The sequence below is a fragment of the Peromyscus eremicus genome, chromosome 3, assembly GCF_949786415.1.
Source record: "Peromyscus eremicus chromosome 3, PerEre_H2_v1, whole genome shotgun sequence".
NCBI lineage: Eukaryota > Metazoa > Chordata > Mammalia > Rodentia > Cricetidae > Peromyscus > Peromyscus eremicus.
Genome location: NC_081418.1, coordinates 133,073,255 through 133,145,343, shown reverse-complemented (window position 1 = coordinate 133,145,343; position 72,089 = coordinate 133,073,255). Strand labels below are relative to the sequence as shown.

Here is a 72,089-nt window from a genome sequence, read left to right as displayed (position 1 = left end):
GAGAGAGAAAGGAGACCAGGCGCGTAAAGGAAGACAGAGTCAGTCTGAGTTGCATCGAGGTCTCGTTTATTGACTGGGTGTTGAGGCTTATAAGCAGGGCTTCAGGCAGGGAGGGGAAGCAGGGGAAGCAAGGATGGAAAATTCCTAAGGGAGGGTGAGGTCGCTTTGGTCCCAGGCCCCTGCAGCTGGCTGATTAGCAGGTACTCCAGGAAGTTGTACAGCCCGCGGTTAGGCCAGGAACTTCCTGCTTTTGTAAGGTTTGATAAAGCAAGGACAATGCTGTCCAGAATCGGTCCCCAACAACCCTGATGTTGGAACCATAACACACACACACACACACCTCAATATCCTTGAACATTCAAGTGTACATCTGTAATAAGTTTACCTCATAGTTCAGACAAAGTTCAACAACATATGATGGAGATGGGTATTTCATATTCACAGTAGGTTCATCATGGAATCCTAGCATAATACCCCACAAAAAGTGGTTAACAACAATTGTATAAGGAGGTCAAGGGAAGAGGCCCTGTTTAGCCACAGAGAATAAAATTGTGTTATTTTCTAAAAATTAAATGGACCTAGGGTTGGTTGTCTGTAACACACCAGTTCTGGAGATAAGGTGAGATTAACTAGAGCCATGGATGTGTAGTTGTAACCTTAATAAGAAGGAAGGACTTTTAGGCACATGCTAGGGGCTGCTGAAATGTAACAGAGCAGATGGTAATGATCCAAGTTCACTATGTACAAGTATAGAAGTGTCCCAGGGAAATTCTTTACTTTGCACAGTTAAGGGTTCAAATAAGGAATATGATTCCAAAACATGGCAAGCAAAAATTGTCGAAAAAAGGACCAATTTAGAAAACTGAACACACAAGCAGAAATCAATACTTCAAGCAAAAGCATTTATTGCATGAATTAAAAGGAAAAGTAACACAAAAAACAAACCAACAAAGAGGAAAACTGCCAATGTCAAGGTCCAAGAGATTAGGAAAGCCCAAGTTTATCAGGACCAAGGCTGGAGTCCAGTGGACATGTTTTTGTTTTTTCAGGGATGGGGCATGGTGCTGTGGGGTACACCAGGGAAGGCTGCTCGGACATGGGGTTAAGCCAATAGAAAATCTTTATTAGCTGGCTGGCAACTACACTGGGGGTTTGGGATCCCATTGTAGCCTTGAACCTTTCTCGGGTGAGCTTTTCAGCACAAAAACCATGTTCTGGATTGACATACTTCAGTTGACAAGAACAGTTAACCAGAAGCAGAATGGATAGAAACCAAAAAGCAAGGTGAGTACATTTTGAAACATCCTATAACTATGGACTTTGATGGATTAGGCCTTTGTTTTATTTTGGCAGGTGGTGTTGTCTGTGTGCTGAGTTTACAGCCTGAGTGGTACTTCCATCATGGAGTCAATTGTGTTAAAGTCTGGGGTCCTGTTACAATGGCAAGTCTGCAAGATAATTAACAGGATAGGTGAATTTCTAAGCCCAACAAAGCTTAGTAAATATCATAGTACAAGGGGTGTATCCAAAGTATACACCATGATGAAATTCCTTATTTTCTACCTCTTACTCATACTAACAAAGCACTTAAAATCAGAAAAATTAAATTTAAAACTGGCAAAGAATCATGCTTATTTAAGAAGTAGATTTGTGGGTGCAAAAAAAGAAAGAAAAGAAACACTCATGTAAAACCAATTAGATATAAATTAAAACCAGCAAACCAGGATACAAACTCACTCTTCACATATCAGATCAGCAATGTCTGTTTCCAAGAGGTCAATAATATCAAAGTCTACAGAAACCAATGTCTGAGTCCAACCTCTCCTCGGCCAACCAAGCAACAGCTTCTCTACAGCTACAGCATGAGGACAAGCCCCAGCCCCAGCCCCAGCCCCAGCCCCAGCCCCAGCCCCAGCCCCAGCCCCAGCCCCAGCCCCAGCCGGTGCCTTAAATAGGTGGGTGGGGGCTCTGCAACTACTCACAATGGCTCCAACGAGGTCCTGGCAAGAAATGAACCGATTGCAGCTCTTCACAACCAAGAAAGAATGTTTTCACGTTTTGTGTCCAAGCACCCCATTACTTTTCCCATGGCCATGACCAAATCCCTGAGAAGCAGCAGCATAGGTTTTACTTAGGCTCAGGCTCTCAATGGATAGCAAAGGCATGGCTGGGGGTACTTGGGAACATGGGGCTGTGTGGGCATTTACCCACCAACCCCACAGTTCCCCAGAGTTTTCTTGAGTGCAAGCAGCAGGAAATATTAGATAGAAGGATTTAGATTGGGAGATAAACAGATAGAAAATAAAGGATAGCCTCGAGAGGGCCTGGAACCTATTCCAACGGGCCCTGGCTGTCTCGGCCCCAGGGTATTTATAGAGACGACAAGGGTTGGAGCAAAAGACCTCCTCCCCCAGCACAGCCAAGTGCAGACCATCTTAGACACCTGCACTTAGGCCCGTGTTCCTAATCATCCTCTCTATGAGGACCTGCTGGGTACAGCCTCAAGGAACTTGAAAACAGGCTCCCACAGGGCTGAAGCAGCTGCTTACATGACTTTGGCAGGTCTCATTGCCTCTAATAGCCCAGTCCCTCCTGTTGGGTTCCACCACCGTGGGGTTTCATAACCTCCCCAAACAGCAACTCCTGCTAGAGACCAAGAATTCAGAGACATGAGATGGTGAGAAACTTCTCACATTCCAAGCTTAAGGAGGACATTTTGACTTTAATAAGAGTAACAATAAGAACAGACTCTGCTTTATGATGACCTGAATTAGAGACATGGTTAGACAGTGAACACACAGGCTTCTTCAAGATCCTTTTCACTCAGACCCTCAAATTCTCCAATGATTCTGACTACACAGACCTCATCTCTACAGTCATATGGTCAATTCCTTTTTCTTAAACTCATATTTATGGGCATCAAAAAGATGGTAGCTTGTTCATAACACAGGGATGTGGTGAGGAAATGGGATGTCCCTCGATGTCCCTCGAGGTCCCCCAGAAGATGCTTTGTCTCCTGAGTGGCATGGTGGCAAGGGAAGGCTCCCAACATGATAGGGAAATTTATAACCATAGGGAAAGGCTAGGGAAAGTAACGAGCCAGTGGTTATGATTCAAGTGCAAGTTATAATTGAATTCCTTAATTTTTACAGCTAATGTATACTAATAAAAGCTTTAAATAAACGAATGTACAAAATGTCAAAATAAATGGATGGATACAATAGAAAAATGGGTGAAAAAAAACTGAAGCAAATGTACAAACTAAATCAAAGACAATAAACCAAATCAAAATCCAGGCACAAAAACCAATTCACCAGAAAGCAAATTCATTATGTTCAGGTCAGTGGGGACCACAGATATCACTTCCTAAGATGGACAGTAAAAAATAAAATCTTCTCAAAAACCAAAGTCTGAGTCCAACTGCCCTGCAACCAACCAACATCCTCTCTGCAGTGTCTGGACAAGACCCAGGTCCAGCTGGTCCCTTATGTGGTTGGACTACTATCACTTCTCACAATGGTAGCTTGTGAGGTCATGAGAGTCATGGGCCAATCACAGCTTATCAAACCCCATCATCATTCTCTAGTTCTTTTCAAGGCTCCTCCCAAATTTATGCCATAAAACAACTTAGAGAGGTAGACATCATTTTAGTTCAGGCTTTCAGAGGATTAGGCACAACATGGTGGTAGGCTCAGCTTCTAGCACTGGCAGCAGGGTGTGAGGCAGTGGTTTCATTACAATGACAGTCTCCCAGTTCTCCTAAAGACCCACTCTTTCCATCCAAGGGTTCCCTAACTTCTCAAACAGTGCTCCCTAAAAGGACAAAGAGTTCAAATACATGAGACAGCTCAGGACATATCACATTCAACCCATGAAAAAGACCTTTTAATATTAATGGTCAATAATGACAAAGATAATGATAGATATAGGAAGTGTAGAGTGGATAGGGCCAAGGGAAAAATGCCCTGCCCCTGACTAGACCCAAGACCCAAGACCTGGGCCAACAAAAACACCCTGACCTTGACTTGACCCCAGGACCAGGGCTTGAAATCCCACCAATCCCTGAGCTTGCCCCAGAACCATATCACAAAATTCCACCAATCCCAAACCACCCTGGAAATCCGCCCCCCCCCCTGAAAAAAAAAACTCCACAGAAGCTCTGTACCCTGTTTAGTTTGCTGCTCTTCTAGCCCTAAAGGCAGCCACCCTCCTGGATACTTCCTTCCCAGTAAATCTCTTGAGTGAGGTTTGGTGTGCAGTGTGACACTTTTGCCTGAGCAGAGTGGAGCCCAGCTGGAACAACTTTCACCTGAGCTGGAGTGGAGCAGAACTGTAACACTTCCCCTGGGGAAACTTTCCCCTCGCCAAACAGAGTTGTTATACTCCAGGGGACCTGAACAGAGCTGTAACACTCCTCAGGAGAAGAACAGGGCAGAGCTGTAACAACTTCGCTGGGGAACCCCTCCCCTGTGAGAGCAGAGTTGTTACACATGCATTGGGGAAACCTTTCCCAGGAGCAGAGCTGTAAGCTGTTAGGCTGACAGTGACTTTGTGGTATCCCTTGGCTTCCGATTGCCAAGATACCTCCAGATCAGAACTGCAATGCTTATAGGAAGCTTTGTTCTTCCCCCACGTTATAGGCACTGGCTTTTATTAGTTGAGAAGTCATGAAGAATTCCTTGAAGGCATTGTGACTTGGCTTTTACAAACCTCACCTTCTCCTCACTCACAGTGTTCAATTCCTTTTGCTTTAAATTTAGACCAATGGGTTTAAAGTATGTGGTCCCTCACTGACACTATCATACTGCAATGCTCTGTTTCTGAGCCACCTCAGGGCATCTGTGAGGAACATCTCAGGCCTTGGAGGAAGAAGCTTCATCCCAACTATCCCATTAGATCCTCATTTGATTTTTCATCAGAAACCCTAGATCTCAAAAGACAGTGGTTGATGGGTTTAGTATTATTGAGAAAGTCTTGTCATTCCAGAGTACTATACACACACACACAAAAACTGTTTCTGTGGCTATGGGAGATGGAGTAATGCTGTCCTGGCCCTTCAACAAGTGACTTGGTTGGCACCATTATTAAACTGTGGAAATCAATTTATTGTTTTATTGGTAATAGTGAAATCAAGACGAAGCTACCAGAGGTGAAGGGTGGAAAGGGGACTGCTTTTTCTCTCTGTTTCTCTGCTTTTTTGTCCCCAACTGAACTTAGATCTTTGTTTGTCCTACATGCTGCTCATTCTGTTACATGGTTGTTCTTCCAAATCACTGGCCTGATCTGCCTCTCTGCCCTGCATAGAGACACAGCTGTCTAAATTGAAGGAAGATCATAAAATTGTCCTCTAGGAGATTCCTAGCAAAGCTTTCACCTTGTCACTCCATGTATATTTTGAAGATTGACAGATGGAGGAAGAAAAGAAAAGAAACTCATGTAAAACCAATTAGATATAAGTTAAAAATATGGTGGGGCAGGGAGGGATTGAAGTTCATATGGCTCCCAGGGCCCTAAGCTTTAACCTGCTTTATTCTTAACCTGCTTCAGGCTTCCCTTTTACCTTCCAAGATCAACCCAGTCCATCCACTGTCACCCAGGTAAACAATCAGGCCAACACGACTGCTTACCAGGCTGCCCTTTGCCATCTCCTACCTCCCTCCACTTCCCACCTTCACCCCTTTCCTTCTCCCCAGGAGCTGAAGCCCTGCCTGAGGCAGCCTGGGACCCTTTTCCTTGCTCCGGCCACCTTTCTACACCCTTTTTTGGCTTCTACGATACCGTGTGACTCTGTTCTCTTGTCGCTCAGGTCCTGCCCAAAGTCCCACAGCTTCTGTTCTCAGCTCCCTCCAAAAGTTCCCTCTTTCCCCTTAGAACTACCTGTTCTGTCTGTTCCTCTGGCAGAGCTCTTCCTGCAGCTTATACAAACAATGATCCTCAAATCTCTTATATCTCGTTCTATTCTATACTTCCAAAGTTTCTTATCTCCACTTTGAACTCAGACATCTTTTAGCTACTAACTTATAAACTGTTATTTAACTTATTTAATGACAAGCTTTATTTAATCTCCTGTATGTTTTCAAGATTAAGCCTAAAATCAGGTATACCTAATAGATAGATAGTCCTCCAACTCTTCAGAGATATGCTGGATATGGCATTTAAAATGTTTAATAAAAGTGCTTCCCATAATAGACATACCATTTCCTACTGGAAATCCCAAGTTCTACAAAGAAGATAGATGGGGCATGATGACTCCACCTGGATTGTGGTAAAGCTAACCGCTGGGGAAAATGTCCCATGCCTTGCCTGCTGCCAAAGCTTTGCTCAAACTGTGGACACTTTTGGGTTTATTTCCCTACTTTGCCTGGCCAAGGCAAGGTCAGTTTTCCCAAGTTCCTCTACAGGAAAAATCTCTCAGACCTGGGTTTGACATCCAAAGGCCAAAGTTGCTCCATGTGACAGCTGAAGAGAAAATGCTGTCCAGTGTGACAGCTGAAGACCTACCACCACTGCCCAGCCTTTGAAACCATGGGAGCCCCGGCCAATCATCTAGGTAATGAAAAAGTCTCCTACTATAATTTATCCTCCTCAGATCTCTGATGACATTGACCGACCTGACTAAACTCACACCAATCACTCTCCAGCAGCCTAGGGCCTCACTTCTCACTTCGTGTGTCAGGTTGCCTTATCACATTCTTCCTAGATATCAGGGCCACTTCTTCAGTCCTGAGAGAATTCTGGGGTCCCACTCACCCCTCTCCTTCCTCCACAGTCAGAGTACATTGTCAGTCCTCTAGACTCCTGTAAACTCCACCATTAACTTGCTCCTTCAAAGGCTTCTCCTTTTCTCATGCCTTTCTCCTCATCCCCTCATGCCTTATTCCCTTACTAGAAGGAAATATCCTCTCCAAAATTGGCTTAAAATTTGCCTTCTACCCCCAAAACACCTCCCAAGACACCTCTCTTTCCCACGCCTCTGCATCTCTCCTCCTCCTTTCTTTGGTCTCTGTTTGTACACTCTCTCACTTTCCAAGATCCCCAAACCCCACTTATCCTCTGTCCCTTTCCTTAGTCAATCCCACTGTATGGGATACCACCTCTCCTTCCATTGCTGCACATCATAAACCCCTTTTTATTACACTCAAAGACCCTTCTGCCTATGTCCTCAGACTCCAGCACTCCCTGCCCATAGCCAGTCTCAGAGGCCTCAAATCCATCATCCAATCCCTTTTATTCAAACAATTTCTATTGCATCATATCTTCACCCTACATCACTCCGATACTGACAGTCCAAAAAACCAACCAAACAAACAAATAAAACAAAACAAAACAAACAAAAAACAAAAAACCTACCCAAACCTTCTGCCTAGTACAAGACCTTCACTCCATAAACGCTGCTGTTGTCCCTTTCCACCTTGTGGTCCCCAACCATTACACTATTCTGTCCACTATCCCTAGCAACACTACTCACTTCTCAGTTCTAGACCTTAAAGATGGTTTTCCATCAATACCCCTAGATGCTCATTCTCAAGATCTTCTTTCCTACTTAGATAGACCCCAATACTCAGCAACCCTAAAAACTGACCTGGAATGTCCTTCCTTGGGGATTCAAAAACAGCCCTTACCTTTTCAGCAAGGCACTTACTACAGACCTGGCCTGCCCCCCCTTTTCCTTCCTGCCTGCTTCAGTATGTAGATGCCCTTTTCCTTAGCAGTCCTTACCTCTCTGATAGCCAACCTAACACCACCTCACTCCTCAACTTCCTCAGCTCCAGAGGTTACTGGGTCTCACCTTCCAAAGCTCAACTCTTTTCTCCCCAAGTCATCTGTCTTGGATTCTCTCTCACCTCAACTGATAAACACCTCGTTTTAGACTACCTTGCCCATCTCTGCTCCTTATCTCTGCCCTCAACAAAAACCAAACTGCTTTCCTTTGGGGGGATGGCCAATTTCCTCTGCTCATGGATCCCTATATACTCACTTCTAGTACATTCTCTATTCCAAGCTGCTTCTAGATCTTCCCATGAGCTTCTTCTTCCCATTAACAAATAATTCTTTAAACTCAAAAATGCTCTCCTTCAACCCTGTCCCTCTGCCTCTCAGATCTATGCAGATCTTTCCATCTTTACACTTCTGAAAAACAAAGTTATGCCCTGAGGTCTTGGGACACTCTCTAAAACTGATCTTTACCTCTGTCCCTTACCTCTCCAAAACTCTAGACAACATTTTCTACAGCTGGCCTTTCTGTCTATTCACTCTTGCTAAAAGCTTCTCTGTTCATCTCCAAATCGAACAAATGAACTCTGGGATCCACCTTCACAATCTATTCCTGTAGTGGCATTTACTTTGCCCATGACCTTGGACTATACAGCCCAAAGGAGGCGGTGCTTCCTGCCATTGTACATGACCTCTTATAAGGAGTTGGAGAAGGATCACATTCCCCTTCTCCCTGCTCCTGCCTGTGAGGTGGATTCACTCCCAGTTAGATCAGAGGACAACTTCAGCTGTCCACTCCATTCTGTATTCGTGAGTGTATTTCCTCAATTTATATCTTAATAAATTCTATTACCCATTTAATAGACTCACATGGATTGATCATAATAAGTGGCACCCACGTGACAATAAGACCCTACACTCCCTGTAGCTCCTGCCCACAGCCTCTGCGACAGTGGCAGCAGCTTGGCTCAGGGGCTTGTGTGCTCACTGCAGGTCAGCCTTGCTAGCACTCCTGAGCCACTGTCCCAAGCACATGGATCTGAGCCCCACGAGTCCCCACTGGGGCTCCTTGAGTGACCTAACCCTAAGGCACTCGGGCAGCTGCTGGTGAGTTTCTCCGCCCTGCAGAGCCCACACAGCTCAAACCCCCCAGGAATGACCTGACCCCTGCTCTGGTGACCAGCTGCATACAACAGCCCGACAGGGTGCCTGTAAACCAGGCAGCTCACGTGGCATGTGAGTCAATCACTCTCTGGCCAGGTGACTCACAAGGCATCGGTTCTTGTAACCACTGCCAGAAGCATGTGTACTCTTCAACAGGTAGAGCACCAGAGAAAGGTGCCTGTACTAGGCGCCTTTCTAGTTCCGTGCTTTTAGCAGCCAGATCGGGTCATAGTCCCCTGCCTGGTTAGAGATTACCAGCAGACTGTTCCTTTACTTTTGAAATTGTTCAGTGTAGCTGCTGCCAATTCCAGAACACCCTGGGCTGCCACCCTCAAGAGCGCACCTGCCTGCCTGCTGGCTTCCACCACTCAGGCTGAGTTTGGTCCCATTGCCACGCCCACCTGCGACCATTGTCACCAGCCCTATAGCATCAGCCAACCAGATGGCTCCTGCCAGGTGTGTGACCACGCCTGAGTGTTTCCAGATCTCTGGGGTAGTGCCTCATTGTTGTATACAATCTGTTGTGGTCCCAGCAACCTTACCTAGTGTTCAGGGGTTGCCTGGGTGAGTGCTTAATTCACAGGAGCCATTCAGGGACCTGAGTCCGCTTGCACCAGACCTGTTTTGGTGCTACACCTGCGACATCTACAGGCAATGATACCACATCCACAAATCATTGGATGAACCAGCTGTTCACAGTACCTGGTCAATTACATCTGGAATATCTGGACATGTAGGACAATCTTTGAGGATTTTATCTGATTTAAATTATTTGATAATTTTACACTTTAAATTTATTAATAAAACAACAAAATAAAATTTTCTTTACAAATTTTGAATATCTCTTTAAAAATGGCAGAAAATATTACATTTCAGGGTTTAAAAAATTTTTTTGCTTGTATGATGAATGGACTTTTTATAGGATATATACAACCTTCCTGGGACATATATAATATTCACTGCTATGACAATTAGCATAATAATTCACATCACATCTTTAAAAAATTGGCTCAATATTAATGGCAAAAATGAGGCATTAATGGGACTGATACAGGACTTACAAGGTAGTAATGAAGAGTTAAGTAAAAGAATTCTTTCTCTGGAATCTGCTAACTTACCACAAGAACTTCAGGCTTCACAGAGTAGCAATGAGGATTTAAACAGAAGGATTCTTTCTTTGGAACATGCTAACTTACCACAAGAATTTCAGGCTTTGTGGAGCAGCAATGAGGATTTAAATAGATTCTTTCTTTGGAATCTGCTAACTTATCACAGGAACTTCAGTCCATTAATAATAACTGTACAACCAGATTTAATTCTATTGATAATAACTATGAATACTTAATGGATAAAACAATAACTTTCCAGAGCAATATTAACACTATTCAAATAATTTATAAGGAGGAAAGATTATCACTAATTGATAAAATAAGGTCTGTGGAATCATGTTTCAGAAGAACGTAAAAAGTTGCATGATTCCATGAAATCTCTGGAATCCTTTACAACAGAGGAGGTTCAGATGCTGCAACAGACCATAGTTGCTCAATTGCAAGCTCTGGAAGAATCTCTCAGTAAAGATGACAAGAAACTAATAAACAGAAGGGCAAGGCCATACAAGTCATAACATGTCCAGATGGCTCTCATACAATGGCTTATCCTGTCACCATCTGTGAAAAGTCAGCAGATGATAGACATCCTGAGCCATATGTAGAATATATTTTGCAACCTATTCATATGAGAGATTTTTTTTAAAAAAACCCATTAAGGAAGTGCTGGTCACCTATGGTATACACTCAACATATGTAAAACAGATGTTAAATAAGTGGTCTTTCACAAATAGAATCATACCAGATGACTGGAATCTGTTAATCCCAGATGTTCTAGAATATAGCCAGCAGTTATAATGGAAAAGCTGGTTGAGAGGGGAAGCTAGAAGCCTGGAACAGCAGGATAAGATCAGAGGTTTTGAGATCTCCCAAGATCAAATTCTTGGTGGGGGATGTTTCACTGATAAAAATGTACAAGCTACTTTTGATGAGCATACAATCTCCCTATGTGGTACAGCAGCTTTAAATGCTTGGAAAAAATTTTCAGAACCAGGGAAATCAACTGAGCTCTATTCAAAAAATTTCCAAGGACCAGAAGAGCCTTTTACTGATTTTATGGAAAAGCTGACCATGGCTGTAACAAAGCAGTGTCAGACCCATAATTAAGATAAGTATTAGCCAGGCGTTGTGGCATACGCTTTAATCCCAGCACTCAGGAGGCAGAGGCAGGCAGATCTCTGTGAGTTCAAGGCCAGCCTGCTCTATAAAGTGAGTTCCAGGACAGCTAGGACTGTCACACAGAGAAACCCTGTCTCAAAAAAAAAAAAAAAAAAAAAAGCCAAGTATTAACTCAATCTTTGGCTTTTGATAATGCTAATAAAGGATGCAAAAGAATATTTACACCTTTAAAGGTCAGGTCCACACCATTGGAGGAATGGATTCAATATACAAATGGTGTTGAGTCTCTTAACTACGGTAATGAGGCTTGGATAGGAGAGACAATTTCCAGAGGAGGAAGGAGGCCTCAAGGTACCAAATGTTTTAACTGTGATACACCAGGTCATATGAGGAGAAATTGTATACAAGGTGCTCCTAGAAGCAATACTCCTTCTAGAATAACCCAAATGGAAGACCCCAACCTTCTGGATTATGCAGAAGATGTGGCAAAGGCCGACATTGGAACAATGAATGCATATCAACAAGAGATACACAAGGCAACCCTTTACCAGCAGGAAATGCCTCAGGGGGCCTTTCACAGACCCCCAAACCAAAAGGTATATGAAGAAATGAAATTTGCAAGATGAGTGTATTTTATTTTGCAGAATTCAGAAGATTAAAATATGTACATCATACCATTGACACCTAGTCAGGATTTCAATTGGTAACTCCTATGAGTTCTGAAAAGGCTGACTCTGTGGTTACACATCTATTAGAAGTTATGGCCATCATGGGAATATCTGTACAAATTAAGACTGACCAAGGTTCCAGCATATATCTCAAATAAAATTAGTCAGTTTTTTGCTTATTACAATGTAAAGCATGTAAAAGTTATACCACACAATCCCACAGGCCAAGAAGTCATAGAAAGATTGAATCGAACTTTAAAGGATATGCTAAATAAACAATAGGTAACAATGACTCCTTGAAATAAATTACATAATGCTTTATTAACCTTGAATTTTCTCAATGCTGATGAGAAAGGAACAACAGCTGTAGAGAGACACTGAACAGCAGAATAAACTACTGAGCTAAACCAACTGGTTTACTTCAAAGATGTGTTGACCTTGGAATGGAAACCAGGATACGTCCTACATTGGGGAAAGGGTTTTGCTTTTGTTTCTGCAGAAGAAAAGCTATGGATACCAACAAAATTAATAAAAATTCACTTAGAACAGTAAAAACCCCTTGATGAAGAGAAGTAACAGCTCATCCACCAATGTGACTACTCTACAAGTTATAAGAAAAAACTCAACTAACAAGGGTTGGGGAAGGGTTCTGTTTTTTGTCTTTGCAGGATAATAAAAATACTCATCTTCCAGAAATCATAAGGCCTTAGACACTCAGATGTCTACAGCAGAAGGGAAGAACCTATTGGTACCAATATACTCTACAGGGTAATATCCCACTGCCTAACATCAATATCTCTTTAGCTCTAGAATAGTTGTGGTCCCGATTCAATTATAAATCAAGCTGGCTTTAGAGTTGGAATGTGGCTCTCTCCTTCTCTAAACACAAGCATATTGTTAAAAGAAAAAAATCAAGAGATTCTTCTGTCTCATATTGGAAGAGCCAACTGGTGTGAGATAGAAGAAAACCAATAATCTAAGCACCATTGTTATCAAGATTCTATTTCTCTCCATGCTTATTCTTGTTTTCTCAGAATCCTTCCTTATATGTCATATCATCTTTATATCCAAACTTTCCATTTTGATATTATCAAAGTTTTCCACAGTGAAAATAAATCTTCCAAAAGGAAGATGGGCCCCACAACAATGACTCTACTCTGTCCAGAAAGATGCAATGGTACCTAAGAACATTACTCATGATCAGCTTTGGACTGAAAACTCTTCAGAACAGTTCTAAGATGAGATGGTCCATCATACTACACTTCTAGCTAGAATCTCAGACAATCCTTATCCACTACTGAGACTGGCTTCAGACTCTATGGCTAGCCCTATTGAGACCTATCTAAGCTTTCTTACAGGACCCCACAGAGATACTGTCACCCCCCTAAACAGAAGGAAGCAATTCTAAGAAAATAACCCCCCTCTCCCAAAGGTTTCATTTTTCTCAGGGTTATGGATGGATGGTTATAGGGTTGGGGGTGGAACAATAAAATTTGGACTCAGTATTCTCCTTTAGAAAAGAAAAAGGGGAATGGATAGGTATAGGATATTAAGGTAGATTATTGTATTTACTAGTAAACTAATTCAGTAAAATATCAGCCTTAGATAATTTGCACAGATATGGATTCTTGTATATTGATACAAGAATATTAAGATAATTTGTATATTGATACAAATACAAAACTATATTTGTTGTATTGTACACATATTCCTACTTCTGTTTGAAATATTTTGTATATTGATACAAGTGTAATATTATATTTATCATACTGTATATATGTTCTACCTCTGTTTAGGATATTTTGTATATTGATACATATTAAGGATATTATTGTCATATTGCATATTACACTATACATTTCTACCTCTGTTTAAGATATTTTGTGTATTGTCACAATTTTGAGGTCATTGTCTTTATATGATACATCTGCTTACAGACTGTTTACCTTGTTAATGTGAAGCCTTAGTCCTTAAGTTATTTTGGTGGATAAGACTTATAGAACTATAGTCACCCATGCTTGTCATTTCTATAGTTATATTAGTTAGGTTGTCCAGATTTACAGAAACATATGTCAGATGGATAGGTAATCTTCAAACACTTCATAGACCTAGAGAATATGGCATGTAAATATTTTGATAACTTAGAATTCTGTTGACATGAGACAGGATTGCTCCTGGCAGCACTGATCTGATCCTGAGACAATGTTGGACTTAAAGGACACCCCATATGGAAGTTTGTCTTCCTCTTGGTACAAAATGGCTTGCTGGGCAAAGAACTGTCCTTTCCTTGACTGCTGACAGTATGTACACTGTCCTTTCCAGATGAGCAGGACACAAGGAAAAGTGACTGCTGAACCTTACCAAGATAGGGTAAGATGGTCTTTCAAAATTCCTTATGATCTATTTATTTTCCCAGAGTCTCCCCAACATTAGGGTCAAGCTTAAGCATCTGGAGAAAAGGCCCCTAACCCCACAGGCAGAAGTCTTAGCACTGGCCTTTAAGGTGTACCATGGGAGAGATGAAAAAACTCATAAACAAAAATACCAAATGCTGGCCAAGGCCATCTGACCAGCTTCAGCAACTGCTCACACTCCCTTTCCCCCTGGGGCTCGAGGACCACTGAGTCCCTGCTTCAATGTGGTCAGGAGGGTCACTAGGCCCAGGCTTGCCCTAATCCCTGCATGCTACCTGGGCCCAAAGTGTCACCAAGAGGGACATTGGGCTGTTGACTGTCCCCGTGCCCCTCGTAGCATGGGGACATCAGATGCAGACTACCCTCTAACTAACCTTTTAGGCCTGGCCATGGATGACTGTGGGGAACCAGGATCTCTTAACCTGACCACTGTCATCTTTGACAGGGAGCCCCAGGTAGTCATGCAGTATCAGGGTGACCCATCTCCTTCCTCTTGGACACTGGGGCCACTTACTTGGTCATGAAGAAGTTTGAGGGACCCACCTCTCCTCATTTCCCTATTGTTGGGGTAGCAAGACAGCCTTACCTACCTCACCAGACCCCACCACTCAATTGCATTTTCAGGGGTATTCCACTCACTCATTCATTTCTGGTATTGCCAACGTGTCCTGTACCCTTAGTGGGAAGGGACCTTTTAGACAAAGTGGGAGCTTCTATTTCTTTTGCTCCCCGCCATTCACCTGACCCCAAACTTGCCTGCAGCCCCTCTCCTCCTCCTCCTAGCCACCCATCCTACTGGTTCCAACATGTTTCCTCGGCCAGCCTCCCAGGTGGACCCCTAAGTCTGGGACACCCAAAACTCCTCTGTGCTAGACACCATTCTCCCCTTATCATCCCATTACAGGACTCTAAACAGTACATTACTCAAGCCCAGTACCCACTCTCACTTCGGAGCCTTAGGGAACTTAAACCTATCATCTCTGACCTTCGAAGAAAAAAAAAAACTACTTTATCCCACATCTTCTCCTTTTAACACCCCCATACTTGCAGTTAAAAAGTCTAATGGGACCTACCACCTGGTTCAAGACCTCCAGCTCATTAATTCTGCAGTGGTCCCCCTCTATCTTACGGTGCTTAACCCTTAGGTACTCCTCTCCACTATCCCCTCAGGAACTTCCCATTTCTCAGTTCTGGATCTCAAGGATGTTTGCTTGTCTATCCCTCTTAGCACTCAGTCTCAAAACATCTTTGCTTTCACCTGGACTGACCCTGACACCCAACTCTCTACTCAGCTCACTTGGACTGTTCTGTCCCAGGGGTTCCGGGACAGCCCACACCTATTTGGCCAGACCCTGGCTTCTGATCTACTCTGTCTCTCCCCAAGTCTAAACTTATACACTATGTCGATGACCTTCTCCTCTGCAGTCTGTCCCTACAAATTAGCCAAACTGACACTTCTGCTCTTCTAAATTTCTTGTCTAGCTGGGGTTATAGAGTCTCACCCTAAGTCCAACTGTCCACTCCTCAGGTCACCTAATTGGGACTAACCATAACCCCAACCTGCAAAGCCATTAACTTTTGAAAGAAAACACCTAATCCAGCCTCTTGCAGTCCCCTCTAATAAAGAGGAGACTTTATCATCCTAGGAATAGCTAACTTCTTACGTTCCTGGATCCCCTCTTTTTCCCTCCTTGCCCACCCCTTATATGAGGCATCCCTTTGTCCCTCATATGAACTCTTCACTCCCATCACTAAGCTCTTTCAGAAGCTCCAGCAGGCCCTCCTCTAGTCCCCAGTACTTCATCTCCCAGTCCTGACTCATCCCTTCTCCCTCTATGTAACAGAAAAAGAGGGATAAGTCCTTGGGGTCCTAGGCCAACAACTGGGACCTTCCTTTGTACCTGTAGCATACCTGTCAAAAACCTAGACTTATCACCCAGGGATGGGCACCCTATGTACATGCTTTAGCAGCTGCTGAGCTCCTCATTTGTGAATAAAAAAAAAACTAACCTTTGAGTCACCCACCATTATCTTCTCCTCCTACAACCTGTCCCATCTCTTAACTTATAAAGGCTTACAAACTCAACCTCTTTCCCAGGTTCTTTCTCTCTAGGTGGCACTAGCAGAAGATGCCACACTTACTCTCCGATCTTGCCCACCCCTCAGTATCACAAACTTTCTGCCTTGACCAAACACTGACCAACCCCATCTCATTCTTGCACTGAAACCTTAGAGACACTACTGCCCCATCCCTTATACATGCAGGAGGGCACATTGAACTCAAGCCGTCGATACCTGGTACACAGATGGCAGCTCCTGTTTACATGAGGGGACCTGAAAAGCAGGTTATGTCATAGTGTCAGACACTGAGGTGCTTGAGGCACAGGCACTCCCCGTCCACACTACTAACCAACAGGCTGAACTAATACCTCTCACCCATGACTTCCAATTGGCACAAGGACAATTCCTAAATGTTTACATAGACTCCAAATGTGTTTTTCATATCCTCCTGTCCCACTCTGCTGTCTGGAATGAGTATGGGCTACTTACAACGAAAGAAGCGTTCATAACTAACTCAGGTCAAATTATGGCCATGCTAAAAGCCTCCCATCTCTCCACAGCTACAAGAATTATTCACTGCGGGTCTCATTAGACTGACAACTCCATCACCTCTAAGGGAAATTGCGGAGCTGACTAGGCCCAGCTCATCTTACCCACTACAGAGAATCCTTGCACTACAACCCACATGCCCACTGTCACCCCCTGACACTTGACAAATTCTGTCCTATCTACACCAACTCTTTCATCCTAATAGCCAGACTCTGTCTCACTTTGTCAAGGCTCACCTCCAGCCCACCGCTGAGGACTTGCATTTCTTAAGAACTATTACTGCCTCTTGTGAAATCTGTCAAATGTCGGACCCCAGTTTCAGATGCTGCAGCTCTCCTATTCCTACCCATGAGGCCAGAGGATCCCTCCTGGCAAGACTAGCAACTTGACTTTACCCACATGCCCACAGTCAGACAAGTTTAGTACCTCCTGGTCCTAGTGGAACACATTCTCAGGCTGGGTGGGGGCCTTCCCAATCACTAACAAAAGGGCTCAGACAGTCTCTGACCTCCTTCTCCAGGAGATTATTCTCTGATTTGGAATCCTTGCCTCCCTCCAGTCAGACAATGGTCCTGAAATCACCTTCCAGATTTCCCAAACTGTATCCAAAGTCCCCAGCATTCCTTGGCATTTTCATACCCCATACCACACCCAGTCCTCAGGAAAGACAGAACAAACTAACCACTCCTTAAAAAACAACATTGTTAAAATGTCAAGGGAACATCACCTAGACTGAAGCGACCCCTTCAATCTCACCATTTGAACTTGGGAGGCTGGTTCTAACTCCTGGTCTCTTATCCAAACCCTCACCTCTCCTGATAACCTACTCACTACCTTACTCATCTCCACTCTCTTCTATGGAACTTTACTGACCACTCCCTACCCTGACCATGTGCCAACCCCTGTCCATTCCCAATCAACATTGGGGACCAAGTCCTTCTCTCTCCTCTAGACCAATGCCCCTCCCCTTCCCCCCTAAATGGCAGGGTCCCTTCAAGGAAATTCTTGTAACTCCCACAGCTGCTAAGCTTGAGGGCCTCTCTCATTGGATTCATTTATCCCATCTCAAGCCCTTTAATTTCTCATCTCAAGATAATTTTTCTTCATACACATCAACCCCAGCAGGACTCTGCTCCCTTAAGTTTCAGAGGATGAGATCAACTGTCTTGTTCCCAATTCCAGAAGAATGAAGCTTCACCCAGCAGTCATACTCAACTCTACCAAATTGAGAATCACACATGGAAGAGGATGCTTTCCTTCCTGACCCCTCTCCTCGTTCTCCTGTCTCTACTAATTACACCCTGCTTCATTGATTTCTTGTCTATATATTTCCAATGAAACATTCAAATTTCTCTAATCAAACAACTAATTAGCTGTTGTTACAGGACTGCCAAGCATTAGCCACAGAGCTGGAGGCATAAAGACCAAACATGTCAGGTGGGTAAGAAACAACAGTGTTGCACAAATTCCTAAAGGTCTTATAATAAAAACCTGGAGCCACCTTTTTTATAATAAACAGAAAGGAGGAACGTTAGCATTCAGGCATTATACTGGCCTGCCCTTGGGACCTGGCAGGATATGTCATCCCTGCATGCATGTGCTTATCAGCATTCAGGCATCACACTGGCCTGCTCAGGGTCCTCAGCCACTAAGCGCACACTCTGTGCACATGTGCTTGTCAATATTCAGGCAGGTACACTGGCCAGCTCAGGGTGAGAGAGATTTGTCCTGACTGTGGGCCAGGCAGGAAAACTCTAGCTACAGTTCTCAGAATACATCATCCGCTATGTTGCTATGTAGTTTCTGTGCACATGCACTACATCCCCTTATAAAAGGTGGACCCTGCCACTTCTCCCTCAGAGGCTGGTCTCTGCGCCCTTTCGCTCCCCTTCCCCAATAAACCTCCCACTTGTTGTGTGGTGTTCTCCCCGCCGCCGCTAAACTACAATAGCACAGTTATCCAGTAGCAGTGACTTCTTCAAAATGGCCTCCTGCAGCTGTTCTGGTTGAAGGCAGAGAAGGGAGGATTTTCTCGGTAGCTGTATCTTACGGTATCCCTAGAATCCCTGTTTGTATACAAATCAACTCAGTGACGAGCCCAGTGTTCATGGTGTGTACTTTCTTTGGACTCTGCCTCCTTCTGTCTTGCTCCTTTTGTTCCTTGAGACTAGGGCAAGCTTTTTGCTTTCTCACTCACTCACCCTCCCTCCCTTCTTCCTTCTGAGTTCTAGCCAGAAGGCACAGACTGGCCTGAGGCAGGCAGTCTCCCTTACTTCAGCCTTTTGAGTGCAGGAACAGATAAATGAAATAAGGAAGGCAATACAGTATAAGAAAGAAAAGTACAATTAAGAGGCAGAATACTGGAAATAATAAAATTGAAATTTTGGATATAAACAACTGAGTAATTTAAACAAAAAGAAATCTTAATTGGAAACCTCACCAAGAAAATGGCTTAAATGGAAGACAGGATATCATGGTGAATCACGGGCATAGAAGTAGAAGAACCCTGTTGCACTAACAAATTCTCCTCAAGTGCCTGCCTTGAGGGGATTTCTATCAGAGTCCAGAACAGATGCTACAAGTGGCTAAGGATTCTAATCTGAGGGATATAAATGAATCTAAGCACACTGAGTTCGTTAGTCCATTCATTTTATTCTTCTAAGTCAATTGTATCTACACAGTTTCTTTTCTGTTCTCATACTTAGCTCTTCTCAGTCCCTTCTGCTCTCAGTCCCTTCTGTTATTCTCTCATCTCTATCTAGTTCTTACCATCTCCGTTCCCGTCTTCGTTCCCCTCTCTCTCTCTCTCTCTCTCTCTCTCTCTCTCTCTCTCTCTCTCTCTCTCTCTCTCTCTCTCGCGCGCGCGCGCGTGTGTGTGTGTGTGTGTGTGTGTGTGTGTGTGTGTGTGTCTGTCCATTCATTAACAACTTGTTAGTAAAAACTACAAAGTAAACACTTAGGGACAAGTATTCTGATATGAGTCACACTTGGCAAAGACTTGGTCAGCTTAATTGGTGATTGACAACAGCTGTAGATTGTAAACAATTCTGGCTATCTCTTAAAGGGATAGCTACAAAAGTTGCAAGGAAAGAAATTAAACCAATGAGAGATTTAAGGAAAAGGCAAAGAATATGTGTAATATTTTATGTGATTAATAATATCCAGATATGGTAGTCAGTTAACAGCCCTTTTCTGTTAGTCACCTGAATCTCAGGACCTATATATAATTAGTCTACTGAGCCTAAAATCTTGCATTAAAAACTAGTGTAGAAATAAATACAAAGTGTTAATTGTTATTTGAATCAGAGTGAGAAGGTGCTAGTGGAGGACGCTTAGGGCAACATAGGTGCTATTGATCTCTTGAAGGACTAAGATATACCAAGGCCAGACACCTGCACTATCACTTCTGGTTCACTGTAATTCTTCTGAAGACTTTTGATCTAACAAGGCCAGGCACCTGCAATTCTGCTCTGTGAAAGTTCTATGAAGACACTTTGTCTGGCCAGTATTTACCTTGTCAGTGGCTAAGGATGGAGAGTAAGACCTCTAAGTGTCTACAGTCCATACAGATCTAGTATGAAGCATATTTAGTAAACCTTCTTCTAGACTATCCACAATGAGATGCAATCATGAGATTACATGTACACATTAACATGGAAATGCACAGTAAATGGGGAGAATCATAGCTGTTATTGCACAAGAAGTTTACAACAAGAGACAGCCAGTTCATTCAAAAGGCCTTGTGTGATGGTTTCCTCTAACAGAACCCTTAGTTCTGATAGGTTGACCTTCTGAACTCTAGTTGTCACTGCTGTATACTCTCATGGACTATTGCTACCAGTAGCTCTCAATATTGCACGAATCCTAAATGGTCTTTTAATAAAAACCTGGAGTCAGATATTGAGGTAAACGCTGAAAGATCAGAGGAAATGAACCACAGCCACTTACCAACTCCTCAGCCAATCTTGTCTCCACGAATCCTCAGACTGAATGCCTCTGAGTCCTCAGCTGAAAGGTCTCTTAAATTCTCCTGTGTCCTCATGCCTTATATTCCTTTTTCTGCCCAGGCATTTCACTTCCTATCTCAACCTTCCTAGTGCTGGGATTAATGGCATGTGTGCTTCCCACATACTGGTAGCAAAGGCATGAGATCTCAAGAGCTGGGATTAAAGGTGTGTACCACCACTGCCTGGCCTCTAAGTTTAACTCTGGCTGGTTCTGTCCTCTGATCTTTAGATAAATTTTATTAGAGTACAACAAAATATCACCACAGAACCCTTCTCCCCTGTGTGGTATTTGTCTTTCTGAGTCTGGCATAGAGACACGTACACAGCTGTTTACTGCAGCATCGTTTCGTTCAGCTTCATAGGCTATCCAATAATCCTGTTCTTTCCAGATGCAAAGCAAACAATTGGTATTTCAGGAATGAGCCTTTTTGGACTAGGTGTGACAGCTAATGATTTGCCATAAGCACTCTCTGAAAACACATTTTCAATTATGAGTCCCACACAGACAAAGAGAAAGGGACTAAAGCTGTGAGGTGCTTACAGCATGATTTCTTACAAAATATGATTGTTCTTTTTTGTGTTTATCCTGGAAACGGAACTAAGGATTGATTACATTTCAAAGTCCTTTCATGGCGTCAGTTTATACCACCTCCACTCACCTCCTGCTAAAGTAAACACTGTCATTTTCATGTTCAGTTAAGGCTAGGGGGCCAGGATTGCCTCCAGTGTCTTACCTCTGGATTCTTCTGTCTTAATGTCCTACAGCTCTCCCCTACAATCTCTGAAAGCTTCTGTGTACCCTTTCACATAAGAGTGATTTAAACATTGAATGCAAGAAAAATAAACTAAGGAAGGGAAAGAGTGAAGCACAAGAGACTAGGCATGGTGAGAGCTCTGGTTGCTCTGGCTAACACCCCCTTGACTTTGTTTTTATCCTTCCAGCCTGACGTGGTGACCCAGGAGCTGCAGGTGCTCTCATATATCACCCCCGCACCCGCCCCCCCCAACACACACATAGTCATATATAGTCTTCCTTCTGAGAATACTCGACTTGCATCTACATGGATCACAACTTCAGCCTCAGAAGCCATCCACTGTGGAATCTGAGCATCAAGGTTAATGGATGGTCCACTCTCACTACTCCTTAGCAGTTTTATCCTTTCATGGAACACATAAATGCCAAGCAGTGAAGCTATTTTTCAATAAAACGTATCCAACTTCATATTTCTGATCAAGTGAGTCTTTTATTAGCTCATAAAAATATACTCTTAGGCTCTTCCTTAAGGCATTCCTACAAACAAACGTATTTTACTTTCTCCTAGCTATGATCCAATATTTTTTGCCCCATCCCCACCCCATGAAGCCTATTCAAACTAATATCACTGTATCACTTTTTGGTATTCCGAATTTCTTCCATTCTTAGTTTTTATTGAGTATTAGATCTGGAAGCGTGGAAATGTAAAAAATGATGACTGAATGAATGAAAGAATGGTGACTAATAGATAGAAAAAAATGTTTTATTTATCAGTTCTCTGAAAATACAAAAACAATGTCTTTCTTAGAAAGTCCTAAGAACAGGACTCCAGTAAAACACTTTATTCATGGTGTCCTCAGTCATTTTGATAATCTGTAGTAGTGAAAAGAAAAGAACATTAACATGGGCTTGGGTTTCCATGAGCAAGCAATGTCCTTGCCTCTAAGTATAAATAGGGTGGTATGCAAGACAGTTCAATGAATACAGGAGGAAACGAGACCCATTACAGATAATTACCCAACCAGCAGTGCCGCAAACTAGCTGAGAGCTGAAGAGGCACCAGGCCTCTCCAACACATGTTTTTCTATAATAATATGCAATATAAGCAAAATGATTTCTAAGAAGAATGTTTATGTAGACTTTCTTGGAGGAGGAAATTTGGAAGACAAGCCAGAGGAATTCTGGCTACCCTTTACAGGAGTATGAATCGTTTACCTTTGTGGCAAGGAGCACTGTACTCAGCAACTGCAAACTCCTCTGAGAGAAAGAGAAAACAGAAACAAACACCATTATGTGATGTCACTATGAGCATCTGCGATTGCATCAGAAATGCCCATGTCATTCCCCTGATGCACTGTTTGCTGCCTTGGGCATCCTTCCAGGTACAATGAGCCACATTTTCTTTTACTCCAGATTCTTGACAGTCAGTCGTTATACGTCCTTAAATCTCATATTGTCCTACAATTGGTCTATCCAACAGGAAGTTAACTGTGCAGCTGTTTGGTTTTGCTGGTTGATATATTTAAAATGTGCTTTCTCCCATAGAAGTAAGGAGATTAGAAAGTCAAGTATCCAACCTGATGGAGACAACACTAAGTGATGAGAAGCCAGTGCTAACAAGTCACCCAACACATTCTTGAGTCCTGTGATCGGAAGTTGGGTATCTCTGTTCAGGTGGCTCACACTCACCTTTCTCATAGTAATCATAGACCTTCACTATGGCTGGCTTCAAGTCTCTTATTAGAATTTCTTGCTGAACCATGAAGGACAAGTTTATCATTTCACTTGACACCTGGAAATCAAAAGGAGCTCAATGACTTTCCTGGGAGCTTTCTTCTCACTTTGAATAAACAGATAAGTATTGATTAGGGTTTTAGGGGGTGGGGGTTTTATCTGCTAACAGCATGGTGCATGGTGTAGAAAGCCTCAGAGTAAATGGGAAAAATTACTTCTTAAATATCTAACATAACTTCATCACTACATAGGCCTCAATCCAGTGGTTCTCAACCTTCCTAATGCTGTGACTCTTTAATACAGTTCTTTATGTTGTGGTGATTCCCAACCAAAAAATTATTCCTTTGCTACTTCATTACTATAATTTTGCTACTGTTATGAGTCAGAATGTAAATGTCTGATATGCAGGATACCTGATATGTTGACCTCCAAAGGAGTCATGACTCACAGGTTGAGAACTGCTGCATTAGTCAACACTAGCACATGGCTCTGTTCATGATGTTTGTGTTTGTGTGTGTGTGTGTGTGTGTGCGCGCACATGCACACACATATTGTGTGCACTCCAGCTTTCTGTTAACTACCTATTATATCTTCTTTTAAATTTCAGAGGTTTAGTATCGTTTTGCCCTTCCATTTTGTAAAAATACAGATACTATAAAGATGAACTATAAAAGATGAATCACTGCTGCTTTGTCAACTGAAACTCCTATCTACAGAGGTCTGAATAACTATGCTACTGCACCTGTCTTCTCGATTATTAGTCCATGGGTAGACTGGTATTTTACTATTATGCGGTCCAAGTGCCAGCTGAGATTGATGGCATTTTCTCCTTTTATACTGTTGATGAAGATGATAATGTAATGACTGACTGATCACAATAATCATTTTCCTACATTATTCAGTATCTCCAAGTTAACTGGTTGATATAATGAGAACTGTTATGGAGAATGTCTTACAGGTCCCTGGAAGTATTCATACCCCAGAAGTCTGATGTGGCATTTTTACTCATGGTCTCAGATGGAATGTCTCCAAAGAGGGGGCAGCCACTGTGATACTAGAATTCTCATATCTCTGGCATTGAGGTGATGACTCTAAAATACATACACTCAGTTTCCAGATAGCTCCTGGAGGATTCTATTCTATATGTTTTGCACCAGACAGTTAGGGCTCTCACCTTCTCCATGTAAATCAAGACGTGATCATTGCTGACTTCTGTCCGGCTCACATCCATAGATATTTCAAGCTGGAGAAAATGGAGACATCACAAGTGTTAATAAATAGATGAAACCCCTGGAGAATCCAGGGAAAATAAAATTATTATCAAAATACCGAGGGTAGAATTTCTTCAAAGGTCCCTTATAAATAAAAAAGTTAAAGTGAAAATGGAAGGTAGTTTGGATGAAGGGCATACTGTTAGTGTGGTATATGGTGCACTTGTAAAGCTGATGTATCTGAAGAAAGGGAATTACTCATTGTTAAAGGTTCAAGTAACATTTTATTTATTCACGAAGGAGACCTTTTTCCTTTTTTTCCCCTCTAACTTAAAACAATCTCATTTTCACTTAACATCTGTGTTACAGAAGTTTATGACATTAGTCATTTTCTTATTATTTCACTAGTTGATATTCTCATGCTTTGTCTCCTTAAGACTCTAAGATCTAAGCAATTAGACAACTGTTGAAAGGGACAATGGGTGTTTCTCAGGGATGGGCCCCATAACTGGCTATCCATCACTGAATGATCAACTATGAAATCATATACACACAAGCAACATGAAATGGACTTAGCAAGTTGTATTTTTATATTTATGTGTTTATATATACATATACATACAAATATGTAACAATAACAAAGAAAAAGGGGCCATGAATTTGAGAGAGAGTAAAGGGGGAATGTAGGAGAGGTTGGAGGGAAGAAAAGGAAGGGGCAAAATATGTAACTATATTTTAATTAAAATAAGAAAATAAAGAGACAAAAGATAACATATGTTTACAAGTTTCCCTGGTAGCCACGATATCTAAACAATGCTACATACACAAGCACAAACACTTCATTTGGAGAAGGCATAAGTCTTTAAGACCTAATGTAGTAGTGTCTTAATAGATATTACCTTGGTCTGCTAATGCATAACATATAAAATGAAATGTGCTATCCTGGGATGATAGTGAACATACCATCTTCACTGTTGGTTTCAAGGGGACGAAGCCAGACACCATCTTCACATCAGCAATTGCCATGTTGGAATTAAAACGGCTTCCAATGTAACTGAAGATCCAGGGAAGAAAGACTTAGGTTTTCCTGTATTATTTAATATTCCTTTTCTATGTCTATATATTGAATATTCCATGATTCCACAAAGTATATATAAGACTTTCCAAGGATCCTGGAACACTTTCTATGTATTGGAATTTATATAGAACTTGGTAAATCCATAGAGATCAGATCTGGAATCAGAATTTCAAGTATGTGGACTCAGATCTGTGTTTTAAGGAAGCTTCGCAGGTGACATGCCCTCGAGGCCTCTAATCTATACTAGGTTTTTGCTATTCTCACTTTATCTCCATGGTTCCCTGAGTAGGGTAGCCAGCCAACCCACAAGGGTTTTGTGGATACATTTTTTGTAAGTGCTATGGCCACTTGACTACTGCTATGGACAAGTGTGCTGTTTTCTCTAACAGATTATACTATAGATAACTAGATTTACTGATTGACGGTGGAATTACAATGGATGAGCCACTACTTCCTTTGATTTCAGTCTTCCAAGAAGTTTTTCTTCTGTTAAGACCAAGATTACTATATAATTTCATTATATAGAAGGAATTCAAGAAATAGACGAAGGGTGAAATTGCTCATTTATTTATTATCAGGAGTTAAGTAATTACTTGAAGGAATTAACTTCTGAAGGTAGAGGACAGATGACATGAGCTCCATTTCCCAGAAACTGGATTTTACCAACTTAAGAGAATAGCTTATTTTTTCAAACAGATTCAAATGTTTACTGTCCAACAGTTTTGCTTAGTGAGAAGTTCCAGTAAGAAGATAGATTGTCCCCCTCCCCTACCCCGAATTATGAAAATGAGTCTTACCTGATGTTAAGTAAGATCTGGAAGCTGGTGTGAGGTTTGTGATCATGACAAATATGAGGCAGAGTTTGCACCACTAAAGCAAATGGGAACCCCTTTTCTTCTGGTTGGACATTGTATTTCAAGGATGTCTATGAAACATTCAAGACAGGCATCAATTTTTCTCCTTTCCTCAAAATTCCCCTCAACTCCCTCGACTCTTTCTCTGACTTGGCCATTTGCTTACTGGGTTATGATTTTTCCAAGGAGAACAATGCCTGGGACCTTCCTCTTCTGCCCAAGTCTTACCTGAAGGTACACACACCCTTCTCCTGTCACCTCTGTGGTGTAATCCCCAGGCACAGTCGGCAATGAGACCCTCTGTAATAATAACTGGTTGCCATTGTTCACTTGGAATTTTGTAGAAAATAAATCTGAAGAATAGATGGTCACCTGTGCAGCTTTCTTAGCTCCTGTGAAAGTAGCTATTCCATATTTGGATAAAGCCTGCAAAGCCACCACTGTGTCCTGAAAGAGGAATGGCACAACTCACTCAGAGATTGCTATGTTTAGAAGCAATTTGTTGCTCGAAAGTTTGAAGCTTAGTCCCCATGGTGCTGCTATTGGAGGTGGATCAATGCAAGTAAGAGGTTTTTCTGGAATGAAAGTGTCCCACAGAGGCTCATGTATTGGAACACTTGTCTGTTCTCCTGTGGGTGACACTGTTTAGGGAATTTTGGTTGGTATGGCCTTGCTGGAGGAGAATATGCCATTGGGGTGGATTGAGAGTAAAAAGCCTTGCGTTATTGCCACTTCGCTCTCTGCTCCATGCTTGACATTAAAAGTGAGCTCTCAGTGTCTGGTTCCTGCCACCATGTCTGCCCCTTGCTGCCACACTTCCCCTGCCATGACAGACTCTGATCCCTCTGGGACCATAAGCCAAACAAACCCTTCCTTCTATAAGTTATCTTGATAATAGTGTTATATCCCAGCAATAGGCTAGTAACTAATACAGAGGTCCTTGGATCAATGACCTCATTGTTCCTGGGAGGGATTATGTTCTGGTGGGAATCCTAGGGAGTTCTTATGAGTGGGTTGTTATAAAAGAACAACCCTGGCCCTACACAGATCTCTGGCTTCCTGTTTTAAAATAGGATATCGTCTTCCCACATATGTTCCCTCCACAGCTATCCACCAGAAGGTGAGGAAGCCATCAGGCAGGGCAGCCTGGACCAGAGCCTTATTTCACATTTCTCCAGACTTCCAGTATCAAAACCTGTAAGCTAAATCAGCCTCTGTGCTTTGTAGAATTACTTTCAGATATTTTGTTATGGAATGAAAGGGACACTAATATAGATATGAAAACTCCAGTTTTCCAAAGTCCTGTTAGCAGTCACAAGGGTTTTAGATTTCCTATTTTTGTATTTTTCCTCACTTAGATATTTAAGCTTTAAAGACTGATTCTAACTTTTGGATGGATAACAGGATCATAACATCACATATATGCCTTGGGTTGTGTGCCCTACAAGTTTATCAGCAAATTGATCTCTCTCTGTCTCTCCCTATATAAGTGTGTGTGATACGGGATGCAGAAAATACACGTAAATGGGAATGGAATACTTTATTGACTTCAGCTATTTACTTATGGTGGCCCTTTTGACCATTGCGATCCTATCTGCTGTTCCCCAGCCAGAGCTTGGTCTAGCTCCCCTTCCAAATTAAACTTCTCCTGTGCTAATGAGAAAGAATCCAAGGCCTTTTATAACTGCTTAGAGTCAGGCCTCAGTTTCTCCAAAGGAAGCAAAGGGCACTTATTCTAAACATCCTCCTGATGTGTTGCTGTTCTTACTTGACTCTCCCCTTTCATCAGAATTCTACCTGTGCTCACTTCCTCCTCCTTGTGCTGTGTTCTCAATGCCATGGACACTGAGCGAGGAGGGCATACTTAAATAGATATTTCTAAGAAATACATGAAAGAAATTTTTAATAAAATCATTTTTTTCATTCTTGTGGAAAAAATAACCTTATTTTTAGTGCAATAGAAAGGGGCAAGATTGTATTTCTCCACACTCTCTTTTCTCTTAGAGAGGATGTATGCTAGCATCTACTTCCTCTGAAAATGAAGCTTCTTGCTGGGCTCATGCTGATGAATTGTTTAGATGCATGAACATAGAGCTGAGCTTGAGAGATTGGATGAGTAAAGACAGTCTATTATGTTCCTAGTAAACATTTTTGTGTACCGAGAGGTGTCTGAGGAACATCAAAACTGTCTAGTTTAAACAGAGACCCACCAATGGACATATTTACAAGGAAAGAATGCTGAGTTATGGTTCCCATGAACAGTTCAAAGGAGAGTCTTAGCCTTCAAAAAGAATGATAGGTAATGTTCTCTTCCTTCTTCTGGTGCCTTAGTACTATTGTAGGCACATGGATTTGTTATTGAAATGAGGAGACCATGGCAATACAGGGATGGGGTGGGGTGCTGTAGGCTAAGAATACTTTTTTAGCTGTCTTTGAATTTCTTCTCCTTATCTTTGTATACTGATAATCCTTCAAGCCACCTTTGGTCTTTTATTCTCATGTGTGTTTAGAGTTAGTAAATCTTTCACAACTGAAGGTGAAATCAAAGGTTCTGGCCAATCCCTGACCTGAGTGGAGGAGAAGCCACCATTGGAATTCTGCTGCTTTGTGAGCCATCTGATGATGAGCATTGCAGTAGTCAGATCCTCTTCATCTGGAGTTGGCTGGATGGTGAGATAGGCCAGGAGCACGTAGGCAGTCATCTCTACCTCAGCAGAGGAAGCCTGAGGTTGGAACCAAAAACCCACTGGCAACATGTGTTTCTGAGGTCTTGTCCAGTGGATGGAATTGTCTGGAGGTGAGAAAAAGATATTCACGAGTGACTAAATATTTATACTTAATTGTTTGAAAGTAGCCAGGGCAGAGCTAAAGTGAGGACTGCACTTAACCTTAGAGACATGCATTCCCATTGGAATAAATATGAATTTGACATTTCAATCCAGTTAAGGCTGTATACTTCTATAACATTTACCACATGCCACACACTCCACAAAGTATTTACATTTATTATTCACTTAATGCAATAACTCTACAATGCAAACATTATCCCTGTTTATAGAAGAACCATGACCAGGTTTATACAAATAGTTCATTTTGGAGCAAGTCTCCAAGGCTGGGCTTCTTACCACTATAGCTGATGCTTCTTATTTTTTGATGTGTAATTTTAAAAAAGGTATGTAGAATAGATACCTAGATGATAGATAGCAGGTACCAGAAAGGAAAGAGGTTACAAGAGGAAAGGCAGGGACATTCTATAGCACAATTTTTGATGCCCACAATGTTGGCAGGAGAAAGATCTCAGATGCGCTCTCACCTTCTTTCACAGCTTCCTCATCAAGTGATTCCAGTATCTCTTTTCTCATGTCCTGGTTCCCAGCAAGGGCAAATGCATAGGCCAACAGTGCCTTAGTATAGGCATGGCTGCCATGGGCTCCTTTCTTTGCTGACTTCCAGGCTGTGTCCAGGCAAAAGAGGGCATTGCGGACAACAATGTGCTGTGAAAGGGGGTCAGAAAAGAAACAGTTCTGTGAACAAAGGTGCTGGCATTCCCAGGTAAGCACACAAAGTAGAGCATGGCGCTGGAGAAAAAGAAGTTTTTCCAATTCATTCTTAAACATAGAAGAAATAGCACCTAACCAGGGCTTGGGAACATCACAGAAGAGGAGGCCGAAAGGACGTAAGAATAGGGAGGGGTGCTGTGAAAAGCTCACTGCTGAATATGGCATGGCTAGCACACTGTGAGCTTACAGTAGCTAGGGCCACGGACACAAGGCCTACACGTGATCAAGCCAGCCAAGATTCTGGCATAGATGGGGTAGATGCTCTTCAGGACACACCCCCTACTGAGACATTCTTGGCACTTAGCAGTTTCTGGAGGGAGAGTGAAATCATTAGTTTTCAAGAGTACAGTTGCTGGTCAAAGTCCCATGCTTCAGTGGATGGCCACAGACTCATGAAGTTATGAGCAGCACTAGCTGGACTTAGTGGGTTATATTTTTCAAAAAAGGCATGAGGTTGGGAAAGGATGGTTTGAAGAGGTTATAGAGGGGATTTGGAGGGAGGAAATAGCAAGGGGTAGATATGATTGCACGTTACTGTGTACATGCATGGATTTCTCAAGTAAAGAAAAAATAATCTACTATTAACCATTAATCTGGTATTAACTATATCTTTAGGATTCTTTAGGGAGTGGAGATGGTCATGGGAGAGAAACAGTATAAATGTCTCCCCGAGAAAATGTAAACCTTTCTTCTTTGATGGAGCAAGTGGCTCTGTGAAACATTTGCAGTGCATAGAAGGGGATCTGACACTTGATGCTTAGGAAGCTCGAGTCTCAGACAACAGACCAGGGTTTTATTGCATCCAGAACCACTTTTTACAGGAAATGAAGTGGTACCCACGGTAATAGGGAGAGACATCTCCAGGAGAGCGATGGTGACATAGGCAGACAAGGTGACTTCATCTTCTACTCCTCCCTGTGAACGGACAAGAGGGAGAGGTCGGAGTGGCTCTAAGAATTCCATTAATTAGCTATTCTTCTTCTGTTGTGTTGTGGAGCTGATCACTTTTTAATACCCATACCCCAGTCAATATATCACGATTAATATGAACTTACCCGCTCTCTCTTGGTGATGTCTAGGTCTTATTGTTCTTTGATGGATCTGTCGGTAATGTCTACCCTATAACCTCTGCTCTCTATCCTCACGTATCTCATAATGGATAATCCAAAACTAGCTCTGGAATGACTCACCTTTATTGCATTGTTGATTAGAGACCCGGAGCTCCTGAAACAGCCATTGTCGTTCTGCTGATGGGAAAGCCAGAGGACGGCTTGGGTGATAAGTGCTTCATGGATGAAGATATAGTTTTGAGCCTGAGCAAAACTCTTCAGTACAAAGGCTGTGAGCCTGAGTGGGGTGGAAGTGATTGGACATTTGCTGTTACAATGGTTTTAGAACCACTTCACATCAACACGCTTCATGAATCACCCCCTTACATTGAAGAAGTATCTAATGGGGATCCATGTACACTGGAGATGTCCTCTCCTTTGCTCTCCTGAAGAAGATGCTAGATCTAGAATTTGCCTTAGCCATAAAGAGTCTGTAGATTTCTGATCCAATTGTTTTTCTTTGAGGTTCTTTGAGGAAGGCCTTTTAAAGAGGCAAAAGATTTATACGGTCTGAAGAGAAACCAGCATGAGATGGTCCTCGACTCTTCTCTTTAAAGGTGTCTTTCTATAGATGACAGAGACTTCTCCTGCAGTCCTCTTTTACACAGTAACTTTAAATTTGTTTTTACATTAGGAATATAAAAATAAGATTTTGCACCATTCTTAATTCTTTCCTCCCAATAAATTCATCCTCTCTCAAGGTAAGTATGACCCGAGAAAGATAATATAAGCTGAAGTTGATATGGTTTATCTAGAAGTCATACAATATCCTCACTATATCTCTTTAAAACTCTCAGTTAGGGGAGCTAGTTTAGATGAGAATATGTTGGTATAACATGGCCAGGATAAATTTTGGGAACACACTTAACATATATGTACTTGAATACCAGATTCTCTGCTTGTTAACTCACTAATACTGGTGCATTCATGTAGTATAATCCAATCTAGATCTAATAACACATGACTCGACAGAGTTGCTATTGATATAACTGGGGTATATGAAAAGAACTGATTCAAAATAAGAACTCAAGTAATTGGGTTCTCCTTACCAGGTACTGGCATCATTCCTGCCAGATTTATCCCCAAAGGTGCTGTAGGCACCATCTTGGTGCTTGTAATTTAACTGTCTTTGGTACCCTACAATAGAAGGTTAGTGAAACAATGTGTCAGCCAGAAACCCATGGAAGCCAGAAAGATTATTAAAATGTTGCTATCTCTTGTGACCTTTCTTCATTTTTTGGTTCGTATATAGTATGTTCTTAGTTTGGAATGTTTTATTGGAGTTTTGAAAGTAGACAGTTTCTATGAAATAAACCATGCTAGTGCTTTCTGTTATGGTAGCCATTACAGTGGAATAATATGTGATAGTAATGATAAACAGTTCAATCCTACTGGGCAATCCAACTGAAACAATACTGTTAACTTTCAGTCCCTCATTCAGTACTTACCCACTTTGAGATAGTCAACGGCTTTGTCCTTGATCTCCTGGGTCAGCTGTTGTGTTACATTCAGATAATCCAGGACATAGATATTAGGAGCAAACAGAGCCATATTCTGTTCTCCACAGCCATAGGGCATCTCAAGGAGATCCTCTGTGTTTTGCACGGCAGTACCCAATATATCTCCTAGAGAATGGGAGAGATGGGAAATAATGAAATTGAAGATTGTATCTGAAATATTGAAAAGAAATAAGTAATTAGCTATGTTAAAAGATGAGTAATTTTGCAAAGAATGCATTTCAGGCATAGAAGGATTATTGGAAACAATAAACAATTCAAAGAAGAAAAGAAGTTAAAGTTACATTTTCATGAATGTGTATATGTATGTATGTATGTATGTATGTATGTATGTATGTATGTATGTATTTAAGACAAGGTTTTGCTATGCAACCCAGGCTGGCCACAAACTCTGTATCCTCCTGCCTCAAGTGCTCAAGTGTTGGCATAGTAGGTGTGTATTACCACATTTTTTTTGTTGCTGTTTGCTTTGAATAAATATTTATAGAAAAGTAACACTGTATGGACTGAGCAGTTGTATTAATATATTTAGGAGTGTGTGTGTGTGTGTGTGTGTGTGTGTAACAACAATTTTTTAAAAAGAGGTTGTAATTTAAGAGAGAGTGCAAGGGGGAGATTGGAAAGAAGAAAGGGAAAATGATATAAATATATTTTAATTTAAAAAGCTAAGAATTCTAAAGTAAAACAATTTTGCTTGGTAAATACAAATAACTTCTCTCTCTGGCTTTCTTTCTGGCCCTTCATATGTGTGTGTGTGTGTGTGTGTGTGTGTGTGTGTGTGTGTGTGTGTGTATTTATATACATGTATAAACAAAAAAGAAATACAGCCAAAGTTAATCCACAAATACCCTGGGGAGTAAACTCACCCAAAACTGTGACAGAGGCTTGGGCAGAGTCCTCTACCACATCTGGTGGCAGCTTCAGGGATATCTGTTCAGACAGCTTAGTACCTAGGGCAAGAAGCATGTAAGCAACAGGACAGGCCATTCTGCACTGCGTCTTTTAGAGACGTCAACTGCTGGGACACTGGAATTAATGCCTTACACACAAGCTACTTCTGAGAAGTTACTCCTTTTTAAAAATGAAACAGTTTTTGTTCTGATCTTAGGGGCTCCTGGGATTTGGAGGTTTTCAGACTTTCATCCCAAACCATTTGTTCTCCCTTGATGTGAAGTCACATTTGCAAAGAAAGCAACGAGTCCGGGAGCCTGAAGCCGAGGCTCTGCCGTAGTCACCCCACAGCCTGCAGTGTGTTCGGGACAAGATGACCTATTTTAGCCTCACCTTCACAACTCCCATCTCAAGAATCATGAGAGGGGAAAGTCCAACAAAGATTTGTATGTATAAATAAGCAAAGAAAAACTCCCTAAAAAGTCCCAAATTTTACAACATTGTAGTATTCCTTTTTTAGATATGAACATAGTATATTTTAATGGAAGACCTCTAAAATAGGAGTAAGAAAATGAATAGTACCCGACTGATTAAAAATAAAATTATCACTATAATAAAGATAAAAAAGAAAAGTATAATAGTCATTTCCTATGTGTCCTTTTCATAAAGTTAGTAACAAAATTTTTGCAAGAAAACAAATACTCTAAGTAAACATAAAATAAAAATAACCAAGTGGAAGAAAATATTTTGACTTGCTTGAAATAATAATAATTGATGAATAAATATATGCTGCCATTTTAATCTTGGTGGAATATATGAATAGGAAAATGAAAAAATTATGATATTTACCATCTCTTTCTCATAAAATTAATGTTGAGTTACATAGAAGTCAGATGCCATAGGTAAGGTTGAAAGAAAACCCAATGTGTTCCTTAAATAATCAGTGTTACTCAGCTCAGGTCAAAAAAGACAAAATATTCAAACACATGTGGTCAAATGATATGGTGAGATTTTATTTTATTTTTTTAAATTTTATTATTATTTTTTTTTTTTTTGGTTTTTCGAGACAGGGTTTCTCTGTGTAGCTTTGCGCCTTTCCTGGGACTCACTTGGTAGCCCAGGCTGGCCTCGAACTCAGAGATCCGCCTGGCTCTGCCTCCCGAGTGCTGGGATTAAAGGCGTGCGCCACTACCACCCGGCCGATATGGTGAGATTTTATAAACAAGCCCCAAACAACCAAGCAAGCAAACAAAAAACCAAGTTCAACTTCACTTGTGATGAATCAAGACAACTTCACAATAATTTTAATCCAAAATTTTGGCAACATTTGTAAGCAACGGAAATAAATAACGATGCTGAACATACATTATGGAAATGCAAACTGATTGAAGAATAAACACAGTCATAGTAAGGAAGTGCTTTTTCTACTAAAACAAAGACTAGAGAGAAATATGATGAAATGGGAAATATCAAGCCCCACTATTTCCCATGCTAGGCTCAGCCAGTATCTTTTCAGGGACTAGCACCTGTTTAGAAACTCTCATTATAAAGAAGCAGTCTTAGACACCTGGAGCGGGTGGCCCACAACCAAAGAGAACCCAAAGCAGAAAGGTAAAGATGATGGCATTTTAATCACTCCACTTCTGCTTTCTCTGAGTTAACACAACACTTGATGGGGGTCTCCCCAAGCCCACAGCTTGTACAGGGGAAAAGACAACAGAGACAGTCATCCACCCCATGGGGAGCCCACCATGGTCTCAAATCACAGAAAACCAGAAGGCAATGTCACAGCTAGATCACACAGATTCAGATGAAGATGCCTTGAGACAGATTTCTCTAATAAAGATGCTCTAAGCCTCAGGGCGTCTAGAGAGAAAAAAATTTAGTAGAAACACAAATCAAAACTAAAAAGGGTTAAAAACAACACTGCAGGAAAACATCAGACCACAAAAGAAGACAGAGAGAGGGCAAGAGATGAAGCACCTACAATAGTCAGGGAATGTTAACGTTTGGAAACGGGCTTGCCTATCAATAACCACCCCAAACGTAGAAGGATCAGAATCTCCAGTATAAAGACAGAGAGAAATGAATGGATGAAACAAGACCTAGGTGTGTGGTGCTACAACACAATCACCTTTTCAGGACACACATGGAAACAGAAAAAGAATTGGGGAGAATGGCACTCCTATCAGATAAAATAAATTTTAATTAAAAAATATGTGAAAAGAATCAAAGACCTTCTATAGAGACTCATTCTTTAAGAGAAAATAACAATTGTAAATATACACATTCATAGACAAAACAAATATTAAAAGATATGAAGCAATACAGGCTGTAATAGAATAATGGGACAGATGCTGTAGTGCAGAAATGAGGGGGACCTCAATACCCCATTTTAAAGTGTAGATAGGTCATCCAGGAAGAAAATAAAAAACTCACTGGACTTAAGCAACACTCTAACTTAGCTAGACCTAAAAGATGACTGTACAACATTCCATAGGGGACAACAAAACACCATTCTTCTTTATAGGGTGGGGAGCAATGCTTATAAATATTGATGTGATCAAAATATGAAGGCTTTGATTATCAAATGGAAGGAATATAATTCTGATTTTCTTGGCTAAACTTTTCTTTATTTGCTGTCACCCACCTTCCTGTCTAGAATTCCTCTCATTAAATTATGTGTGTGTGTGTGTGTGTGTGTGTGTGTGTGTGTGTACATACACACATTGCTAATATTTGCTAGTTTTTAAAAATTAGTTCTTTGAGAGTTTCATACATGTTTTGATCATATTCATGTACTCCCAACTCTTCCCAGATCCGCCTCCCAACTTGATGTCTCCCCCTTTGGTACCACTTTGTTCTATCCAAATGTTCTTGGATATGTGGTCTTCCACTAGAGTGTGGTTAACTTCCAGGGGCTACACTCTTAGAGAAAACTGTCTCTCCCTCTCTCAGAAGCCAAAAACTGCCATTTGCTTGACAGATAGAGGTGGATCATGTGCCAACACCCTTTTCATGCTGGGATTTGATCTGGCCTGGGCCTACGCAGGTTTTGTGCACACTGTGAGTTCATATGTGCGGTTGTCCTGCTTTGTCAACTGCTCTGCTGTGACACGGTTTCCTTGTAGTCATTCACCACCTCTGGCACTGACTTTTTCTGTCTCCCTTTCCACAATGATTTCTGGGGGGTATGGTGAAGTATATATGTTCCCCTTAGGGCAGAGCATTCTGCAGTCTCTTATTCTCTTCACTTTGACCAGTTGTGGGTCTCTGAGTTAGTCACCATCTACTGCAAATAGAAGCTTCTCTGATGAGGGTCGAGGGATACACTGATATATGGGTACAACAATAAGTCTACTTTAGGATTTCATCTTGTCTCATTAAGAATGGCTAAGATTAAAAAAAAAGTACAAATAATGACAAATGCTAAAATGGATGTGGGGAAGGATTCATACTTATTCACTGCCAGTAGAAAAGCAAATTGGTCCAACCACTATGGAAATCACTGTGGAGGTTCCTCATAAAGCTAAAAATAGATCTACCACATGATCCAGCTATACTATACTTGTGTATATACTTAAAGGACTCCATAGAGACCTACTCTAAAGATACTTGCTAATCCATGTACATTGCTGCTCAACTCGCAATATCCAAGAAATATAAACAGCCTGGATATCCATCAACTGATGAACAGATAATGAAATACAGTACATTTACATAGTGGAATATTACTGAACTATTTAAAATGATATTATGACAGCCTGAGGTAAAATGCACAGAGTTTCAAACGATCACTCCAAGTGAAGTCATCAAGATCCAGAAAGACAAATGTCACATGTTTTCTCTCATCTGTGGATATTAGCTTTGAATCTTCATAATGTATATTTCATTTGGAATAATCATAGACATCAAGAAATCACTAAGGGTGCCTGAGGACCCTCAAGGGAGGGAAGATAGACTGTACTGGTAAGGGTAAAGGGGAATAATGGGAAAGGCTAAACTGGGGTTGGGGGTGGAGGGTATAATAGAGTATGGAGTACAGGAGGGGTAAATAACACTAAAGACCTTTCAAAGATGACCATTCCTGGGGCTCACATTGGGGAAGTAGCAGAAATGGAAACCTGACCACCTGCAGGAGCCTAGGCAGCTAGAGGAGGATCTAGGCCTCTGTTCTGGGGAGACCCACCTCTTCCTGGCCACTCATTCTTCTGAAGCACATAAAATGTTACTATGGGTAGATCATGCACTAGGCCACAGGATCAAACAACATGGAATCACTTTTTGTCAGTATGTCATAAAATAACAACAGGGAGTGTCATGGAAAATCATGAATATGTGGAAATTATGCAACCAGCACCTGAAAAAATCAGTGTATCAATGAAGAAATTGAGTTCCAATTAAAAACATCATGGGGTAATGAAAAGGGAAACACAAAATACCTAAACCTAAGGATCACAGACAAAGCAGTTCTAAGAGGAAAATGTATAGTAATAAGTTGTAGACGAATTTCTAAATGGTCTTATTAAAAAAAAAAAACACAGAGCCAGATATAGGAGTGAAAACCTGAAAGATCGGGGAAGTAGGGAGAGCCACAGCTAACCTCACCTCACCAACTCCGCAGCTTCCAAAAGCGAGCTACTTCCTGTCTATCCACACTTATGCCTACCTGTTCTGCCATCTGATTTGCTCTCTCTGTCCAGCTACATTCCTCTTCTTTCTCAGTTCTGTCACTTCCCGTCTATCTGTACAGACCTCCAGACTTCTATGGTTGGTGCTGGGATTAAAGACATGTGTCACCATGTCTGATTCTGTTCCCCAGTGTGGCCTTGAACTCACAGACATTCAGACTGATCCCTGCCTGCCAAGTGACAGGATTAAAGGCATGTGCTACCATTGCCTGACTTCTATGTTGTGGCTGGCTTTTTCCTCTGGTCTCCAGGCAAATTTTATTGGGAGACACAGTATGTTGGGGGACACAATACATCACCACAATAAGTGGCCAAACTCAAACAGAAGGAAGACCTCAAGTAAATGACTAACATTTCTCATGAGCAATTATAACAAGACAAACTACCACAAACTGGTAGAAACAATATAGTTATGCAGCAACAAATCGGATAATTTAGAAGGAATGGGTACATTTCTGGAGATCTGCAACCAATGAAGACTTCACAAAAAAAAGGAAATCTTAACAGATCAAAAATGAATCAGAATATTGACTTGGTATTTAAAATCTCCATTAAAGAAAAATCTAGAACCTGATGATTGTACTGTTGAATTCAATAAACTAGCTAAAGAAATAGCACTAAACTTTCTGAGTCTTCCAAAAACATTCGAGAAGGAATAATTCCAAATAAGTTTTGTGAAATTAGCCTTACCTGGCAAAGTCATTATAAGAAAATTGCAGGCAAATGTCTTTACAAACACAGATGTAACAAAAATCAGCAATATAAAAGCAAGCTAAATTCAATGCCACACTTAAAGGATCATACACCATGATCAACTGTGACTGGTCCCTTGGATACGAGAGTGGTTCACCATAGGCCAGTTTTATACCACAGTGACAAAATAAGGAATGAAAGCACTACTGTTTCATTACATGGAAAAGAACAATTGAACAAAATTCAAAATACTTTCCTGATTAAAAACCCTCACCAAATTAGGTATAGAGGAACATACCTTAACCCAACAAAGGCAACACTTACTCAACAGAGAAAAATTGGAAACCTTTCCTCTATGATCTGGAACAAGATAGGACATTTTACTTTTTTCACTTCTACTTATAGTAGAATTGCCAAGAGCAATTGGACAAGAAAAGAAAGAAAATCATCCAGAGCATAAAAGAAGAAGCAAAATCATCACTGTAAAGTCATTACAAGTAGTAAATGAACATAACACTTCAGGATAAAAAATCAACACACAAAAATCAGCAGTATTACTATGCTAACAATAAATGATCTGAAGAAAAAATTGAAATAGAGGCTGGAGAGATGGCTCAGTAGTTAAGAGCACTGGCTGTTCTTCCAGAGGACCTGGGTTTGATACCTAGCACCCTCATGGTGGCTCACAACTGTCTCTAACTCCAGTCTCTGGGGATCCAGTGCCCTTTTCCTGCCTCTGTGAGCACCACACATGCATGTGGTACACATACACACATGCAGGCAAAACACCCATACACACAAAGTAAAAATTTATCTCAAGATCCAAAAGAAATCTAAATAACAATCCCATTTATAGTTGCTTTGGGGAAAATGTGTAGGAATAAATTTAACTAAGACAAGAGATTTTTTTTTTTTTAAAAAAAGACATGCTGGGAAGTATGAGGCATTAAAAGAAATTAAAAATGAAACAGATAAACAGAAAGACATCCCATGTTCATTGATTAGAAAAACATTATAAAAATGCTTGTATGATCCAAATCAATCTATACATTTAATACAACTCTTTCAAAATTTCATAATCATTTTTCATAGAAATTGAGGCAACCTTAAAATAGACGTGGGAGCAGAAAAAATAGCAAAGGTAATCATGAGCTAAAAGAACACTAAGTATGTTATAAAACTGACATAATTAAAATCACATGATATTTACATTAAAATATACATAGAGACCACTGTAAAAGTATAGAGACATTAGAAATGAAGCCACATGTGTGTAGACAATTTCAACGAACAGTAAGGAATACAGTGAGGAAAGGAGAGTCTCTTCAAAAGTTGGGGCCAAGAGAATCAGATATCAGTCTGAACACAAGAAAAATTAGCTCCTTATCTTTTAGGAAGAATTCTCTCGTCATGATGGGTGTTTGATTGTTTTTGTTTGTTTTGATTCCCCTGCCTTGGCATGCCAAGTTCTGGGATTACCAACACTTTAGGAACGACGTTCTAACTCAATTGTCACATGCATTGATGACACTTCAGGTTTCATCCCACAGAGAATGTGAAAACAATCTTTGAATTTCAATATTATACAAGTCTTAGTCAAAGTGCGTTTAACTACAATGGTTGAGGCTTACCCTCTGGACAGTGCACGCTGTTGAATGTCACTTCATTTTCTAGACCTTCAGGCTTTAGGTAAAAGAAAGAAAAGTTAAGATGAAATGCATTGAGACCTTCTGGATATGTGTGTTGTTGATTCAGGGACCACAGAGTCCCTCATAGTGAAGAGAAAGGTTTGATGCACTATATAAATAAATTCCATTCATTATACATCTATAAAAAAGATGGATTGGTAGAAAAAAATTAGCAAAGATTAATGAAATTAAAGAGACTGAAAAGGGTGATAGATACATAGATGATAGATAGATAGATAGATAGATAGATAGATAGATAGATAGATAGATAGATGACAGATGATGATGAAGAAGATAGATAGATGATAGATGATGAAGATAGATAGATAGATAATAGATAGATAGATACATAGATGATAGATAGATGATGGAAAGATGGATGGGTGATGAATAGAGAGATAAAAATATTGTGAAATATACATATTATTATTATTATTATTATTATTACAGTACCTACGTATTTATGTTATTATGAACTTTATCATGGACTGTACACTATTCAACACTGGAAGAAGAGATTGAAGAGTTGAAGAGTTGAAACTCTAAAAAGAGTTAGAGCCCTAACTGATTCCCTCTTCTGTGACTCACTGTGTCCTCTCGAGGTAGGCAGGTTTACTTACTTCAACCAACAGGGACTTGATGACTGTGTCTTTCTTTCCATGCTGAGGGACCACTGGTACTACATTCCCACATCGCTCCTGAGAATTGAGTGCCTCCGCACTCACAGTGAAATTCACATTTCCTAGTAGAAAAAAAAAAAAAAAAAAAGCCAAGTAGAGATGAGTACGTTTCCCCTTCCTCCACACTTCCAAACTCAGAACTTAAAACATTTGCTTTAGATCAGTAACACAGGAGCAGAAATGCAAGCAACATCCACTAGAGGTCAATGGCACTAGAGGTGGAGGTGAGGAAGAGAGGGTCCCTTGTACCCTTGTCTGACAAGAAAAGACTTCTTTTCGCTGTGGCTATTGTTTTACTTTATTTGTGAGAGGGCTCCATTATGTGGTCAAGACTGGCCTTGAGCTCATGTTTGACCCTGTCTCAGGCTTCGAAGTGCTGAACTGCAGGTGTGCACCAGTAAATTAGCATTCAGGAATGAAAGCCCAAGAAAAACAGTCCTCCTGCATGGGGTCTTTGTCTGTGGGAAAGGACCACTGCTCTGGCTATGTGGGAAAGGACCACATAATGGAGCCCTCTCACAAATAAAGTAAAACAATAGCCACAGCGAAAAGAAGTCTTTTCTTGTCAGACAAGGGTACAAGGGACCCTCTCTTCCTCACCTCCACCTCTAGTGCCATTGACCTCTAGTGGATATTGCTTGCATTTCTGCTCCTGTGTTTTTACTGATCTAAAGCAAATGTTTTAAGTTCTGAGTTTGGAAGTGTGGAGGAAGGGGAAATGTGGGAAAGGACCACTGCTCTGGCTATGCTGATCCTGTGGGACCCTGCTGCTCACCTAATGACTTTGGGGTTACTATCCAGGAGACAATGTGACGCTCATTCACACAGACGCAGTGAGACTCTCGTGCCTTCTGCAATGGCGCAGTTAAGAAATCAGGAGAGGCCTCTAGGTGCACAGCAACCTGGAAACACACAAGAAGCAAGATTGAAGGTAGGAGACCAAGTTTAAACTGAAGCATGCTTGGAGATGGTTAGATTCTGTGTTGCCTCACATCGTTGAGACAGACAGAGACAAACATATTTATTAGCCCCTCACAGATAAACCTCAGCACATGGAAGATTGCTTGGTCTTTTAAGCAGTGGAGCCAGAAAAAAATGAAAGTATGTTGCCTGGATGAGTGCTCCTTCTGGGACTCGGAAGCATGATTATTGCCTGGCTTAGTCACTACATAAAAATCTATATGTAGTTACAGTTTTCACAGAGGTAAGATGTACACAAACAACATTTTAAAGGAAGCTATGTATAAAGAATGCACTAAGAAAAATTAAACATCTAAGAATGTAGGAGCTGGATCTACAAACATGGGATGGGGTAAGGGGATGCTTGCTCGTGTAAGAAATTCTTCTACAAACAACCCAACTTTACAGGATTATGAAACCTCTCTTTGTAGGTTGATTATTAGAGAGATTCACTTTTATAACATAGGAATATATGTATGATAGTTTTTTCCTCTATTGACCATATGTGTAGATAAGGAGTGGGTTTGTTTGTTTGTTTGTTTATTTATTTATTTATTTATTTATTTATATTTATTACTTTTTGGTATTTCTAAGAACGTGATTTTTTTTAATCTGCTTGTGCTCAATCGAGGAAATAAATCTCTACCTGGATGCACATTTGGAGGTAGTTCAGCACGGTGGCCTTGAGCTTGAAGGATTCTCCACGGATCACAGAGTAGGGCATTTCGAGCTCCAAGAAGAAGGGCTGGAAGGCTTGGAATTGGGTTATGGGAGACAGGCCCAATCCAGCATCACTGGACAAGCAGAAGGCCCCAGCCTTCCATGTAGTGATGGTGTCAGGGACCGTCATTTCTATTTCAGCCATTCCAGTTGAGCTGCAGAGAGTGGGGTATGAAGTAAAGAAAGTGAGCAGCTGAATAAATCCCCTTTTAGGAGGAGAGGCCTATAAATGATTTCATGGTCATAACATAAATGCACTCAATAGAAATATCAGTAATTGAAAGGCAAAGACAAGACATTCAGCGGGGAAATGGTGCGGTTTTCTTCTGTTTTCAGTTATGTTCATTTTAGAATTGTCTCCTGATAATGGAGCTAATCTCTTATAGAAAAACACAGTTATAAACTGTGCATGTAATTGATTCTTTTCTCAACTTCTGTTACAAAATCTGATCCCACTAGGGTGGGTCTATAGATTTCACTTCTGCTACTACTGTGTTTGTTTGGCCAGAATTACTCTAAGCTTAACTTACACTTGCTTATCAATAAAGGAGCAGATTATTTTTAATATGAATGGTACTTGCTTGCATTTGGTCCATATGCTCATTTTCTAGAATCTTATAATTAAAATTTTCCAAAAAGTCTTGCTTCTGACTTAAAAGATATAGTTTTTAGTTTCTCCGAGAAGAGATTCATTTAGCCTCATTGCTCTCTGAGAGCTGGACTCCTCGTTAGCCCACTTTAGAGAAGACGGGGTCCCACAGAAGACTGCTAAGAGCCTGAATAGAAAGGTGGGCACTTCCTACTCTTCTGCTCCAGGTTTTTGCTTCAGTGACAAAATTTGTTTCTGGCTTCTCCTGAAAGGAGTTTGTGGATGCATCAAGCATCTGAACTTTTGTAGTTCTGTCCAAAGGTCTGGTCTGCCTCCTAAATCACACATCTGGGGGAATGAATGGTGCTTGCTGCTGTGGGATGTTCTGTATGTTAATAAATAAAACACTGATTGGCCAGTAGCCAGGCAGGAAGTATACGTAGGACAAGGAGAGAGGAGAATTCTGGGAAGTAGAAGACTGAGGCAGAGAGACGCTGCCAGCCGCCGCCATGACAAGGAAGATGTAAGGTACTGGTAAGCCACGAGCCACGTGGCAAAGTATAGATTAATAGAAATGTATTAATTTAAGATATAAGAACTAGATAACAAGAAGACTGCTGCAGCCATACAGTTTGTAAATAATATGTGTATGTGTGTTTATTTTATAAGTGGGCTGTTGGACTGCAGGGCTTGGTGGGACCTGGAGAGAAAACTCCAGCTACAACTTGCATTCTCAAGCTCTCTAACATCACAGAGAACAAAGAGGAAATGTGCAATGGATATGTAATTGTGACTAGAGCCTTTCTCCCAGGGCTCAGCATAAAGAGAACAATCAACAGGCGTTCAGCTCTTAGTTTTGTCCTGGAATAAGTTTGACTGCACACTCAGTGACACTGTTTTCCCCCGGGGAATCTGGCCTTTAGTGAGCTCATAGTCCCCTGGGAACCTGAACAGCTGCATGGGCTTTTCCTACTGCTCCTTCTGCTGAACGGCCCCAGAGATGGATCAATGTGTCCCAACAGCTTGCCTGTCTCTGGAAGCAAAAGGATAAGACGTTTGTTTGCCCCTGGGGATAGGGGCTGAAAGGATGAACAGAAATATGTGCAGTATGAACAGGAGTGGAGCCATTGTCACAGACCTTCTCCCTGGCTTTGCACAGTGTGAACCCAGCTCCTGGACTCTCCAAAAGGAATGGGGGGATTGTAACAAACACTTCACGCGCAAATGATTTCAACCATGAATCAGTGGATCAATTTCCATCTCACCTATCGCAAGGCACTGACTGATCTTGGTAATTGCTAAGTTCCTGGTGACCACATGGCAAATAGGGTGGTGCAAAGAAGCACAAAGATCTGAGAAACATCTAGAATCTCTGGCTTGGCTGGCTGGTGAAGTGCTTCTTAAATACTGGGTGATCCCAGTACTCCACATTCAACCATAGCCACACTATGCAGACAAATCCCATGAAGAAATAATAAACTTGAAAAACAATCAACCAAACGATGTACATAAAACTTTCAGGGAAAATAACAGACTATGAAGTCTCCACAAGCACACAGTGGGTACACTCCAGGGTAGATCACATACTAGGTCAAGAAACAACTTTAAAAAGCAAAAAACCATTTTGTGTATCTTTTCTGACTAGATCACTTCATTCATCAATTTCCCTAACTTAAGGAAGAATTAACATCAGCCTTTCAAAGACATCCAAAAATGGAAGTAGAGACCAGCCTCACTCAGATATCAAAGTCAGATGAGAAGCCCACAAGAAAATCAGTCTATAAGCCAATATTTTAAATAAACCAAGAATCACAATCCTTAATAGAATAATAGCTAACTGAACCCAACAGGACATTAAAAAGATTATGTAGTGACCATTGAATGCAAAATAGTGTGATCAGAGTGACACACCACATTAGCTGAATAGAAAGTAAGACCCATATGATTATCTTAATAGGTACAGAACAAAAAGTCCTTTCATGATATGAACTCTCAATAAAGTAAGTATAGAAGGAAATTTTCTCTATATCATACATACTGCTCAGGAAAGCTTCCTAACATTATAACCAGTGAAGAAAATCTGAAAGCTTTGCCTGTAGGATCCAGCACAAGATAAGGATTCCATTCCCATTCTTGTTCCACTAAGCACTGTTGAGAATAATTAAGGGGAAAAATAAGGGGAAAGAGACATCAAGAGTATCCAAGTTGGAAATGATGAAGATTATCTCTATTTACAGATTATCTGATCTCAAATGAAGAAAACCTCAAAATTTCATTAAAAAAACTGTTAGAACTAATAAATAAACTCAGCGGTGCTGTTAGATACAAAAGCAATATATGAAAGGATGTTTGCATTTCTATACCAATAACAAGCTATCTGGAAAAGAAATAAAGACAACAATCCAATTTATGATGGAATAAATACTTAGAAATCAATTTAACCTAAAAATCTTCTACATTGTTCAACCTTAGTAATGCTTTCACAGTGAAAGTAAAAGACCATGTCAGACAATCCTAAATATATACATTAAAAAGGGAAAACTCACTAAAGTTTAAAATCTTTGATAGATCTATATTTCTGCATCTTACAGAAAAATAAGTTACTTACTCCACAACCACCAAGTCCCAGATCCATGTCTCAGGGAAGTATTTTCGTATAGTCTCCTGGGGATACTCAAACGCCTCTAGAATATCCTCCACAGGATTGTGGCTTAAGAGTTGATATGCAGTTGGTACTATGGTAGGAGAGAGAAGACAGGGGCAATAAATACAAAGATTGAGTTCATGAGATGTTGTGTTACCCAAGTGCTGTGACAGAAGGATCGGGAACGTGAGGTGGGAGCCGGGAAAGGACATAGGGGCAACCAGAAAAGCTTTTGGAGGAGGTGGCATTTCAGCTGAATTCTGAGGCATTAGAACAAACTGAACCAGAGGAAGAAAATCCCAAGCACAGAATGGAAGAGGTGTGGCAGAAAGCCTTGGATTGTATGCAGAAGAGAAGGTCTTGTTGAATCCCAGGAAGCTACTTCCCATTGTGCCAAATGAAGAGACCTAGGGTGTTGGGTGGGGAGGAGGGCAGAAGCCCAAGTTGCCATTGGCATGTTCATCTATGGGAGCAAAGAAAAAAAAATATAGTAGTGGTTTTGAGAAATAGTTTACAGTAATGGAGGCATCAAGTATGGAAAAGCTCTGTACTCCATAGTGAGTCAGAAGGTCAATCAGCTCACCCATACTATGAACGTGTGACAGCCACTCCCTTTAGGAAAATACACAGATGGACATATTGATAGCAGATACACAGGCAGATGATAAATATATAAATATCCTATAAATCTTAATAATAAAGGATTCTACAATTTATAAATAAAAATATCTGATTCTCTGTAGTAAATGTCACATAGAAAATGGATTCTCACTGAATGTTTTCCTAGACTTTTCCCTTTCTCCATACTTAACATGACCAATCACTAGTTAGCAATATAATACTAAATCCATGCTGCCTACTGTGATTCAGCAAAGAAACAGCTTACATCACCTAAAATAGTGAAGAGTCTTCACTGATAATTTAGAGCTGTTGAAGAATATCTTTGCTTGACTAAGGGAATGCAACCCTGCTTTGAATGCAACCCCAATTCTAACACTGGCTTCATAGTTAAACTCCTGGGAACTGTCCCTTTTCCTTCAGCCCGTCATTTCTGTTGGCAAAGACGGTTCTTGGTGGCCAATTTCCTGACTCCTCAGAGTCCATTCTTTCTTTACTTTGTGCCTGTATTGAATCTGCACTTCTCTTAGGCTACTGTTGACAATCTGCCTTCCATGCTCTGTACTTGGTAGAGGGTGACACTATCAGATTTGAGCTTATATTGTTATGAACATTATTCAATGGGCTTAATATATCTGAATCAAATCTTTTGTTAATTTTGATCACATTTTGTCTTCAAAATTTTATCTTTTTAGTTTGATATTTTCAGTACTAACCTTTTGTGATTTCTTCGGGCTGTTCACAGATCTTATGTTTACGGATATCTGAGTTGGTGAATACCTTCAACCCCATGTCCTACAAAGGAGATGATCAGCTGATTAGTGCATAGCCATACACACCTCCTTTTATCTGAATTAAACTTCCGTGTTTGCATCTGAAGCAGGAATGTTAGCATGCCTGTGGTGTTAATGTTATTTTGTCCCTTAAATTCACCTGACAGTAATAATTCTATACATGACACTTATAAATATCACAAAGCAATGAATTTCAATAAAAAGAAAACATCATTAATCATTAAATCTCCTGGTCCTTATTCTGCTGCCTTTGGCAGATCTGCTCCTCCTGGCGACCTCAGCGAAGTCACTTGATTCTTTTATTCTGTTATTTTCAACCATGACAAGAAGGCATTGATACAAATAACTTCTCCATACAGGATACTTTAAGAACCTTCAGAACTGTCCCAAAGGTAAGGATTTTACCTTTAGGAAGTCATATATATCCTCTTCATTTGTATTCTGTACTGGGGAATACAGGATGCCATTAATGTACATGTTGTTTTGCCTAATACAGTCTTTGCTGTCTTCTTCCTCCAGATCTGCGCCCTCAGGGAAGCCAGTGAGGTCTTTCACTGGTAGCAGATCATAAACCTGCAGAAATGCAAGCACATAAAGCTAACTTGTCTGTGGCATTTTCTTAAAAAACCAAACCAAATCAAACCCAAGAACAGCAACACCAACCTTCCCTCAAGCATTTTCTCACTCAACAGAAATCATTTTACATGCAATATTTATATCACAACATGTTTTCACTTGGAAGATGTTCAACCGTTTTAGAAAAATAAAACTAATATGCTTCCCATTTAATTAATCGAGGGTCACCAGACTTGTTTATACCATTCAACAGCAAACACTGTACTCAATATTAAAAGGAGATGAAGCATTAATAATTGAGAAACTGGACTGTGCTGTCAGTAACACAACATTGTGGGAAGGAATGAAATGATAATTCTGTCGCCATTTTGTAGTTAGCAACTGACTCTGCATGAATGAAGGGCATGTGTCTCAGACCGAATAAGTACTGCAAACACTCTCCATGTAGGAGGGAACAATAGTTCTTTCTAAGGTTTTATTCACAGAGACAAAATGCTCTGGGTTCATTATTCAGTCCTTAAGGGCTGATCTCTGAAACTCTGGACACAGGGCTTTCAATCTATTCAGGGGAGAGAAGTAAAACAGACATGAAGTGCTGACAGATGCGCAGATGTGCATTCAAGGGAAAGAGACCATGGCCTGGACAGACTAGACTGGAAGCATGTGGCGATCCTCACAAGTGACTCCTCCTCAGCCCTGCCCCCGCAATTTTCCTCCCTTGATTTGTTTTTCTCCTAAACATATATTGTCCATTTCAATTATGAAAGTGTAAATTCTATAAGACACAGATATCTGACTTCCCATAGCTCACAACTAGATCCCAGCACTTACCGAGGATGCAGAGAGCTCAGCCTCAGGCTTCATGAGCAGCACACTTTGGTCCACAGCTCTCAGAGCACAGAGGGAATGAGGAAAAGCTGTGACACTAAGGAGGGCACGGGAGGCCGGAAGACCTTTACTTTTACTGAAGATCAAATTCACCTGGCATATAGGAAAGAAAAGTCAGAAAAACCCATTTCTGTATTCCACCATGTGTCACCTACATTTCCCAGGTGTTCCTCACCTTCAGCACGTAACAATGTTGGTTGCTTTCACAGTGGCTGCTGTTATGCTATGTTAGCAAGGCTCTTTCCCACCTTGGAATTTGCTTTGATTCTCAAGATTAGTTAGGCCATTGTAATGGTCTCTAAAGATACTTCTAAAATGGCAGTTTTGAAGTATCGGTCTTGTATCTCTGATATACAATGAGTGCTCATTAACTCTGGATTTGTGGACTGCAAAAAGCTCTAACAAAAGAATTTTTGTTTGGGCTTCATGTGGCCTTAAACTTGCTTGCATACTTGCTAATATTCCATTACAGAGACAGGAAGAGGGCATTGAGAGAGCTGGGCTGTGTTGAGTCAATATTACACAGATAATTTTGAAAAGCAGGCAATAACATGATTTCTTAATCTGACTCTGCTGTGACCTCGCTGGGACATTCACTTAATCCTTCAATCCACACATGTATAAAAGAACGGCTAATAACAGGAACTGCTAGTTATAAATGTTGAAATTTTATTATATAAAGCACACACCTTGTTGTCCAGACAGTTTCCAATCTCATATTTGACAGTATCTGCAACGATTTCTCCATCAGGCAGAATGATAAAAAGGAGCAATCGAGTTACAGGCGCCAGGTCTGTCTCCACCGGGATGAATATGGAGAAATGGCCTTTCGCTGAAGAGGAGAGAGTGAGAGGCAGCAGCCATGTGTTAGACACATTCGGAGTGAAGATGAGAGTCACTTTATTACACAGAGCTAGTCTGGGCCCCTGGCCTGGCCAATCACTGCTCCTCTTAGTGGACACAACGAACAGTACACATAACAAATGCATGACTACCTTGCAGAGTACCCTGGGACTAGAGAAGGCAATACACAGAATCCTTTCTCCTCCATCAATCATGTATGTTTTTTCCTCATCACTTTTGAGACTTAGCTGGATGACACTAACCTCAAACGCTACCTAAGGGAGTGGACTTCACCTTCATTCCTTCTTGATTCCTCATGTTAGGAGAGAAAGGAAGTCATGTGACCTGATGCTAAGAGCTTAACATACTGTATTTATGCTTATGTCCTCTTTCCCTATGTGAAATATGGGGTGGTGTCCTTTTCTCCTGAAGAGGAAGTCTATACTCCTGCAGAAGCCAGCTTTGATGTCTACTGACACTGTAGAGCCTGCATTAAATGTTCTTGAGTCCACTGCAGTGCCTCCATTTTGGCACCAAGAGATAAAGAGGTGCTCATGCATAGTTTTCTAGTAAGTCAGTGTTTAGACCCCAGAACAGGGGAACCTTCAGATGTTTATTTTTCATGAGCAGAGTCCCATTCCATGGTAGATATGCCCAACTGAACTTTTGTAAATCATTACTAAGTTCAGGGGAGAAACACACACACACACACACACACACACACACACACACACACACACACACACACAGAGAGAGAGAGAGAGAGAGAGAGAGAGAGAGAGAGAGAGAGAGAGAGAGAGAGAGAGAGAGAGAGAGAAGGGGTAGTGCAAAACAAAACCTGGTAAGTAGAAAACACTTAAATTTTCCCCATCTCGATTTATCCAACTCTTAAAATGTCCTTCATATTGAAAAAAAGAGTTCACAAATATTTCTGGCTAGAAATTTTGAAATAACTACGGTATACTCATGACCCTATCAACAGCTTAAGTAACCTAAGCAAAATGTACTGGGAAAAAAAAAAAAAAAAAACTATTAGATAAAGAATGGCAAAAAGGAAATTGCATCACTCCCTGGCTTCCTCTTTTTTGTGACTAGGTGGAAAAGAGACCCGTTGGAAGCATCCCTGACAGGTAATGAGGCCGGGTGGTCAGCATGGAGCAGAACTGTGGAAATAACGCCATACTCACTGTCTCCCCGCTCCACAGGCAGTGTGTGAGTCCCCGATCGGATAATGCCTCCCTTTGCCATTATCTGCAAAACAGGAGATTAAAAAATTTCCAACAGAGATCTTATCCTAGCTTCCATTCTACATGCTTGCCTTATTGAGCCCCTGCTGGAAATAATTAGCCCCATGAGAAGTCAGACTTTAGAAAGAAACAAGAGTAAGAAGTTAGGAGCCAGAAAGATGGCTCAGCACTTAAGAGCAGTGCTGCTCTTCTAAAAGACCCAAGTTCAGTTCCCAGTACCCACGTTAGGTAGCTCATCACCACCCGAAACTCCAGCTGAGGGGGATCAGACGTTCTTTTCTGGCCTCCACAGGCACTTACACACATGGCATACAGTCACAGACACATGCATACCTAAGAGTAAGAAGCTTTCAAAGGAGGTCAAAACAATGATGTCCACAGTGTCATAAGCCCTTGTCCCCAGAGAGCTTTATCTGTAGGTAATAATGCAGTAAGCTCCCTTCTCACCAGGTAATAGAAGACCAGCTCCTTCATCTCCAGCACAGCCTCTCCATTGAGAATATAATGTGCCTGGACCTGCTGTGTTTGGTCACAGGGCAGTTTACCAGCTATGGATTCCAGGTGCACAAAGCTTTTGCTTGGCGAGAAAACGGCATTGGCAATGTGTTGTGCCTCCACGTTCTCTCCTGTCAACCATCTGAATCCATAACAGACATGGTTATCCTTGTATTTGGCCTAAGGAATTAGAAAAACAATGTTACTTCACTAGATTCTATGTTGGGAACCATTGTCCTCACAACACTGTAAGTTTACTAACCTTCCTTAACTAGTAGCTAGAAGTCTTTTCCTCTACAGTGAATGTAAGAAAGGTGCTGTGGGATGTATGGCAAATGTGTTGCTAATTAATCAATAAAACACTGATTGGCCATTGGCTAGGCAGGAAGTATAGGCGGGGCAAGGAGGAGAATAAAGCTGGGAAGTGGAAGGCTGAGTCAGAGAGACACTGCCAGCCGCCACGATGAGAAACAGCTTGTGAAGATGCCGGTAAGCCACGAGCCATGTGGCAAGGTATAGATTAAAGGAAATGGATTAATTTAAGCTATAAGAACAGTTAGCAAGAAGGCTGCCACGGCCATACAGTTTGAAAGCAACATAAGTCTCTGTGTTTACTTGGTCGGGTCTGAGAGGCTGTGGGACTGGCAGGTGAAAGAGATATATCCTGACTGTGGGCCAGGCAGGAAAACTTAAGCTACAGAAAGGCCTTTATTTCATCTGTCTTAAATATAGGCATGGCTCTGACTTTCCACCCCAGAACATCCTGAGTTTGATATTTATATATCAGAAGAGAATAATATGAGCTGTGTGTCTTGCTGACTAGTTGACTTAAAGGTCTCTTTGCTCCTTTGCCATGCAGACTAACACTGAAGCTACAAAGCCTTACCAGGGGAAGGGAATGCCAGTAACTACGTCACTAAGTAGTTTCATCTTTGGCAATTAGTTCCAACTGGGTTTTATGAATAAATGAAATGGTGTAACCACGTAAATTTGAGAAAATGACTGCAAAAACCACTGGCTAGAGCTGAGTTAGAGAATTAGCTGATATCCCTTCCAGGCCTGTCTTAAGTATGTGATGAATGCATTCTGTAGTTCTGAATTTCATAATATTTAAATCAGATTAAGTATCTTATCTGTTAACATAAACATTAAAAGTGTTTAAAAAAAAGCTGAGTGGTGGTGGTGCACACTTTTAATCCCAGCACTTGGGAGACAGAGGCAGGAGATCTCTGTGAGTTTAAGATCAGCCTGGTCTCCACATTGAGTTCCAGGAGAGTCAGGGCTACACAATGGGGAAAAGAACTTTATTATTTTTTATGATAAAAACATTAAAATACTTTCTTCTAGTTTTTTGAAATATACATTACATTATCATTCTCTAGGCTCATGCAACTGGACAGTAGGGTGAACAATAATGTACATAATAGTAAGACTGCAAAATCTTATAGAAACTCCAGTTGTTTATATTTTTACTTGATTTTTGAGAAACTGGCACAGAATTTTCCACAGTGTATGCACCATCTGACAAAATAGAGCACCCATATTTAGTCACAACATTACTTTCTTATTAAAAGTTGACCTTAAATTGTCTCTTAAGTTTTAGGGCTATTTTCTCTCCATAAGAGAGAAACACAATTTGGAGATTTCATCTCTTTAGGTTGCAACTTTGTTTTCAAGACTTGTGCATGTCCTTATCGACCTCTTTGCACACTCACCCTGACAGTGAGGGAGGTGCCTATGATGTCGTCGGTGATGATGGAGAACCGCATCAGGCCATTCTCCCCAGTGGTAGCATTTGAGTGATGGTTGGCTTCGTCTGCTTCAATAAAGACCATTGCATGTGGGACAGGGATGCCTTCCCCATCCACCAAGCGCACCTGAAGGTTAAAAGCAAATGTCTATCCCTGGGTATTGCATGCTCACAGTCCCAGGCACTGTGGATATCATCAAGGGGCTACAGGGTGGTAAAAGGAGGCTAAATAAACATACAACTAATGTAAACTAGTGGGCACTAATCAACCCTAGGGAGATAAGTACGAGTGTGAGGAGATACAAAGCAACAAGAATAAACAGTGACTTAGCAGATGCATTGTGGCTCATTTGCAAAGACTGTGCTACATAACTCACAGAGAGTTATAGAAGATAAGAGCTATATAGTGATTAAAAAAATTTAGCTCAGTTGTCAAATTATTATTATTTGAGCCTCAGACACTAATCTTGTGGTAGACAAGATAACATCCTATGGCTTAATGTTATGGAGTGTCATTATGCATGCAAGCAAAGAATTCTAATACAGGTCCTATATGCTTCTCCAGTTGACTTATATATGCACCTGCTTCTTGTCCTAGATGGTCAGTCTTCTGGAAAACAGCCCGACTTGATGATGTGCTTCCCGCATGACAAATGTAAAATTGGGGAGACACACTTAGCAATGAATCAGGTTTTAAAGCCTAATTGTTGTTAATACTGAACTCAGCAAAATAAATAAATAAATGAATAGATGACAGACAGACAGACAGATAGATGATAGATAGATAAATTAAAAAAAAACAACCCAATCCATATTATAAAGTTGGTGACTTTTTTTTACTATAAGTTACTTTGAAAATAATTTTTTGTTGTGAGTTTCACCTTTAATGGCTGAGCTGTCTCTCTAGCCCTACTTTGAAATTTTTTGAAATGCTTTTTATTTTTAATTAACACATAGTACATATTTATAAAGTCCAATGTGAAATTTCAATACATATGCAAACAGTGTATAATGACAAGGTTAAGATAATTGGCATATCACTTGTCCCATATATTTGGTAGCAGAAAATGAAACAGGCTGACATGTATCAGTATTCCTAACTATCAATAAAATCTAGGTTTATCAAGAAAATGTCAGCTTCATGTGTAAGCACAAGAATGAGTACACAACTTCACTCTTTGGTCATCTGCTAATAGAGTCTTATGACAGATAGTAAAGTAATTTCCCAGTGTTAAATTAGAAACACTGTAATATACATCTGAAAAGATTTTAAATGGACTACACTTTGATTTTAGAAAATGGTTACAGTTTCTGAACATGTTCTGCCGCCATAATATAATGGGACTTTTCACAATGTACTCTGTTTCATTTAAGTCCTGTCCTGTCTTTTACAGCCTCCACAGCAAAGCAACCTTTTCATTAAAAAAACACAATACACAGTAGTTACACACTGAGCTGGACACAACTGTCACCTCAGACTTCTGGAGTCACAAAGATCACTTACACATCTGCTTACAATAGAAAAATCATAATAGAAAGTTGTCACAGGTCTGCAAGAAAGGTCATTATGAAAGGCTAGAAACCTCAAACAGTGCTTTATCTCTATATTTAGGGCTATTTAAAATACATATTTGTTCTTACAGAAAGCTAATGCTAATATAATATTTATGAAAAACCCTAGGCACAAAGGAAAAGCAACCTGTATATCCATTTCCACACAGAGTCAATGTTAGAAAGATAATGTGACTTATCATTATGAATTTTGACAGGATTAGGGGATAATGTAGTAAAAAACTGCTGGTAGACCATGAAAAGACTTACTGATTTCAAGCAATGTTGTTCTAAAAATGATTTAAAAAAACTTATCAACTTGATAATCCCTTAGGATAATTTTAGAGACTTCATATACAACTTTAAGACAAAAGCATCTATTTTTGTAAATTCTAACTTTTGGTTATATAATAGACATGTGGTTATAGTTTTTCCTTTTGGCTACATGGGTTGACAGCACTAACAAGGTACAATTTTAGGAGACATTGTACCCATGATGTGAATTCTGATAGCACATAGCTTGATGGATTGAAAAATACTCAACCTGTCCAACAAATGGGATTCCTGGTCTGAAATGTGGGTCCACATTCACAAATGACAGGTTGGTTAAGATTCTTGTGATTTTAGTGAACCCTTTTCCAGTTCCTTCCACATCTGAAACAGAATGGGAAAGGTTCTTTTGTTGAAGGCCAATAGCTGTGAATTTCTTATATCATTACTTCTCTCCTTACAGTTCATAATTTGGCCCAAGAAAGAAATCAATGTCATTTTCTTCCCCCACAACCATACAACACACAACCTGTTCCGTGTTCTTGGATCTTGGCATTCACTTCAAGCTGCATCTCATACTCTTTCCTCTTTAGCTGGAAAGCCTTGGTTTCCACTAGCTGTGAGAAGCAGCCATCGTCATTTAGCTAATAAGGGAGAAAATAAAACATAATGCATATTATACTGGATATATCAGTAGTTGGTTAATCTGGAAGAATTTAGGGGGAATGATAAAATAATCTAGGCATTTTATATTGTATTAAGACACATTATGCACTGTTCAGGAACTAAACATTGGTAATTTCATAATAATATCTTGTGTATAATTGACAGATATAACTCCTCACTGCCTGACATTCCCTGGAAAGAATAATTGAGAAATTGCTAATGGTTGGGTAATCTTACTGCAACAGAGCTAACACTTCTCCAAATGCTAGGTCCCCTCCCATGGCAGACAGCTGGTAACTGGTCATCTTTCTGATGACTATCTCACCTCCCTGGCATCTAGATGGGGCATTGTAACAGGTTCTTGCTTCTAAGAAAGAAAATAGAACTGACGCTCTTCTGGGTCAAGGTGATTTAAAAGATGTGTGGCATGTCTCCTTCTTTTACAGAAGATACCTGGAAAGGCTTTGGATGGCTTGACTTGTTCTTCTGGAACAAGTACATTGGGCAATAGCAAATGACCAGTGATTATTTTTTAGCTAAGTCATTTTTTCAAGTTTCTTAAAGGTATTATAGAATTTCTTCCTGGCTTAGCACCATGTTGCCATTAACAAGCAATGTGTTTATTGTTATCTCCCAGAAGGCACAGCTCTGAGCCTACCTGATGACTGAATGTCTCACAGAAAGCCATGGACTCTTCACCAAAGCAGTTAGAAGGATGACTGTACTTTCTGCAAATGTTCACAGTCACGTGTCCCGGAACAGGTTTCCCATAGGTATATCTGCCATGAGAATGTTGCCAAATGACTCAAAGCAAGCACTGGATATCCCTGTTGCTTTCTTTTGCAAGTCCCTTCAACTACAGCAATCTGTTCTCAGTGTTTCTATCTACCCTGTGCTGAGGTCACTCGTTACACACTGGAAGCTGACAAAGTCACTGTGACTCAGAAAACCTCCATGCCACGTGCTGAAGTTCACACCACTCTTCTTTTATCAGTTTTTTTATCTTGATTTTTTTTATTATAAGTTAATTTATTTTGAGACAGTTTTATAGCCTAGGGTAACCTTGAACTCATCATCCTCTTGCCAGATGTGTTGAGATTATAGGCATATACCACTGTACTCCGTTTTTAACTTTAAAATTCCAGTATAGTCAGTCTTTAGAAAGGTGTTTTTGTTACAAAGGGTGACTAGATTGTTTCATTTAAAAATTTTTAAATTAGGACACACACAGTATTAGGTTTCATTATGACATTTTCAAACAGCAATGTTTTTGATTCTACCCCAATTCTTCTTGCCCATTTCCTTCCTCTCTCCTCTCCACTTTTGGGCCACAGGTATTCTCTTTCTCTTCTTTTCCCTTCTCCTGGTCTCATGTTGTATGCCCACATTCATGCCCTACTTATATGCACTCATATGAGCATTACAAGCTAGGATCCACACATGAGAAAGTATGCATGATTTTACATTCTTAAGAGAAAAGTAATACCAACATACACAAAATAAACTTAATAGAAACTACAAACATTTTCAAAACAACTTAAGAATCCAAACTATCAAAATGTGTCCTCAGCAGAGAAATGGAAGAAATCTACATGAATAGCCTGGACATGAGTGGGGGTAATGAAGGGCAAGGGTTGAGGGAAAGAGAGCTTGGGTGAGCTGGAGATCCCAGCTGGATCAACAACAGAGAGGGAGAACAAGGAATAGGAGACCATGGTAAATGAAGACCACATGAGAATAGGAAGAAGCAAAGTGCTAGAGAGGCCCACAGAAATCCACAAAGATACCCCCACAACAGACTGCTGGCAATGGTCGAGAGACAGCCCGAACTGACCTACTCTGGTGATGGGATGGCCAAACACCCTAATTGTCGTACTAGAAACCCCATCCAACTACTGAGGGATCTGGATGCAGAGATCCATGGCTAGGCCCCGGGTGGATCTCTGGGAGTCCAATTAGCGAGAAAGAGGAGGGTTTATATGAGCGAGAATTGTTGAGACCAAGGTTGGATAAAGCACAGGGACAAATAGCCAAATGAATGGAAACACATGAACTATGATCCAATGGCTGAGGGGTCACCAACTGGATCAGGCCCTCTGAGTGGGTGAGACAGTTGATTGGCCTGATCTGTTTGGGAGGCATCCAGGCAGTGGCACCGGGTCCTGTGCTCATTGCATGAGTCGGCTGGTTGAAACCTGGGGCCTATGCAGGGTCGCTTGGCTCGGCCTGGGAGGAGGGGACTGGACCTACCTGGACTGAGTCTACCAGGTTGATCTCAGTCTGCGGGGGAGGCTTTGCCCTGGAGGAGGTGGGAATGGGGGGTGGGCTGGGGGAAAGATGAGGGGGGCCGGAGGGGGGAGAACAAGGGAATCCGTGGCTGATATGTAGAACTGAATTGTATTGCAAAATAAAAATAAAAATTAAAAAAAATGTGTCCTCAGTATAAATCTCTATGTATATGCTTGTTTACTTTTTATAAAAGGAATAGGGTTGTGACATTAATGTCACATGTGATTATTTTGTTTTCAAGGGTATTTGTTTCCTGCCCTATTTGGAAATTTAAAGTATCCCCTGCCTCTGTTTGCAAGAGCTTTGGTCAGGAGTTATAGGGAACTCGGAGGCCATGACTCCGAAGGAGCTGATAGCATGTGTGCCACATGTAAAACCTCAAGGCAGCACTAGTCTGTCTGCTTTCTGTTCTGTTAGTGCCACTACAGGTCTCTTGGGGGCTTAAGATCCTTCAGACATTTCTGGATTCAAAGGGACCATCCTGAAAGAACATGTTCAAGATCTCAATGAGAACGGCAGTACAGAGAGGGAGGGCAGCCAAACGCAGCCTGAGGAGTTAGGTAGGATCCTGATTCTGAACCTACTCTCGTTACCCACTGTTTGCAAGGTCAAATAAGTGATCTGTTACTGACTGAAACTCCTTTAGAAGCGTGCATTATCTCCCTCCTAAGTGTGTTGGTATCACTTATGACTACGGGGAAAGCCAGGGTCCTTCAGCACACTTGCATGCGTGTGAGTGTGCGAGAGAGAGAGAGAGAGAGAGAGAGAGAGAGAGAGAGAGAGAGAGAGAGAGAGAGAGAGAGAGAGAGTGTGTTCAGCTTTCTCCCTTGTAGAGTCAATCCCAGCTGTGTGGCCTCTCTACAAACGGTCCCCACCTCATGACAGTTATAGAAATGTTGATAGAGATATAAAAGAAAACAAGAAGGAAACACAAGAAAGGAACAGGAGAAGAATGGTCTATAGCTAGGAACACTCCCAAGGTACTTGAAGTCCCCATGCTGCCCCGATCCTGGGGAAATCAGCCTGAGTGTCTCAAGCGGTGACTTTGCTTCCGAGAGTGTGGCTGCTCTTCCCATCAACTCACGTGCCACACACCAACACGTGGATCTCTTCTTCCATGATGGTGATTGTCTTTGGCACGGTCACTTTCACTTCAAACCTGGGAAGCACTGTGGACCGCAATGAAGGAGGTTAGGGGTCGCTCTTCAGATCTGAAGGCTTGACTATGTTCTAGTTCTTTGTAACAATTCCCTAATGATATCCTGGGATTTTGTAAAGGCAACTTCATTCTCCAATGTATCCACACTTACTTCATTCTCAAATACAGATTTTGATGAAGACACTATGAGAGTTCACTGTGACCTTAAAGAGTCTCTCTGTCTCTCTCTACACTTCCTTCCCTTCCCTTCTCCCCTCCCTCTCTCACTACTGAAACAATATTTTATTTTGGTCATTCAGTATTGCTACAAACAACTACACTAAATGAAATTTTATTCACAAAGAACTGATGCCCCATTGGACTTAAACATAATTGATTCTACTCCAAGCCCAAAACAATACACAGGAAGCAAAAGGAATTTGAACAAACTCAAACTATGTGCTCTAGAGGTCTCAGCTCTGAAGGACATGATTCCATGATTTTCCATGATTCATACCGAATTCCTCCACGGAGAAGGAGTGCTCTACGGTCCTGCCTGTTTCTGTCCATACCACCACCTTGTAGGAGCCCTCAGGGGGCTCTGAGGAGAGGGGGAAGGACAACTGTTTGAGGCCACGCTCTAACTTGAAACTCTGCCATTGTTCAATGCGATTTCCATTGGGGTCCTGTAATAAATTAACCATAATTCATAAAAGTGCAAAGAATATCAGAGATTATGAAAGAAATCTACGAAAGCTTCCATGTTATCCATAAAGAGGGTAAATGAGAAGGGCTCAGAGTGCAGATGAGTTCCAGCCATCCATTCCTGGGTTGACTGGGAGCTTCTCCCTTTCCCAAAGTCTCTGGTATATTATTGTAAGAAGTCCAGAAAGAAGGTTTCCCCTGAAATAACTGCTTTTCTTCTGTAGACCATTTGCATTGCTTACCTGAATGTACAGTAGAGGAATCTGAAAGAAAAGAAAGAATTGTATAATGTTCTCAAATATGTGGAATAACTCAACACACACACATATATCTGTATATATAGTCTACCAAATTAAATTTTACCCAAGTTTTAATTAATTTATTTCAAGCAACTAATAGGTAATATTAAGAACTTAGTAGCCATGGATGTATATCATGTGCTATTATTAGAAAAGGGTTTACTAATATTATCTAAAAGCTTGCAGCATCCTAGTTAAGAACATTCCCTTGTTATGCAACTTTACAGACTGAAAAATAAATATGTGGTGCTGGAAGTAACTATTCTTGAACCCAATTATTAATATGCATCACTAGGTGCTTCTAAGAATGAGAAAGGGTAGGATATAATAAGAATAGGAAAGGGATATTTATTACATATCTACTTATATGCTGTGTGTCATTCTAGACGCTGAGAACATAGCAAAATAGAAAAGAACAATATGTCTGTCTGTTCTCATTCTAAGGATGAAAGGATAGATGGAAAAACAAAACACACACACATGATGACATCATATATAGGGTTTGATATATATGTGTGTATATATATATGTACACATATACACACATATGCCTGTCACATATATATTGCACATACATGTTAACCTGACAGAGTGGTAGATATCATATTTGATTTTAGGTAGAGTGAAAGTAGAAGCTGAGAGACAAATATCAAGGTTACTGCAATGGTCTTGTTTACAGATGTTGGCCAAGTTGTAACAATTCAGGTAGTAAGAAATAGCATTTTTTCTGAGCCTACATGATTTTGTGTGAAGTACATACAGATGTGAGAGACAGAAAAGCCAGGGTCATGGCATCTCCTTTTGTCTTTGGAGTTAAAAGAGAATTGATTCTTTTTTTCTTTTTTCTTTCTTTCTTTCTTTTTTTTCTTTTTCTAGAGCTGAGGACTGAACCCAGGGCCTTGCGCTTGCTAGGCAAGCGCTCTACCACTGTGAGCTAAATCCCCAACCCCGAGAATTGATTCTTTTAAAGATTGGAAGATGTAGTTGAAAACTCAACTGAGAATGGAGAGTTGGTCTGATGCATTGTGGTAGAAAGAGGTGTGAATCCTCACAAAGGAATAAATTTAATACTCCCAACTTCTTTCATAGTGGAAATTTCAGTGTGTCTGAGAAAAGATTTAAACCTCTAAGAAATATTTGAACTTCGATCTTTGGACAGCTGTCCATTGTTTATTTTCTTACTCTTCCAACTTAGAAACTAAAGGGTAAGTTTAATTATATGACAAGCAACTGAGTGCCAGTCATGACGGAACACTTCCCCTACTGTTTGACCTGGGATAGAGTTTTAAATGAAGACCCTTTAGTCTTGCAAGGTGAGAAATCTCTGGTAGTGCTATTCAACACTTCCTTCCTCAATAACCCAGAGTCCTAGCCAGTTCATACAAACAATGATTTATGTAACTATTAGGAGACTTACCAATTCATTAAGGGGGTGAAAATGGTTATCCAATGAGACAACACGAAATTTCACTGAAATAGAAATATTTTTGATGAGCCACTGACCAGTCCTATAGGGGGGCAACAAAACTATTAAGGAACCAAAGTCACAGAGACTGTGAGAAACAGGCAGAGGGAAAAGAGTTTCCTTTTTTATGCTGTCCTGACTGTGGACCTCACTGTACCTGTCTGCTCTGGTTTGTAGACGGGTTTGTCAGTCTGGACAAAGATCAGACTCTCTTTATTCTTAGTCAGCACTGTGTTCCGCTTCCTGAATTCTTGAGTTGGTCCTTTTACTTGGACAGTGAGAAACACCACCTCATTGGACAAAGACTGCGGAATCTGAAATATGGAAGAGAGTCTGAAATGGAGTGAGTCTCTCCAGCCTCCTCCTCTCCCTGTTCTACACCTCTATGGAGATCTCGACCTTTTTGATGAATTTCACCCTCTCATTCTCGTCCTGGAAGTTGGCGTATGCAGGAATTCTGACATTTTACAAACGGGAAGATCCCCGAGCATAAGGTAGAGAAAATACACTAATAAGAAAAGTTGTGACTGGGAATCTCATCTTGATTTGTATGCAAAATACAGTGAAGTCTGGACTCAGTTACACACTATGTTTGACCACGTAGTTATATACTAACAGGACATTGTAGAAACAAGTCTTCAGGGTCTTAACACTATGAAAAAAGAAAGTATTTTGTTAGGACTAGATTACAAGTATTCCTCCGTGTATCCAGCTCTGAAGAGATTTTGGACACATGCCCAGGGTGGTTTCTACAGTTTTCACTCTTAGAAGAGTATGAGGTATAGGAGGTGGCTTATGATTAATCTTGACCTAGTTTGCTTTATAAACTTTAAAACATAATTTTAACTCTAAGTAAAAGTCACAGTTCCTCCTTCTCTACTGCATGCTGTTGGTTTTTTTTTTTTTTAGACTAATAGAATTTTTCTTTGATCATTGAATTTATTTTCAATATGCCTATAATACATAGGTGAAACAGATGAGGTGATACTGAATCTCTATACTTGGTTGCCACCTTTGAATTCTTTAATGAACACCTCGCCCCTGCCAGGCCCACTGTCTCCACCCAGTTTGGCAATGCTTCATCTTGGTAACCCTGGATCCCTTCTCTCTGAGTCAAGTGTACATAAGCCAAGTGGGTGCACTCACAGTAAAGGTGACACACTGGAATAAGTCCCTGTCAATCACGAGGTCAGTGAAGAGGCTCTGATTTCCCTGGACAGACTCCATGAAAGCACTCACAGACACCGTCTCGTTTAGATAGCTGAGGAGAAGGCAGCCTTTCTCAGGGGTGCCCGTGTGGAGCAAGGAAGGAACCAACACCATGTAGATTCTGGGGATGGAGGAATCCAGTTAGAGGGGAGGGAAGGAGTTGTTGCTATCAAAATCACTATGTCCCATCACAGTTCCACCAGTTATCACCCATCATCCTTAGTCACACAGCGAGAGAAGACAGACAGTGGAGAGTCTCTGGCAATCAGATGACAAAGTCTGTGGGTTCCCAACCTAGATGTTTGCATCGTGTGTGTTTGCCTTTCTAAACGTAGAGAAAAGCTCCATTCAAACATAGTCCATCCTGCTGTGGGATGTTCTGTATGACAAATGTGTTGCTCTGATTGGTTGTTAAATAAAACACTGATTGGCCAGTAGTCAGGCAGGAGGAAGTGTAGGCGGGACAAGGAGGAGAATAAAGCTGGGAAGTGGAAGGCTGAGTCAGAGAGACACTGCCAGCCGCCATGATGACAAACAGCATGTGAAGATGCCGGTAAGCCACGAGCCATGTGGCAAGGTACAGATTTATAAAAATGGATTAATTTAAGCTGTAAGAACAGTTAGCAAGAAGCCTGCCCCGACCATACAGTTTGTAAGCAATATAAGTCTCTGTGTTTACTTGGTGGGGTCTGAGCAGCTGCAGGACTGGCAGGTGAGAGAGATTTGTCCTGACTGTGGGCCAGGCAGGAAAACTCTAGCTACACCATCCTCTGGCAGCTCAGAAGCAGGGCAGACAGTTTCTCAATACCATGACATACTGCTAAAGACACTCCAGTTTCAAACAGCAACTCTCAAGACCCTTTTTAAATGCCATGCACCTCTTACATACTCTCAAGTTAACTTCTTTTTTATTACATTTTAAAATAAGCAAATATATTCTTTTGACATTCTAAAATAAGGCTTAATTTCTCTTAAATTAGGTTTCAATTCTCCATAGAATCTTAAATATTGTAAGTACTATCACCTATTTAAAAATAGAGGTATGAGAGATATGGTGCTACATGACTTGGGCAGTTGAGGCAGGAGGATTACCATGAGGCCTGCCAGGCCAACATAGCAAGACCCTGCTTCCAAAGTAAGTAAGTAAATAATAAAATGTAAAAGTTCTTTTTGTAATAGTCAAAAATTCTAATTTCTGTGCTGCTAACTACCTAGAAGTTTATACTATGATTTTCTTATGCTTCAAAATAGCTCATGAACAATTCTTAATTTTTTATTAACAGGTATATACACATATATACTTCTACATGAAATGTATATACCTGTGGGTTACCCAACCTGGATGTTTGATATACCCAACCCATGGGTATGTAAACGTAACAGTAACTCTTCTTTTAAATGTGTAACCATAACTTTGCATCAGTGTTTTCTTATGATTGAATTATTTTCAGAAGTTATAATACACAACTTCCCAAAAAATAAAAATCATGATTCATATATATTAGATTGAAAATTAAAATACTTTCAAAGCTCATCTTTATTTAGAATAGTGTCATCCCCCACCTCCCTACCCCTCAGTGAACATAGATGATCTGTCGTTGGATATTCCTCACGAAAACAAATAACATTTTTCTTTTGTGTAAATATAAGCACTAAGAAAAACGGCCACCCACACAAGTAAATGTAGATAATAATTATGTCTTTATCATCATTTCTTGCACAGTCTCTTGTATGACCTGCCCTGAATTACCCAGAGCCAATGCTCCCAAATATTGCTCTAGCTATCTGTCTGTCAGTCTGTCTGTCTGTCTACTCTCCTTGGTTCTTTCTTGTTTCTTTGAAACACAGACTTCATCACTAGCTGATCTGCACAAAAGTCCTGTTCAGTCACTAAAGTCCTTTACTTTCTCAGCATCATGTCAACATTGGGAACCATTCCTAGGGAATTGTAAATCCCAGGACAAAGCGCCACTGTGGAGGGGTGTGTCTTTATCAAACAGGGTGAGGAATGTAAAGGAGACAGCAGGAAGGACAAAGCAAAGCATCAACAGAGCCAACAGGGTTCTGAAGACTTTTAACAGAAGCATCCAGGAAAGTGGTGCGTCACGGGGGTGGGGTGGGGGTGGGGGGTGGTTGGATATTCCGAAATCCAGAGAGCTCAAGAGAAATGATTAAAGCTGTGAATGAGTGATTAATGAGTGAAGGAGAAAGAATGAATGAGGGGGATTTGGGAAATCTCAGAGGTGGAAGGAACCTCACAGGCGAGAAAGAAGGAGATGGTTTTATAGAAAAGGAACGGATACACAGAAGACCCTAAATTCAAGCTTCTCGTGTTCTGTGGAACTCACGGATTTTGTGGTGTGGAGGTGTCTGTGAGCAGCAGAAGCAGCAGCAGCACCGCCAGGCTTGGGTGTGGAAGCCTGTGCTTCGCCATGCTGCAGAAAGGACCGGAGACCCCGCCGCCTTGCACCCTGCTCCCCGCCGTAGATCTGGTCTTGAACGTGGTGTGGAGCAGCTGGGCTTTCTGCTCTTCTTTGTGCAAACCCACACAAGTTCTCAAAACAAAGCTGAGGTCTTTGAACATTCTCTGAAAGGGTCATTGATGGCCTAATTACTGCCAAGGTTAATGCCTGGCCGGCTAGCCAGAATTCCACAAGGATTAACCACTTCCCAGTTACTGCTCACTTTTTCTGGTTTTTACAATAAAGCAGGTAATCGGCTTCTCCACCCCCGCAGCCTCCCGCAATGTCTTTTAGTGATGCTCTGGGCTCCTGCCTGGATTGAACAGTTGGCAAGGAGGCTGCAACTTAAGCAGCACCAAGGAGGCTTGAACAGCTCACTCCAAAGGAGTGTGCCAGCAAGTTCTGGGCCACATAAGGCCTGTCTTTAACGTCAGGCCCACGTTCAGCAGCCTCCTGTAGAAAGGATTTTGAGCCAACCTAGTAAGTAGGTTTTGAATTTAGAGATACTATATACTAGGTTGCAAAGGAAGCGTCAGAGCCAGGAGAAATGACTGTTTTTAAGTTTCCTAATGCTTAGCTGTGATCCAAGTGCTGGAAGACAGTAGACAGCAGTATCCTGAGCTTGCTGGCCAGTCAGTCTAGGCTAAACAGTGAATTTCTAAGTCTCAATATAAAATAACATTGACTTTAGCCTTCACACACACACATCTCTACTTTAAGGCAGTAAAAATTAACAAGTTTCAAATAACCCCCATCTACTGTGCCTAACAAAGACCCAAAGTGTCTTCGCCATCCAACGTTTTTGTCCAGCACTCCCCTCTCTAATCTCTACATCCTACAGACAATTTTAATAATTCATGCATCCACCCACTCATTCTTGGAGCTCCTTGGTTATTTCTAACCATTATTGATCCTCTCTGACTAGAACCTAGCAATAGAATGTCAGATAAGTAGAAGCAAGAATGAACAAAAATTCTAACATTCTTATGGGGCAGAGGATAGGACAAATTTGACAAGTGAGACAAATGAAGTAGCCAACCATTATCATGAGAGAAGCTGAAGACTCCTTGAGGGCAGATACTAGAGGCACAAAGTCCAGATGTGGGCTCCTGGAAACAATTTGGGAGGAAGTGAACATCTGAAAGTAAGCTGTGAAGTGTGAGTGGTGGTTAGCCAGGGGAGGGAGATGGGGGAGGGGACATTCTAAGCTTTAGAATGACATCCACATGGAGGAGCTCAGGAGGTTAGAGCAGTAACGTTGCGCTTAATAAAATGAAATGTATTTGTCCTGAAAGAAGTGCCTGATTGGTTAGAAGGGTGGCAAAGATAGTTGGCTTTATCGAAGAAGAACTTTGGCAATATTAAAGTTCAGATTTGTTCCTTGAAAAGATCAATCTTACTGAAGTATGGAAGGGTGACAAGGAAATAATCCAGAAGATGACGGAGTGAGCGGGGTGAGTGGAGGGAGTGGCATGGGTTCTATACCAGGGCATTCACGATGGAATTGGAAAGAGATTGCCGAGTGACAGCCTATTTGAGAGATAAGGTTACAGGGAACAAAACCTTGTTTGCTTTAATTTCCTAGCTAGTCAGTGAGTGAATTATGCTGCCTTAACCGAGTAACACAAGGAACAGACAGGCAGGAGTAGAGGCAAGGACAGAGGGCCGAGCTGAAAGAACACGTAGTTTTAGGAAGTTCTGGTGAGGTATCCAAATATTCTATTCTTGGTCTGAATCCTAACTATGTGTCATTACTTACATGTGAATCACCTCTATGTTTAACTATCGATGTCCTGGGTCATAATGCATACCTGGGGCTATATTGTTTCTTTGTGGACAGCATCTTGAAAATATGCACTGTTTCTTTATTGTATGCTGAAGTTAAGCTGCCTGGATACCTGAGGTCCCTTGTACAGGCTGTAGGAATGAATATCAATACTCAGAAGACGCTGACAAAAAAGTAAAAAACCCAAGACAAGGGTGCAAGGAACACTTGTCTAAGTGACAGGCAGAGGCAGTCAAATAGAGCAAAAGTCAGGACAGAGGAATCTCAGGAGGGTGAGGGGGTCTCTGAGTCCCAAGAATTGTGAATTCATGCCGAGGCATCCATAACAATACCATTCAAAATCAAAAATATAAAGGAATTACTTTATAACACCTTGATTCAAACTGTAACCTAATTTTAGTTATTTTTTTTACATGCTAGAAACAAGCATTTCCAGGGATTATTTCGTAGACAGGATGGACAAAAGTTAGTAAAGTTTACTTGATCGCTCATCATAAATTGTGAGGTCACTACTGTCGAGTTTCTGACTGTTTGTGTCCAATGTCACTGTGAAATTAAATTCTAGAATGACAACTATTCATCTAGATTGGGAATGAGAGCATTGAGATCCATCTGTCTCCATGTTTGTGTGGGGCAGAAGCTTCATACAGGCTCAAGGGAACATGATAAACAGGAGAGAATTTTGCAGTTGATCTGAAAGGGAGAAAATGGCAGTGCATGTCTGCTAGAGAAGCAGAATAAAAGGAAGTTTCCTAAAGAGCAGAGAGTCTGAAACACATTTAAATAAAATATTTCTTCTGTAAATGCTGAGTGGGAGCAGCCAATGAAAGGGGGCGGGAACTGTGTAAGGTTGAACTGTGATGTCAACTGTCAGCTTGGCAGAATCCAGAATGATGTAGGAGATGGGCCTCTGGACATCCCCTCTTACCTGGTTACCTTGGCTGAGGTTGAAAGCCCCACCTCTTGCAGGTGGCCCAATTCCTTTGACTGTGAAAATGGAGAAAGTAAACTGAACACTGGCCTGCATGCTTAGTTCACTCCCGGGTGGATTTGACTGTAGATGTGATGTGTCCAACTGCTTCATGGCCTTGCTGCTTTGAATTTTCCACCATGTTGTACCCCTAAAGCTCAAGCCAGAATGAGCTTTCTCCTCTAAGTTGCTTTTGTCAGGATGTTTTTGTCACGGCCACAGACAAGAACTTAACATTTGTGTAGAGAAGGAATCATCTCACATGGAGCAGATGTGCTATAAATGTGTATCACAATGGGACAGTATTCCGTTATAAACCGTAAAGAGATGCTGTCATTTGCAATCAATGATGGAACTCCAGAATACCATGTTAAGTGAAACAAGCCAGTCACAGAAAGACAATAGAAGTCAACTGGAAGTAGAACTGTGATTACTAGAGTGTGGGAAAGACAAATGGAAGTCTGGAATTGATCTGTACACACTGTGTGCCTGAGTGAATACTAATTAAAAAATAAAGGCTGTGGATGGAGGGATTAATTACCTCCTGGTAGAGGGACATTCTCTCCTCACATATCCCATTCCCCACATATTCATCAAGAGGAAATGGTTTTCAAACCTATTTCACTTGGAGTGAAGAACTTGAGAAGTGGGTGGAGCAGTCAGTCTCCAGGTCACTGGAGCCTCAGTTCTGAATGAACTGTGTGGTCATGGCCAGCTGGGTGATCTGCTCTGCACCTCAGTTGTCTTGCCAGTGAGTTGGAAGTACCAACATCTGTGCTGTCAGATTCATGGGGATAGTGTGGACCAGATGCTTCAGCAGTGATCTTAAAACTATAAACCTTATTAATCTTTATATTTTTAATGAAAATTAATCTTTATATTTTTAAATCTTAATGGTTGAAAAGAGATTGTTCGTACCTTCTGTGGGTTTTGCTATAGGAACAGTATCCAATACTACTTCCAGGGGGAAAAAAGCACAAGTTGCTTTACCTGAATAGACCATCCCTTGGGGGAAAGGGAGCACACAGCCTGGGTGGGTTTTACACAACTTTGGAGAACTTATTGAGTGTTTACAGATAGAAAAGTGAGGTAGGGTAATTGAAAGTAAGAAAATAAGGAAGGCAGTTCATGGAGCAGAAAGTAAGGGTGCAGAACACAGGAAGAATATTTGGGAGTTGAGAAAAAACAACAACAACAACAAGATTAGGAGACAGACCTTAATAAAAAATTTAACAAGAAAAAACACTTGCCCTCACATTGCAAAAGTATTTACCGGTACTAGAAACTTCTGTGATTGCACTAATATTGCCCAAGACACAAGAGAACACAGAGAACAGATATACAGACATATCTTCTGTTCTTGGTGATGGAGAGGACATTTTAACCAGTTATACATTAACTACCTTCAAAATGAGAAAGTTAAGTTGGTAACATAGTCACACTCACCAATTCAGAAAGCCTGCAGGCCTGTAGCCAGGAGTGAGGGGCAGCGCGTGTCCGCAGTGAGGCTCTCAGGATCAGGCACATTTTGTTTGTGCTATCTCATGACTCCCCTGCCATGTTTAGTGAGATAAAAGCAGATCAGTTCCTAGACATTTCCATAACAGCGTCTTTGCTATGGATTCCCTAAGCCTTTTCACTTAAATTCTATTTGTTCCCTTACATTTCTGAAGACAATTGATACCACCCGCTATGGTAGACCCTACATTGAAATATGGAGGAATTAGTGCCTAGACTAAACTAGTTTTATACAACCAATAAAATTCCACCCCAGTCCACACACTATGCACATTCCTTGAAGCCTTATAGATGTGTTTTTGCTTTGTTGTTCTAGATTTATTTTATTATTTTTATGTGTATGAATGTTGGGCCTACATGTATTTCTGTGCACCATGTGCACATCTGATACATGTCAAGGGAAGATATAAAATCCCCTGAAACTGGATTTCAGATGGTTGTGAGCTGCCATGTCAGGCCCTTTGGAAGAGCTGCCAGTGCTCTTAACCATTGAACCTTCTCTCCAGAGCCTGCAGAACATGTTTTAATTGATGTGTCTGTATGATGTCTGCTAAAAGTACAGTCTTGTAAAAAAAAAAAAATCCTACATACACTTTCATGTCATCTATTCAGAAATATAATCTCTTAAGGAGTCTGCAGAGCCCGGTACATTCAGGAGAGGCAGGTCCAAGCCCCTTTCCCCTGCATCAATGCTGTACAAGGTGTCCCACCATAGGTAGTGGGCTCCAAGAAGCCAGCTCATGCACCAGGGATGGATCCTGATCCTACTGCCAGAGGGCCCCTTAAGCAGATCAAGCTACACAACTGTCTGGCTTATGTAGAGGGCCTAGTCCAGTCCCATGGAGGCTCCACAGCTGTTGGTCTAAAGTTCATGGGGTTGGGTTGGGAGGAAAGGCAGGAGGGGTGGGAGGAGGAAGGAGAGGGGGATCTGTGATTGGTACATAAAATGAATAAAATAAAAAAACCTTAATAGAGAAAAAACAAAACAAACAAAAAAAGAAATATAACCTTTTGCCAGCAGTATAAAAGACAATACCATGTTCTCACAAGCAATCTTTTAAAATGGCACCAGTTTATAGAGGGGACATGGCAACACACCTTTCACTTTTGAAGTCTGTGGTCTCTGAGCAGCTTGGCATCACTGCCAACTTTGAATTAGTAAATTTAGTCGATTTATATTCAAACTTATTATGGATGGCTAAGGGCTATTCCTGTCATTTTGCTGCATTCTCCTGTTTTGAATGTTCTTTGTTCCTTCCTACCTCTCTCTCCTGTTGATATTTGTGAGGATTTGTTGTATTAAGATTTGACTCTTACCATTTCATTTTTGTTTATCTGCTCCTGTAGCAGGGCTGACACCTTGACATACTTCCATGGTGATAGATAATCTTCCTCAATTCCTGCGCGGGCATTGTCAAGCACCCTTTGCAGAGTGCATCCGGAAGTCATGAATTCCATCTGGTATTGGTTATCTTGAAAGGCCTTCATTTCTTTTTCATTTCTAAATGATACTTTTCCTGAGTATAATATTTTTGTTGGCAGTTATTTTCTTTCATAACTTTCACATAACTCCATTCCTTCCTGGCTGTAGGGTTTCTGCTGAGAAATCTGTGATTACTTTATTGAAATAACTCTCAGATGTGACTTAGTCATTTTTCTCTTAGTGATTTTTAGAAATCTTTCTGTATTGGACTTTTGGTAGTTTGGCTGTAATATGCATTGATCAGGATCTTTTCTGATCATCTTTGTTTGGGATCCTGTGGGCATCTTGTACACAAATATCCTTATCTTTCCTAAGGTTGGGGATTTTTAAAGCTATTATTATATTTAATTGATTTGATATGTCATGAAGTTTTTTCTCATCTCCTTAAGATACTTCATTTGTATTTGTCATTTAATGATGCCTCAAAAGTCTTGAGTGGTGTCTCCATTCCTCCTTTGTAATTATTGATTCATTTATTTACTCACCTATTTCAAAAGATTTATATCAAATTGGGGTATTCTTTCTTCCACAGAACAGATCTAATCTACTGTTGAGTCTTCCCTTTATTTTTAAATTTTTAAATTATTTTATGCATATGAGTGTGTTGTCTGCATGGATGTCTGTGTACCACATGCATGACTGGTACCCACAGGGGCCAGAAGAGAGTGTTGGGTCCTCCGGAACTAGAGTTACAGAAGTTGGAGCTGCCATGTTGGTGCTCAGAATTGAACCCAGCCTCTCTGGAAGAGCAGCCAATGCTCTTTCCTGCTGATCAATTGCTCCATGCTCCTTTATTTGTTTTAATATATATTAAACTTTTGATTCCCGAGATTTCAACTTGATATTTTTCTGAGTTAATCACTCATATCTTCTACTATATTCCTAATGTGACA

At 40.9% G+C, this 72,089-nt stretch overlaps 1 protein-coding gene across 3 annotated transcripts; it reads right to left on the bottom strand.

The window, feature by feature from the left end:
• Positions 1 to 22,297: 22,297 nt before the first annotated feature.
• On the bottom strand, positions 22,298 to 66,357 carry LOC131907367 (alpha-2-macroglobulin-like). 3 transcript variants are annotated; one of them, XM_059258525.1, is made up of 36 exons: positions 65,326 to 66,355; positions 62,915 to 63,098; positions 61,926 to 62,082; positions 61,721 to 61,773; positions 60,247 to 60,267; positions 59,817 to 59,985; positions 59,246 to 59,330; positions 56,531 to 56,651; positions 55,736 to 55,850; positions 55,481 to 55,590; positions 53,351 to 53,512; positions 51,588 to 51,815; positions 51,081 to 51,144; positions 49,740 to 49,882; positions 48,994 to 49,143; positions 47,992 to 48,159; positions 47,509 to 47,587; positions 46,139 to 46,265; positions 42,868 to 43,096; positions 42,037 to 42,163; positions 41,202 to 41,323; positions 40,525 to 40,576; positions 33,485 to 33,568; positions 32,550 to 32,726; positions 32,151 to 32,238; positions 31,183 to 31,339; positions 30,833 to 30,907; positions 29,746 to 29,926; positions 29,000 to 29,223; positions 26,661 to 26,879; positions 26,376 to 26,503; positions 25,464 to 25,554; positions 24,464 to 24,532; positions 23,245 to 23,347; positions 22,771 to 22,812; positions 22,298 to 22,428 (listed from the first exon to the last, which is right to left on the bottom strand). In XM_059258525.1, exons 1-36 carry the CDS (start codon positions 65,559 to 65,561, stop codon positions 22,412 to 22,414), a joined length of 4,557 nt encoding a protein of 1,518 aa, XP_059114508.1. In that variant the 5' UTR covers positions 65,562 to 66,355; the 3' UTR covers positions 22,298 to 22,411. The 3 variants fall into 3 exon arrangements, with proteins under 3 accessions (XP_059114508.1, XP_059114507.1, XP_059114506.1); XM_059258524.1 differs by lacking the exons at positions 22,298 to 22,428; positions 22,771 to 22,812 and having other exon boundaries at positions 22,839 to 23,347; positions 65,326 to 65,564; positions 66,311 to 66,357; XM_059258523.1 differs by lacking the exons at positions 22,298 to 22,428; positions 22,771 to 22,812 and having other exon boundaries at positions 22,839 to 23,347.
• Between the last annotated feature and the right edge of the window lie 5,732 nt (positions 66,358 to 72,089).

Excerpts from the sequence above, each read along its gene's own strand:
- LOC131907367 (XM_059258524.1), bottom strand. The coding sequence starts at position 65,561 with ATGTTCAAAGACCTCAGCTTTGTTTTGAGAACTTGTGTGGGTTTGCAC. Across the intron at positions 49,144-49,739 it reads GAAACTGTCTGGACAACAAG|GTGAATTTGATCTTCAGTAA; the intron begins GTGTGTGCTTTA and ends CCTATATGCCAG. Across the intron at positions 30,908-31,182 it reads TAATCAACAATGCAATAAAG|GGAGGAGTAGAAGATGAAGT; the intron begins GTGAGTCATTCC and ends GTCCGTTCACAG.